We start from the raw sequence: 72,089 nt of genomic DNA on the forward strand, positions 1-72,089 counted from the left end.
CGGGGCGTTACAATTCTCCCCCCCTTAAAAGAATTTCGTCCCCGAAATTCATGCAAATAACTCTGGGAAGCGATTCTGCATGTCTCGTTTACTTCCCAGTGGCCTTCCCACTTTGTGATTCCTCCAAAGAACCTTACTAGCGGAACACTCTTGTTCCGAAGTTCTTTAACCCTCGATCTAAAATCGTACTGGACGTTCTTCATATACTGTCTCTGTTACTCAACGTTCTATGCTCAGGATGTGGAGGGGATCACTTACATACTTCCGTAGCATCGAAGATGGAAGACACATGCACCCTGTCCATACTAGGTGGTAGGCTAATCTATAAGCCACCTTTCCTACTCGTTGAAGATTCAAAGGGACCGACATACCTCGTGTCGTAACTTCCCTTGCTTCCGAGCGCATTACTCGCTTGTAGGGGGAACTTTCAGAAATACTTTGTCGCCCACTTGGAATTCTACCTCTTCCTTTCAAGTCGGCATAACTCTTCTGTCGATCTTGGCGTTGCTCATTCTATTTCTGATTAACTTCACATCTTCACTAGTTTCTGAGTCATCTCTGGCCCAAGAGCAATACTCAACTCATTTCTTTGCCTACTTCATCCCAATGAAGCGGAGACCTACACCGTCTACCATACAAAGCCTCGTAAGGCGCCTTCTAATGTAGACTGATAACTGTTATTGTAGCAACTCACTAAGGTAACATCTCATGCCAGGATACTCTATAATCCATGCAACAGGCTTAACATATCCTCAAGCACCTGATTCGTTTCTCTAGTTTGGCCATCTGTCTGAGGATGATAGGCGTACTGAATGCTAAAGGTACCAAATCCTCTGTAAACTTGTCCAGAAGGCTGAAACAAATCTGGAATCTATCTGACAATAGTCTTGGGCACACCATGCAATCTGACTATCTCCTTGAGGTAAATCTGAGCCAATTGATCTGTAGTGGTACTTTCCTTTACTGGGAAAAGGATGACTTGGTTAATCTATCCCAATCACCCATAGCATTACACCCTTTGCACTGGGAAGACCCGTGATAAAATCCATGAAAGCTCTCCCATTTCCACTCCGGAATAACTCAAGGTTGAAGCAACCCTGAAGGCCGTGGTGTTCTGCTTTCACCTGCTGGCAAGTTAGAAATTTAGCCCAAAACTCTGCAATGGCTTCTTCATACCCGACCACCAAAAGCCTTTCTTAATATCCTGATACATCTTGGTTGCTCCCGGATGAGCGGTGTACGTGTGTCATGAGCCTCCATAAGAATTCCTGTTTTAACTCCTCAATTGTAGGTATACACAACCGATTTCTAAAATAGAGGACACCATCTCTCACAAAGAAATCTGATGTCTTGCCCTCATGCACTTGCTGAACTATTTTTGACACCTCATCAGCCATTTGTTTTCTCTAATCCTCTAGTAAAGAGGACTGTACCACAGGCTGGCAATTCTTCCGGAACCCACCTCAATCTGTTCCTTAGACAATCTTCTATCAACTCTTTCTGTCTGTAAGCCGGAAAACATGGCTTTTCTACTCAGGCATCGGCTACTACATTGGCTTTCCCTGTTGATTATTGATCTCACAATCATAATCCTTGACCAGCTCTAACCACCTTCTGCCTCATATTCAACTCCTTTTGGGTGAAGAAGTACTTTAGACTCTTATGATCGGTGTAGATATTACTCTTCACACCTAAAGGTAATGCCTCCAAATCTTAAGGCAAAGACCACGGCTGCCAATTCTAAGTCATGCGTAGGGTATCTGGTCTCGTACTCTTTCAATTGTCGAGAAGCATAAGCATAACCCTACCCAACTGCATTAACACAGCACCAAGTCCTGCAAAGAGGTCTGTATAAATGTCATAATCTACACCCTCCGTGGTAACATAGTACAGGAGCTGATGTTAACCTCTTTTTCAACTCTTGAAAGCTTTCTTCACATGTGTTGACCAAACAAAGGAGTCTTTGTTTAGTAAGAGCTGTCAACGGTTTAGCCAACTGGGCGAATCCCGCTACAAATCGTCGATAGTAGCCTGCTAAGCCTAGGAAACTCCTGATTTCTTTCACTGTTCTCGGCTTCTGCCATTCCAGGATTGCCTGCACTTTACTCGGATCTACCGAAATCCCTTCCTTTGATACGGTTGACCCAGGAATATCACTTGGTTCAGCCAAAACTCACACTTGGAAAATTTAGCACACAACTTCTTTTCTCTCAGCCGTTGTAATACTAATTCAAGTGTTTCTCATGTTCTTCTCTAGACTTTGAGTAAATCAGAATGTGTCGATGAAGACAACAATGAACTGATCCAAATACTCATGAAATACCTGTTCATCAGGTCCATAAAAACTGTGGGGCATTAGTCAAACAAAAGGCCTCACTACAATTCATATGCCCATATCGTACGAAAGGCAGTCTTAGCCACATCTTGCTCAACCACTGTACCTGATGATACCCGGACCTCAAATCAATTTGGAGAACAACTGCTGCTCCTTTCAACTGATCAAAAAGGTCATCTATCCGGGTAGCGGATACTTATTCTTCACTGAACTTTATTCAGCTCCCTATAATCAATACACATCCTTAGTGATCCCTCCTTCTTTTTCACAACGGATTGGAGCTCCCAAGGAGAATGACTCGTCGGATGAAGCCTTTATCTAAAAGCTCTTGGAGTTGCTTCTTTGTTCTTGGAGCTCAGCTGGGGCATTCGATAAGGGGCTTTGGTAGGGTGCTGTTCCTGGTGCTAGTTCGATACTAAATTCTACCTCCCTCTCTGGAGGCAAACCGGTAACTCATCTGAAAACCATCTAGAAAGTCTCGAACTACTGGCACCCTCTGAATCTCTAACTGTGGAACATCACACTCTGCAGTACATGGGCAATATATCCGACACACCCTTCTCAACATCTTCCTGGCTTTCACACTACTAATCAGCATGCTTAACTGTTGGCCTTCTCCAAACTAAACTATCTCCACAATCGAGGTTAAACCTCGCTTTCTTTTCGACAGTCAATTCTACTCCATATCTTCCTAGGAATCCATACCAAAATTACATCAAAATCGGGCATATCGAAGACTATTAAGTCAACGATTAACTCTCTACCTGGATCACTAAGGATCTCTTAACAAAATCTCTTGAGTCACAACACTAACCCCATCGGGTAATTCTATCTTAATGGGTTGTGTCGTTCTAGTAGGTTTCAAACCTAATCTCTCAAGCATCCCATAAGATATAAACGAATGGGTAGCACCTGATCAATTAAAGAATTAAGGGAATGCATGAATAATAATGACCAGTAACGGCGATGGACTGGCCTCTGCTTCACCTGTGCCACAGTAAAACACTCTGGCATTCGCAGTACCTCCTGAACCCTGGGTGGTTGGTGGAAGAGGGCTTTACAATCTCTACATGTGCCCTGGTTGTCGGCACCTATAGCACACTCTCTGCTACCTCAGACACTCTCCCGGGTGATTCTTCCCACATTTAGGGCAAGGAGGAAACCCTCTGTCCGAGGTCGTTTATTCTTCCACTTTTCTATTCTGTTTATACGGAAACTTCTTCTTCTGGTTTTCATTCTTTTCCTCTTACACCCTCATGCTTCTCTCTCTGGGGAGTAGAGGGTAGCTCCTTTGGTCCCCTGTCGAGGATCCTACGGGGAAGATTTTATTCTCAAAAATCTCCGCCTTCATTGCCCGCCTCAAGGCCTCACTGTAATTCCGAGGAGGGTTGAGATTGTCATAATATCCCGGGCTATCTCGGCTTCAATCCATGCACAAACTTATCCCTTCTCAAGGCCGGAGTACTGACATTCCCGGTGCAAACCTTGCAGAGCGTTGAACTTTACTGAGTACTCTTTCACAGCGCTTGACCCTTGCTGTAGACTGATAAATTCTTGGACCTTCTCATGAACTTGGTCCTCCTTTTCTATACTCAGCCTAAACTCTTGCCTAAACTCTCCCCACGTCATCACTGTCTTGTCAGAGTTTCTTCCATTAATTCCCACCAAATTCGGGCATCACCCCGAAACAAGAAACTCGCATACCGGATCTTCTCCCGGTCTGTCATAGGAATAAACCTGTGGCTCGCTCTACGACCCAAGCCACTCTTCTGCTATTACTGGGTCTGTAGTACCCCTAAACTCTGAGGGTTGATGCTGAGTAGAAGACCGTAGATCGGTTCCACTCTGTTCGGTACTGGGGGAGGTACTGTTTGCTCTTTCGACAGGCGTAACTGGCGGTGTCTGTACGGGAGGTACAACTCTCCCCTGAGTTTGCCATAACTTGTGTATAATTCCCCGGATTCTAGCTTCATCCAAGGGAGGGGGCGTAGACTCTGGAGGGTTAGAAGGTTCTCCTTCATTCACCACACCTTTACCGCGATTTCGATAACTACGCCTCATCTACAAAATGATCAAACTAATGAACTCAAGAGACAATTACTATAAGGAAAGATTACTCACACGGGTCGGTTATAGGACGTCGTGGCGATGAGAATAGCACACTGTTCCATCCCAAAACTTTGCTCTGTACCAAAAATGTAACACTACTGAAAACTGTAAATGCATGCATTAACAATAGAAAAGTGGGCCAAAGTTTTCTTTTCATTACAAAACTGTGTCTTTTATACATAAAGAGTACTGTTTGCAAAAAATGTATTTTAAAAGACAAAACAGGGGAAACAGTGTAGCTATTCCTCATTGCTTGCCGACGCCCCTCCGACACGCAACATCATTAGAACCTGCATCCACAAAGGAAAATAACGGGGTGAGCACAAATAATGCTCAGTAAGTAAAACTCTCTATCTGTCTGTCCGTATGAATAACTCTTAATTCTTTCCTATGCTATCTCTGATTCTATTTCGTTTCTAATAACATCGTGGCCTCATCTTACGGAGGTACGGCCGGATGGCGTTCACAGCACCATCTCACTCTCTATGGCATCGGGTGGTGGATCACACAGTACCAACCGTTTATAGGACTAACAGTGAGGATCACAAAGCACCACTCGGTTCTTACTAACTATCGGGTGGAGATCACCTAGCGCCTACCGTTCCTCATGAATTTTGGTAACGATCACCAAGCATTTCCCGTCTCTAGTCACTATCGGGTGATGGTCACAAAGCATCAACCGTTTCTACTAAAATTTGGATGATGATCACAAAGCATCAACCTACTTATCTATCACTAACCGGGTAGCGGTCACAAAGCATCTACCCATCTCTACTACTCATCGGGTGACGATCACAAAGCAGGACCCATCACTCTAGGGCTATTCGGAGGATGATCACCAAGCATCAATCCGATTCCCATAACGGTCGGGTGATGCACAAAGCATCCTCCCAATATACTACTCTTCTAATCATTCTATTGTAGCATTTTCAATGCTCTCTACTCTTAGGTAATTTTACCCACTAAGCTTCTACTCATAGGGTAATTGCATAACCCATTTCCTTACACTTTCTAGATCACTTTTCCATGTACAACTAGTGCTATGGATGGTTCATCTTCACCATGCACTTATGAGATGCCAACATGCAATGTTGCAAGAATTAAGGTTCATTTTCACACTCAAACCTCTATTAGGCATTTCATCAAACAAATCATGTGCACTACAAAACTCTATCATAGCCATGATTCTAAAACTTTCTTAACCATCCAAAATGGGGAAAAACCCTTCACAAGGTCACAAAACCTGCCATAGAAAACACTTCTAAAAAGGGGAGACATAATACCCCTTAAAATTCCATCTCAAACTACCTTGCCAAACCAACAACCCATTCTCAAATTGCAAGGTATAAACAATCACAAAGCATAGAAATTCTATTAATCCTTCATACATGCTATACTACACTGCACATCACATACATACATCATTTCTATCAAAACCCTAATCAAGAAAATTCATAAATCTCAACTTGGGTTGGGTTTACTTACTGTTAAGGAGAGACTTCACAAACTCTTCCTTTCACTTGTTTAGCTTGTATCTCCTCAAATCTTAGGAAGCTTAGGTTGCTTTTCTACCCAAAATCCTTCAAAAATCCCTTGGAAAACCGTTCAAAAGAAAGGAGAAGTTGAGAGGAGAAGAATGAAGAGTCACTTTTTGAGAAGAAGAAAATGAAGGGTTCTTTGATTCTAATTCCTTTTAATGAAATATTAACACCCTCATTCCCATTTTGCCCTTGTTCTAATTGGGAATTCCATCCATATCCTTTGATTCTTTACAAACTCACCCCTATCTCAAACTATTCCCATGAAATATCCTTACAAAAACTCCCCACTTTTCCTGCTAATTAGGGGTAGAAAAGTCAAAATGTCCTTAAGGAAGAAAATATCTAAAATTCAATAACCTTTTATTCGGCCCGTGCGCCGCGGCGAAGAAACATCTGTGCCGCGGCGAAACTGTCCAGGGAGTTCCCCTGATTTCAACACATTCTCGCCGCGGCGAAGCTCTTCTTCGCCCCGGCGAAGCACGGCAGACTGAACTCTTCTGTTTCATCCAATTTTCAGGGCAAACATTCGACAAACAACAAAAGCCAACTGATTAAGGGCAAAAGAGGAAACAATAACAACGTACCTCAAGCGGGGCGTTACAGTTTTTGATGAGAATGAAATCAGGACCATCGGTGCCAGCGCATACAGGATGTCGACGCGTACAGGATACCGCCTGTTGAAGGCGGGGGCTGGATACATGTGAAAGTTGTAGGGAATTGATTCAGGTAGGGATTTGAACCCAATTGGGAATCTTGACTTGGTTGGGGACCTAATAACCAAACGGGTATGGGAAGGAGTTGGGCAGTGGGTTTGGGCCAAGGGGTTTGGTGCTATTTGATTTTGGATTGGGTTAGGGCCCATTGGGTTAGGCCTGGTGGTTTGGTGTTGAAAGTGGTGAGTTTATGTTGGGTTTGAGCCTGTGTGGTTTGGTGGGATAGAGCTTGTTTGGCCCACGATGGGTTTGTTGGTGGGGCCTGTCTAGTTTGGTGGAGGTTGTGTTTGATTGTTTGCCATCTATTTGCAAAGAAAATAACTAGGGTTTGTTTGATTTTTCAGGGATAGTAAAGAGAGGTTTGGAAGTTGCGGAAGCTTAAAAAGTGCTCTAATACCGTGTCAAAAGCTAAGAAGAAGAAGCAGTAAAGAAGAAGGGAAGAACAGAGAGGTAAAAGAAGCAGTATAATTTTTTGTATTTGTATTATGTATAATGTTCTATACAAAGGGTATTATACAAGTATAAGAATCTGTAAAAGGCAAACATATGTCATGCCTTAATGCTGTAATCTTACGCAATTAGGGATCTGATTAGCATGAAATTTGCTATGTAATAATAACATAATATTTGGCATAATGACAAATATTAGTTTTCCTAATTAGCAATATTCATATCTTCACACCACAACCACAAGACTCCCAATATAATCAACAAGCTCTATCTTGTATAGAAAAGTTGAGCCAAAGCTAGGGCTTACACAGTTACATTTTGCCACTCTATCTGATTGTCTTGCATTTCATGTGATTCTATTCTTCTGTTGATTATCCACTTAAAATGTTTTGAAAAGTAATTATTCCAAAGACCAAATCCAAAAGAACATTCTAAGACAACATAGAAACTAACTTGAATGTAAATAACCATTGCCACAATTACTGTAATGCCAAACCCAAAAAAAAAAAAAAAAAAAAAAAAAAAAAAAAAAAAAAAAAAAAAAAAAAAAAAAAGAAAAATGTAGACACCCTAAGCTCGAAGCAATTCTCAATAGGGAAACACCAATACACCATTAAAATCTGAAAACGAGATCAATTCCCACAAGCATCAAAAGTATTCTCCAAACAAATCTTGCATTCAAGCAAGCCATTGAGCATATAAAAAATTTCTACAATATGAACAATGCAAAGACTGTATAAAATAAATTTATCTCCTAGATGGTGTAGGTCATAGAATTTCAATAAGAAAACAAATAAGATTAATCAAACAATGAAAAAATAAAGAAAAAAAAATTAGATCAGATCTAAAACAAGAACCCTAGATCCAAGAAATAATAAAAATGAAAATAAAAGAAATTTAGAGATCTGAGAGAAGAGAGAAGAGACAATCGCCATCCTTGTCGAAGAGGCTGAACTTCCTTGAATTTGGAGATCTGACAGAAGAGAGAAGCGACAATCGCCATTTTTTATTTTTTTCTAAAGAAAGAAAAAGGGATTTGGGTTTTGGTTTTGTTTAAGTTTGAGTTTGTCTTATTTAGTTCTTTGTGGAAAATGAAAGAGATATTGGGGTATTATATATATATTGAGTTTAAAGGGGAAGAGATGATATTGGGGAAGACGCTGGAGATTCAAGATTCGAGACCGAGAACGGGAGCTGTTGAAGAGTGAAGAGTCTAAAGACTGGGGACTGAAGAGGAAGGAGAATGCGAATTGTGAAAATTTTAATTAATTTTATTTTTTGAAATTATACGGGTACCTGCCTTGCCCATTTTCAAAACGGGCAGGGTCGGGTACAGGTCCAAAAACAAAGGTCCAATTTTATGGACCCGTACCCTATATTATTTACCTAGGTACGGGTTCACTTGCAGGTCCAAACTTGTTTTGTCAGGTCTAAATTTAAGTGGCATAATTGCGATAAAATAAACTAAGATGGACTGAAAAGTGAAGAAGCATAATAAATAGGGCTGAAATGAGAGGTTATTATTAACTCTTCTCTCAATTGAGTTGTGTCTAGAATAAAAGAAATGAGCTCTATCTATAGTCTTTCCTTAACAGCCGACCTCTCATAAAGATCAATTATCCAACGACAAATCATGAGTCATTTGTCTTTATGTGAGCTTGCATGGGCCATGTGTACTCATGTGGACTTTGCATGGGCCATGTGTCTTCAAGTGGACATGCATGGGCGATGTTTCCATTTGATAAGCAAGGTGGCAAATGGTAGAAAGCCACATATTTTATAACACTCCCCATTGGATTTCCATTATTTATAGATAATTGCATTTTACCTTACTTAGGAAAATCCCAGTGGAACAAAAATCTAAGTAAAGAAATACAACTCTATAATGAAACTATAAAGTGGTGTTGGTTAGTGCTTCATACTACATCATTAAAAACCTTGCAAGGAAAACTCAGTGGGACAAAACCTGGTCAAGGGAAAAAGAGTAAAGAGCACATATGTACTGTACAATAGTCTTTTCCAAAACCACCCCTAATAGATCCTCCCCCTCATAATGGAAAAAATAACTTTGTTACTTGTTAAGCTGTCGCATATTGATGTCATACACTAACTTTTAAAATGTTGATGTTAGTAAGGTCTTAGTGAATAAATCTACAAGATTATCCCTGGAATGTATTTGTTTAACATCAATCTCTCCATTTTGCTGGAGTTTGTGAGTGTAAAAGAACGTTTGTGAAATATACTTAGTTCTGTCTCCTTTGATATATCCCCCTCTGACTTGAGCAATACATGTTGCATTGACTTCATTTGTAATTGTAGGTGCATTTGAGGTATGTGGTAACTTGCATGTGTTCTCAATATGATGATGACAAACCTTAACCTTATGCATTCTTGGCTGGCATCATGAAGTGCAAGAATCTCAAAGTGATTAGAAGAAGTAGCAACCAGTGTTTGTTTTGTAGAGCAACATGGTATTGCAGTGTCATTGTAAGTAAAAACATATCTCGTCTACTAGCGGACTTTTTGGGGATTAGAAAGATACCCAATATCTCCATAGTCAACTAATTTAGGATCATTAATGGATTTCTTTGGATAAAATAATCTCAAGTCTTTTATTCCATTGAGGTAACGAAATATATGTTTGATCCCATTCCAATGTTGACGAGTTGGTACGGAGCTAAACCTTGCCAACAGATTTACTACAAACGTTATGTTTGATCTTGTACATTGTGCCAAATATAATAATGCACCTATTGCATTTAGATGTAGTACTTTAGGACCAAGTATCTTTTCTCGTCTTCTTTAGGACAAAATGGATCCTTTTTAGGATCAAGAGAGCAAACTACAATTGGGGTACTCAAGGGGTGAGCCTTATTGACATTAAAGTGCTTTAGCGTCTTTTCAGTACAATTTGATTGATGGACTTGCATTCCATTTTAACAATGCTCAATCTATAAGCTAAGACAATATTTTGTTTTTCGTAGATCCTTCATTTTGAATTCTCTTTTTAGGTACTCAACAGCTTTTGTGAGCTCTTAAAGAGATCCAATTATGTTCATGTCATCGACATACACTACTACAATGGCAAACCCTGATTTTGACATTTTTATAAAAACATAAGAGCATATAGGATTATTAACGTATCTTTCCTTTATCAAATATTCACTGAGATGATTATACCATATTCATTCTGATTATTTCAACCCATATAACGATCTCTATAATTTTATTGAATACATGTTCCTTTGACTCGCTTTATTTGCTTCTGGCTTTTTGAATATTTTAGGGATTTTCATATAGATATCAGTATCCAATGTACTATACAAATATGCAGCGACAATGTCCATGAGATGCATATCAAGTCCTTCTGAGACTGATAAACTAATTAAGTATCTAAATGTGATTGCAAACATCACTGGTGAATACGTCTCATCAAAGTCAATTTCGAATCTTTTAAGGGAACCTTGAGCCATGAGTCTGGCCTTATATTTAACAACCTCATTCTCTCAATTTGTTTTCTTGTGAGTACTCATTTATATCTTAAAGGTATAAAGTTTTTAGGCGTTTGGACTATAGGTCTAAATACATTACATTTTGTCAGAGAAGTTAATTCTGTTTGAATTGCTTCTTCCTATTTTGGCCAATCATGTCTCTTTCGATACTTATCAACAGAATGTGGCTCAAAATCATTATTCATAATTTCAGTAACTACTGCAAATGAAAATATGTCATTGACGATAATTGTCTTACAGTTCCACATTTCTCTTGTATGAGCATACTTTATAGAGACTTCTTCATTTCTATGTTCTTGTATTTCTTCACAGATTTGTTTCTCTTTACGGGCTTGTGTCTTTTAGGGACTATTAACTCTTCTGGAGTTAGTTTAGAGGATGTGGAATTGTCTATTAGCCTAGTATTGTCAATATTGATATATATCTAATTCTTTGCCTTTTATTTTCTAAGAATAATATCCTTGGCTCCAATAGGTCTACCACGCTTAGACCTGGCAAAATGGGTGTATACTCGTTTTGAAAATGGGTACGGGTAGGCATTTTAGGACTTGTTTTCATTCGACTCATACCCGACCTTGTGTTCAAAATGGTTAGGCTGGGTAATACCTGCAGGTACCCGTATTTTGAAAAAAAAAAATAGTTAATTGTATGTCATATATGATATTTGTAATGTAATTCTAGGGTTTCATTTTTCAAGTTTCAAAAAAATAAAGTATCAGTCCATCACAAACAAAAAAACCACTCAAAGTGAGAGAGCCACACACTAGACGCACCTACAACCGCCAACACCGATCACACCACACCCTAATATTGCCCATCGCACCATGCACCAGATGCATGCTAGAAGTGTAGCCGCCACATCCCATTCCCATTTCCCACCCACCGCACGCCGACAAAGAGAGACAATCTTTAGCTTCCACTAACAATAACATCCAACAGGTGTGTTTTTGGTTTAAAATGAATGAATATTGAGAAGTGTTGAAATGTTGTGATTTTTGTTTGTGGATTATTGTGTTGGTTTGGTGGGGAGAATTTTTGAAATATTGTGATTTGGATGTGTTGAATGGCTCACTTGAGAAATTTTGGTTTTGTTCGCCATTTTCACCTTGCTCTGCCCACCACCTACTTGATAAATTATTGTGCCCAATACCAACAAAATCTGTCCAGGCGCAATTGTATATACCTTTTCGATAAGTTCTTGAAAATACACTTATACTTAGTGGTTTATAGGTATCATTTGTGGGAAATTAGGATTAATTCGCATGAATTAACTTAATTGTTTCATAAACGCGCTTTTCGGGATAACGGGTATTTTTGTTGTGTTTTTAGGGAATAAGGGTCAAAAATAATATTTGGGTGAGACATGATGTTGGCGGGAGAATTTTTGATGACTAGAAACAAACGGATCAAGAATCGGAGTTGAATTGTAGAAGTAATGGAGTTTTGAAGTAAAGAGGAAATTCTACATTACGATCCAGTTTGAGCATGTCTCAGTGTTTCAACAGTAACTTGAGCTGTAGATATTGTATCGAGATGTTTCTTGAACCGTTGGAAATTTGATTCAAAGGGCTAAATTTCATATGTTTATCATATTTCCGATTCCATCGTTATCATACTAAAAAATTACCATCTCTGGAGTGCTGAAGAATGATGCAAGGATAGCAGAGGAATTGGACCATGCCGCAGCACTGTGCTGTAGCACACTTAGTCCAGAACCAACCATGCCGTAGCACTGTGCCACATCACACCTAGTCCAGAATCAACCATGCCGCAACACAGTGCTGGGGCACAATCACAACAGCTGGAAATTTTTCTTCCGTTTTTTACTAGGAAAATAGGGTTTAAGAGTCCTAAACTAACTAGAATTAAGGAAAACAAAACCCTAACCCTTGTGGGATATAAATAGAAGTCTTTTAGCATTATTTTGGGGGAATTTATTTTAGAGATAAAAAAAGAGAGAACAAAGATATTCAAGAATTGAAGAAAAAGGGAGATTGAAAGAGGCTTGGACTGAAGAATTGGGGAAGATCATCATCAACTCCATTGTTCTACCCAATATTTCCTAAGTTTTTCTTATCTCTTGTTATTATTTTATTATTCATTAATATGATTATGTTTTTATTCTTCTCCATGAAGAACTAATTCTTTTGTGATTGAGGGTGATTTCAAAACCCTAGACATGTCTTGTGATTAATAAAATCTGCATCTTTTATCTTTTGATCCCTCTTGGTTATGTGATTATTTCTATGAAAACAGGGTCTAACTAGATTTTTATAATTGTTTAAGTGGCCAATTAAATCGTTAGGATTAATCTATTACTGCAAATTTGGGTTGTTTAGTACGAAATCGCTTTATTAACCTAAATAACTAGTCGTAAAGTGTATGCCTGCATACATGGGGAGTAATCACTCAAGATAACTAAACCGACCATATGAGTTTAGCCTTGATTCAGTAGGTCTCTTGCAAATTAATGCTTTTATTACTTTGAATCTAGAGATTGTATCCTAAGTTATTTAATAACTAGGGAATTGGGTTATGACCGTGTCTAGTCTAAAGACTCAGTAAAGAGAGATGAGACTTATCAACGTTTGGTATTCTCTGAGTTGATGTGATAAAGAGGGTAGAAAGTTAAAGAGTGCTTTTATTATATCCAATCCGTGTCTAGTGGTGGCGAATAAACCTTCAATCTCGTTTATGTCATTGATTTCTCTTTTGTTATAAGTTGCTTGATTTACATTGTTTGCTTTGAGTTTTTTTAGTTTTTGTTGAGTTTTTATAATTCGTGATAAACCCCGTTAGAAGTAGATAATTAATTAAGTTCACAAATCCTCTGCGGGAAAGACCCTTACTTGCTCTTTGCTACTACACGACTTTGCATTAGAATTTAGTGAGGTAAAATTAGGAGTTGCATTTGCACGCATCAATTTTTGGCGCCGTTGCCGGGGATTTTCATTAACTTAATTATTTGTTTATTTTTCAGTTTTTATTTGTTCTTTGTTTTTGAGTTGTAGGTGTTTTTGGTGAATGAGCTTGCGATACAATTTGAGATCGAATCTGCATTCTGATCTAATTCACCTAGTACTTGATAAGTGCTTCAAAATACACTTATACTTAGTGGTTTATAGCTATCATTTGTGGGAAATTAGGATTAATTCGCATGAATTAACTTAATTGTTTCATAAAAGCACTTTTCGGGATCACGGGATTTTTTGTTGTGTTTTTAGGGAATAAGGCTCAAAAATAATATTCAGATGAGAGATGATGTTGGCAAGAGAATTTGTGATGACTGGAAACAAACGGATCGAGAATCGGAGTTGAATTGAAGAAGTTATGGAAGTTGAAGTAAGGAGAACATTCTAGATTACATTGCAGCTTGAGCATGCATTGGTATTTTGAGAATATCTTGAGATATAGAAATCAGATTAAGATGATTCTTGGACTGTTGGAAATCTTATTCAAAGGGATACATTTCATATCTTTACCTCTTTTCCAAATTTCATCGTTATCAAGTTCAAAAATCACCATCTCTGAAGAAGAGTGGAATGAAGAGGGACAGTAGCTACTGTGTCGCGACACACTTTTTCCAGTAGCTACTGTGCCACAGCATAGTGCTGGGGCACAGTCACGGAAGTTAAAAACTGATTATCCATTTTTAGGTAGGAGAATAGGGTTAAGAGTCCTAAACCAACTAGAATTAAGGAAATCAAGATCCTAACCCTTGTGGGATATAAATAGAAGTCTTTTAGCATTATTTTGGTGGAATTATTTTAGAGATGAAAAAGGGAGAACAAAGATATTCAAGAACTGAAGAGAAAGGGAGATTAGAGAAGGCTTGGAGAAGAAGAATTGGAGGAGATCATCATCAACTTCATTAATCCAACCAAGTTTCACTAAGTTTTTCTTCTTCTTTGTTATTATTATTTGTTATGAATAATACAATGATGTTCTCATATTTATTCATGAAGAACTAATTCTTTTGTGATTGAGGGTGATTTCAAAACCCTAGACATGTCTTGTGATTAATAAAATCTGCATCTATTTATCTTTTGATCCCTCTTGGTTATGTGATTATTTCTCTGTGAATAGGGTTTAGATAGATTGTCTTAATTGTTTAAGTGTGCAATTAAATAGTTAGGATTAATTTAATAATGCCAATTTAGGATGTTTAGTATAGAATTGCTTTATTAACCTAAATAACTAGTGGTAAAGTGTATGCCTGCATACATGGGGGGTAATCACTCAAGATAACTAAACCCGACCATATGAGTTTAGCCTTGATTTAGTATATCTCTCACAACTTAATGCTTTTATTACTTTGAATCTAGAGATCGTATCCTAGGTTATCTAATAAATAGGGAATTGGGTTACGACCGTGTCTAATCCAATGACTTAGTAAAGAGAGATAGAACTTATCAACGTTTGGTATTTTCTGAGCTGATGTGATTAAGAAGGTAGATGGTTAAAGAGTGCTTTTATTATATGTAATTCATGTCTAGTAGTGGCGAATAAACCTTCAATCTAGCTTCTCTTATTTATCTCTTTCATTATTGTTTTATTGTTTTACTTTGTTTAATTTTAGCTTGATAGTTTTTGTTGAGTTTTTATAATTCGTGACAAACCCCGTTCGAAGTAGATAATTAATTGAGTTCACAAATCCTCTATGGGAAAGACCCTTACTTGCCCTTTGCTACTACACGACTTTGCATTAGAATTTAGTGAGGTAAAATTAGGTGTTGCGTTTGCACACATCATTACTCATTTGGAACAACCTTTGCATAGATCAACTCTCGATCAAGCAATCCATACCGATCTTCCACTCACAAGTGATTCTTCTGATTTTTCTGATCAAAAAGAGATGGCTAATCTAACTCTCAAAGAGATGGCTGCACCAACCCTTGACCAACAACCTTTATGCATTCGATACAATGATACGGCAGGGGGAGCTTTTGAGCTTAAATCTGGGATGATTCATCTTGTACCAGTTTTCAAAGGTTTAGCAGGAGAGGATCCAAATAAGCAGCTTAAGGAGTTCCATGTGGTGTGCTCGAGTATGAAACCAAATGGAACAATGGAGGAACAAATGAAGTTAAGGGTGTTCCCATTTTCTTTAGCAGATAGCGCTAAGGAATGGCTTTATTACCTACCATCTGGGGCCATAACTACTTGGAATGAGATGAAGAGGCTTTTCCTGGAAAAGTATTTTCCAGCATCTCAAGCCACACTCATTAGGAAAGAAATTTGTGGGATTCGGCAATACAATGGGGAAAACTTATATGAATATTGGGAAAGGTTTAAAAAATTTTGTGCTAGCTGTCCGTATCATCAAATAAGTGAGCAATTACTTCTCCAATATTTTTATGAGGGATTGATGCCAATGGAGAGGAGCATGATAGATGCAGCAAGTGGAGGAGTGTTAGTTGATAAAACTCCTACGGAAGCAAGGAATTTAATTACAACCATGGCGGCAAACTCTCAACAATTTGATACTTGATCTGATCCACCACCAAGGAAGGTAAATGAAGTGGGGATATCTAATAATCTTGAGCAACAATTGAATAATTTGACTGCACTTGTGCAACAAATTGCAATTGGACAAGTGAAGACATGTGGAATTTGCTCCTGTGTGGGACATCCTACCGATATGTGTCCTACCCTTCAAGAGACAAATTCGGAACAAGCAAATGCCATAGGAGGATACCAAGGACAACAAAGGCAAAGGTATGATCAATTTTCCAATACCTATAATCCAGGATGGAAGGATCACCCCAATCTTAGCTATGGAGGAAATCAACAAGTTGCTGTCACTAATAATCCACCCGGTTTACCCACGAGCTCCACAACCATACCTAGCAAGACCCCAAAATGTTTCCCAACCTCAAGGTAAGTCTTTGGAGGACTTGGTAAACTCATTAGCAGCTAGCTCTCTACAATTTCAGCAAGAGAATCTCAAGTTCCAACAAGAAACAAAAATGTCAATCAAGAATTTGGAAAGCCAAGTTAGTCAATTGGCTACTACTGTTGGAAGATTAGAGGAGCATGGGTCCGGAAAGCTTCCTTCCCAACCTTTGGTTAACCCTAGGGAGAATGCTAGTGCCATACTTTAAGAAGTGGTAGACAACTTGAAAAGACTCACAAGAAGCCAAATGATGAGAGAGAAGTTGGAGATGAGTGGATTCAAGGTGGAACAAAGTAGTCCAAAAGTGCAAAAAATTCACCAACCGATTCTTCCAATGCAAAACATCCACCTAAGGAACAATCTAAAGTTCCTATTAATACTTACAAACCTCTTTTGCCTTTTCCTAGTGGGTTTGTCACATCAAAGAAGGAGGAACATGAGTAAGAAGTTTTGGACACTTTTAGAAAAGTACATGTCAACATTCCTTTGTTGGATGCAATAAAGCAAGTGTCGCGTTATGCTAAATTTCTTAAAGAATTGTGCACCAACAAGAGAAAACTTAAGGGAAACGAGGTGGTGAGTGTGGGAGAAAATGTCTCAGTGGTTTTGCAAGGGAAGCTTCCAACAAAGTGCAAAGATCTAGGTAGTTTCACCATACGATGTATCATAGGTAACACAAGGTTTGAGAAAGCAATGTTAGACTTAAGTGCTTCTATTAATGTCATGCCTTACTCAATTTATCTTGATTTAAATCTTGGTACTCTTAAAGAGACTGACGTAGTTATTCAACTCGCTAATCGATCTAATGCTTATCCAAAGGGAGTTGTGGAAGATGTTTTGGTGCAGGTAAACGAGCTTGTTTTTCCAGTGGATTTCTATGTGCTTGACATGAAAGATGAAACAACTGTGAAGACCACGCCATTGCTTTTGGGGAGACCATTCATGAAAACAACCTGTACAAAAATAGATGTGCATAATGGGACGTTGACAATGGAGTTTGACGGGGAAGTCATTCAATTTAACATCTTTGACGTAATGAGGTATCCTAATAATGACAATGATTGCTTTTCCATTGATGTACTTGACTCTTTAACACAACAAATGTTCGAGCTTAAGGGTAAAGATCCATTGGAAGTGGCAATATGGAATGGGTTGTCAACTGAGGAACCTCAAAGTTTTAATGAAGACGTAGAGTTGGGAGAAGAGCTAAATGAAACTATAACAATGTTGGATAAGCTTCCAAAGAAAAATCCAAGGTATGAAATCTCCTATATTTCTCTTTCCATATCTCATGAGAAACTTTTACCTTCCATTGTGCAGGCCCCTAACTTGGAGCTTAAGCCTTTACCAAGTCATCTCAAGTATTTATACTTGGGAGAAGGAGACACATTGCCCATGATTGTAGCGACCAACCTTTCAAAGGTGCAAGAAGAGAAACTTGTTCGTGTGTTGAGAGAGTACAAAACGGCAATTGGTTGGACGATTGCTGACATTAAAGGAATAAGTCTTTCCATGTGCATGCACCGCATATTGTTAGAGGAAGGATCGAAGCCTATAAGAGAAGCGCAAAGACGGTTGAATCCACCAATGATGGAAGTAGTGAAGAAGGAAATAATCAAGTTGTTAGATGTTGGTGTGATCTACCCAATTTCGGACAGTAAATGGGTTAGTCCGATCCAAGTAGTTCCTAAGAAATCCAGCATAACCGTAGTAACGAATGAAGATAATGACTTAGTTCCCACTCGCATTCAAACGGGATGGCGAGTGTGCATAGACTACCGCAAGCTCAATGCCACAACATGTAAATATCATTTTCCTCTTCCATTTATCGATCAAATGCTTGAACGTTTAGCGGGCCATTCTCACTATTGTTTTCTTGATGGATTTTTAGGTTATAGCCAAATTACGATTGCGCCGGAAGATTAAGAGAAGATGACGTTTACATGCCCCTTTGGCACTTTTGCTTATCGACGCATGCCATTTGGCCTTTGTAATGCACCCGCCACCTTTCAAAGGTGCATGGTAAGTATTTTCTCCAATTGCATAGAGAACATTATAGAGGTATTAATGGATGATTTTAGTGTCTATAGGAACTCATTTGATAATTGTTTGGGTAATTTGACATTAGTTCTTAAAAGATGCATAGAAACTAATCTCATTTTTAATTGGGAAAAATGCCATTTTATGGTAAATCAAGGGATAGTTTTAAGGCATATCATCTCATCTAGGGGGATTGAAGTTGATAAAGCTAAAATAGATCTTGTACGTTCCTTACCACCTCCCACTTGTGTAAGAAAGGTACGTTCTTTTCTTAGACATGTAGGATTTTATAGGAGATTTATCAAGGATTTCTCCAAGATCGCAAGGCCCTTATGCTATTTGTTACAAAAAGAGGTAACGTTTGAGTTCGATGAAGAGTGTATAAAGGCGTTTGAGAAACTAAAAGAACTCCTAACCACAGCCCTAATTATTTAGCCACCTGATTGGAGTCTTCCATTCGAGTTGATGTGCGACGCAAGTGATTATGCCATTAGAGCCGTGTTAGGACAACGAGTTGGAAAGTTACCACACACCATTTATTATGCTTCAAGAATATTGAATGACGCTCAACTTAACTACTCCACAACCGAGAAAGAACTTTTGGCGGTTATTTTTGCATTAAAAAAGTTTCGTTCCTATCTAATTGGCACTAAAGTTACCATTTTTCCTAACCATGCAGCTCTTAGGTTTTTGCTTATGAAGAAGGAGGCTAAACCAAGGCTTATAAGGTGGATTCTATTGCTACAAGAGTTCAACCTAACAATCAAAGACAAAAGAGGGAGTGAAAACATTGTAGTAGACCATTTAAGTAGGTTGATAAACCAAAAAGATGCTCTTTCATTGAAAGATGATTTTCCGAATGAACAATTACTTGCGATGGCATCCTCGGGACCATGGTATGTAGATATAGTAAATTACATAGTGACCAAGAGAACCCCACCCAACATGCGCGTGCTAGCAAGGACAAACTGAAGAAGATCGCCAAGCAATACGTGTGGGATGATCCATATCTTTGGAAATATTGCCTCAACCAAATCATAAGAAGGTGTATTTCCGAAAGTGAATTTAATTCAATTTTAACTTTTTGCCATTCCTATGCATGTGGAGGACACTTTGGAGCAAAGAGGATAGCTCCCAAGGTTCTTGATAGTGGATTCTATTGGCCTACACTCTTTAAAGATGCATATTGTTGTTGCAAAACATGTGATAGATGTCAACGCTCAGGTAATTAGGCCCAAGAAATCAAATGCCCCAAAATCTGATTTTATTTGTTGAGATTTTTGATGTATGGGGTATTGATTTCATGGGACATTTTCCATCTTCTTATGGTTACTTTTATATCTTACTTGCTGTTGATTATGTGTCTAAATAGGTAGAAGCAAAGGCCACATGGACTAATGATTCTAACGTTGTTGTAGATGTTGTAAAATCTAACATTTTTGCAAGGTTTGGAACACCTAGAGCCATAATTAGTGACGGGGGCACTCATTTTTGCAACCGTACATTTTGGGCTACCTTGAAGAAATACAACATCACCCACAAGATCTCTACGCAATACCACCCACAAACGAGTGGACAAGTCGAGGTCTCTAATAGGGAAATCAAATCCATCTTAGAAAAGACAGTGAATCCAAATAGGAAAGATTGGAGCTTGCGACTTGACGACGCATTATGGGCATATAGGACAGCATAAAAGACACCAATTGGAATGTCCCCATTTCGAATGGTTTATGGTAAACCATGTCACCTTCCAGTTGAATTAGAGCATAGAGCCTATTGGGCAATTATGCAATGCAATATGAAACTAGACACAGCGGGAGAACAATGGAAATTGCAATTGAATGAACTTGAGGAGATACGGAATGAAGCTTATGAAAGTTCAGGCATTTACAAGGACAAAACAAAGGTCTTCCATGATAGAATGTTCCAGCGAAAGCATTTTGAAGCTGGACAAAAAGTTTTTCTATTCCATTTACGTCTTAAACTTTTTCTCGGTAAGTTACTTTCTCGTTGGGTTGGTCCTTTTGTGATTAGTAATGTTTTTCCCAATGGTGCAGTGGAAATTAAGAGCATGAAGACCGGGAAAGACTTCAAGGTCAATGGCCATCGTCTAAAGCCATATTATGAGCCATTCATGGAACAATTGGATGAAATACCTCTCCATGAACCAACGGACATGGACGGTTAAGCAAAGAACAATGTCAGGCTAACGACGCTAAACAAAGCGCTACATGGGAGGCAACCCATTGAGTTGTGTTAGTTTTCGTTTTTCCAAATGATTTTTGTTTAATACCGATTAATAGAGCAATGAGGACATTGCCCAATTTAGGTTGGGGGTGGGACATAGAAATATTAATTCTTTGGTATGTCTAAGTATGTGTTTACATTTGTGTGTTTGCATTTGTTGTTGTTATATTAGTTTTTTTTTTAGTTCTTGCATGTTTTTAGGATTAATTTTTTTTTAGTTTTTCAAATTAATTTATGTGTCAATGATATGATTATAATTGTGATAACATGTGATGTTTAGAAGATGTTAAATTTTGCTTAGGTTTAGGGGTAATTTTGAATAATTAGTTTCATCTAGTTTGAGACTCTCATGCTATGTGGTATGATTTGGTTGGTTAGTCTTAAGGCTTAGTGATGTTTGCTATGTATGAATTTTCATAGACATTTTTGCGATCTCAAAAAATTCTAGAACTCACTTGATAGCTACTTGAGGAGAAATCCTAGAATGCACATTACTTAGGATATGATTTAGGCTATCTTTGGATCGTTTGAGCCTTTCAAGCCAACCCTTCATTTAAATTATCACTAGTTACCCCTTTGAGCCATTATTAAACACATTTAGCCTTGATTTTCTTTCATGTAACCTACATTAAGCCACCATTATTTTGAGCCAAAAACACATTCCTACCCTTTAATTTTTAAGAGACTTAATCTAAGTACAAGATTGGTGAGAGCAATTAAAGAAGTGAGGGTGAAGGTTTGTGAAAATTGTCAATTTATTCCAAATGTGCTCAAAAGAAGAGGTTGGGGGTTGTGGAGTGTTTTTCAATAAAGAGTTGGGGTAGCATTTTTAGCTTTCATTTCTTTCTTCCGAATAAAAAAAAGAATTGAAAAAAAAGAAAAAAAAAAAAGAGAAGAAAAGAAAAATAGAGAAGAAAGAAAGAAAGAAAAAAGGAAATTTATTGAGAAACATTGCAAAGTATAAATGATGCAATGAAATTATTTTTGATAAAGGGTGGATAAAGTTGGGTGTAAAGAAGAATGGTGGTGCTTGAATGAAAGTGTTTGAAAAAAATAGGATTGAGTCTCTTATTTTTGCTTATCTTTTTCATTCTTTCATAACCTCATAACCTAGCCTAACGTAACAAGCTTAATAAAGACCTATTGATCCGAGGTAGTGTGATCATTCTACATTAGTGGAAAGTAGTTTGAAAAGTGAGCCTATGGAATTTGATTCTATACATTATATTATATTTTTAAAATTTTGAGATCAATTCTTTGTTTGTGAAGTTTGTGCATGTGATCATCCGGGTTTTGAGATTAACGGGTTTGTGGAATGATTGATGTGTGAGAGTTGATAATGAAAATGAAAATGAAATTGATTTTTGAGTTACCTTTGGGCTTGGGTGATGTTTAACTATTCTTTATGTTATGTGTTGTATGCAATTTTTTAGATGAATGTATATCCGGAGACTAATGTTTTGTTTGTTTGTTTTTAATTTTCGAGTCTAGGTCAGGTTTAGTATGGATGTTTGTGGGTATCATCATTGGAAACCCTCACAAGACTATAACTCGTCCAACTAGGGCCACCTAGAGGTTTAAAGGCTTGCTGCATACGTTAAATGCAATCGTGACAATCTACATAAGTGATTTGGGGTAGATTAGATTTATGTTTATTTTATTTTAATTTTCAAGCTAGAAGACATATTTTTATCGCTTAGCTTGATAGGGACTAGCAAGAAGCTAGTTGGGGGTTGTGATAAGTGCTTGAAAATACACTTACACTTAGTGGTTTATAGGTATCATTTGTGGGAAATTAGGATTAATTCACATGAATTAACTTAATTGTTTCATAAACGTGCTTTTTAGGATCAAGGGTATTTTTGTTGTGTTTTCAGGGATTAAGGCTAAAAAATAATATTCGGATGAGAGATGATGTTGGTGAGAGAATTTGTGACGACTGGAAACAAACGGATTGAGAATCGGAGTTGAATTAAAGAAGTTATGGAGTTTTGAAGTAAAGAGGAAATTATAGATTACGCTCTAGTTTGAGCATGTCTCAGTGTTTCAAAAATAACTTGAGCTGTAGATATTGTATCGAGATGATTCTTGAATGTTTATCACATCACCAAATTCCATCGTTATCATGCTCAAAAATCACCATCTTTGGAGTGCTGAAGAATTATGCAAGGATAGCAGAGGAATTGGACCATGCCGCAACACTATGCTGTAGCACACTTAGTCCAGAACCAACAACGCTGCAGCACTGTGCCACAACACACTTAGTCCAGAATCAATCATGCCGCAGCACAGTGTCGGGGCACAGTCACGACAGCTGGAAATTTTTCTTCCGTTTTTGACTAGGAAAATAGGGTTTAAGAGTCCTAAACTAACTAGAATTAAGGAAAACAAAACCCTAATCCTTGTGGGATATAAATAGAACTCTTTTAGCATTATTTTGGAGGAATTTATTTTAGAGATAAAAAAAGAGAGAACAAAGATATTCAAGAATTGAAGAAAAATGGAGATTGAAAGAGGCTTGGACTGAAGAATTGGGGAAGATCATCATCAACTCCATTGTTCTACCCAAGGTTTCCTAAGTTTTTCTTATCTCTTGTTATTATTTTGTTATTCATTAATATGATTATGTTTTTATTCTTCTCCATGAAGAACTAATTCTTTTGTGATTGAGGGTGATTTCAAAACCCTAGACATGTCTTGTGATTAATAAAATCTGCATCTTTTATCTTTTGATCCCTCTTGGTTATGTGATTATTTCTCTGAAAATAGGGTCTAACTAGATTTTTCTAATTTTAAGTGGCTAATTAAATCGTTAGGATTGATCTATTACTGCAAATTTAGGTTGTTTAGTACGGAATGACTTTATTAACCTAAATAACTAGTGGTAAAGTGTATGCCTACATACATGGGGGGAATCACTCAAGATAACTAAACCGGCCATATGAGTTTAGCCTTGATTCAGTAGGTCTCTTGCAACTTAATGCTTTTATTACTTTGAATCTAGAGATCGTATCCTAAGTTATTTAATAAATAGGGAATTGGGTTATGACCGTGTCTAGTCCAACGACTCAGTAAAGAGAGATGAGACTTATCAACGTTTAGTATTTTCTGAGCTGATGTGATCAAGAGGGTATAAAGTTAAAGAGTGCTTTTATTATATCCAATCCGTGTCTAGTGGTGGCTAATAAACCTTCAATCTCGTTTATCTCATTGATTTCTCTTTCGTTAGTAGTTGCTTGATTTACATTGTTTGCTTTGAGTTTTTTTAGTTTTTGTTGAGTTTTTATAATTCGTGACAAACCCCGTTAGAAGTAGATAATTAATTTAGTTCACAAATCCTCTACGGGAAAGACCCTTACTTGCTCTTTGCTACTACACGACTTTACATTAGAATTTAGTGAGATAAAATTAGGTGTTGCATTTGCACGCATCACCTTTGAATATTAGTATTTTGTGAATATTTTATTTGAAATTTTGACTGAATGATGTGTTTTGTTTAGGCAAATATCAGAGGATTTTATTAGAGTAGGTGCCTTAGAGCCAATCAATTATTGTAGAAGTGACTCTTTGTAATAATGTTTATTAATCAATAAAAGGCAATTTTCTTCTATATCATGTAAATCATAATTGCGTGTATTGATATATGTCCTTAGGATGGTAGAACCATGACGAGAGTATCAAGTGTTTCAAATCTTGATAGTGAAAACCCTATGATCACATATGGTGGCCATTCCAGAAATGTCTGTAGACCTAGTATTATTCTGAACAAGGACACAGATAATATGGTAAGGCTATCATAGTGTTGAATGACCCTGTCGAAAAACAGTGACTGATCTCACTTGTCAAGGTTGTTTGTCGACAACCTGGTGCGATACATGGGTGCTTACTATAGGCAAGTTCACTGGACACCCACCAGAGGGTTCCATATAGATGGTAGCCCCAATGTCTATGGAATAAATCCTCTAACGAATGGTGGTGTATGTGATCCTTAGACTTGAGATCATGTAACGCCCCACTTGAGGTACGTAGTAAAATATGTTGTATGTTTGAATGTTTATTGCTTTGTTCTTATTTGAGCTTGTATGTCATTATTTTCAGTTGGTTGGCCCTTAGTTGGTTTGGTTGAGTGTTTGCCCTGATTTTAGTTGGGTTTTGGCGAAGTGTGGAATTTCATTCTTCGCCGCGGCGACGTTGGCTTGGTATTTGCGGTGTAGGTTCTGTAATTTTTCGTCGGGGCAACGAAACTTTCTTCGCCGCAGCGACGGGACGACAGAAAGTGTATTGAGGTTTCTAGAGAATTCTCCATATGGGTAAAATGACCATTCTACCCCTAATTAGCAAGAAAAGTGGGGAGTGAAATGTAAGAGAATTTTATGGAGAACATGTTAGAATAGGGGTGTGTTTGTAATGAATTAAAGGACAAGGATGGAATTTCCAAGGAAGAGCAAGGGCAATATGGGAATGAATGAAGAAAGTTGAGCTAAAAAGGGGATAAGCTTCATAAACCCTTCATTCCTTCTTCTCCCACCGCCATACTCTTCACCATTTCCTCTCAACTCTTCCTTCCATCTTTCAAGGATCTTTGATGGCTTTTTGGAGTAGTTTGGGGTAGAAAATCAATCTAAGGCATCCGAAGGTAAGGATTCTTGCTTTAGATGTGAAGTTTTGCATATATTTGTACATTGAAGGCTTATGGTTTTATTGGGTAAAGTTGTAGAGAAGAGACAAGCATTTTAAAGGAAAGGAAGGTGCTAGTGAGATCTCTCCATTACAAGGTAAGTAAATCCCAATCCAAGTTGATATTTGAGAACTCTTTTGAGTAGAAATTTAATAGAAATTGTGTATGCATGTTAGATGATATGTTATTGAGAATTGAGATGGAGATGAATAATTGCTTTGTGGTTGTTTAATACACTTCAATCATGAGAAGTGTGATGTGTGATGAGAATGTAGTTTGAAATGAAATTGGAGGAGATTGAGAAATCTCTTTGGAAGTGTTATGTTGTGACAGGAATTATAGCTTGGTGAGGGAGTTTTCTCCCATTTTGGATGGTTCAAGAGAGGAATAGAACCATAGATAAAGTAGAGTTTATGTATGCACACTAGTTGTTTGATGAAATGCCTAAGAGACTCATGAGTAGTAAACCTTAATTCTTCCAACATTGCATGTTGCATTTCATGAGTGCATTAGTGGAAAAGATTAATTGTGCATTGAGAAGTGGCTTGAGAAAGAGTAGGGAACTTTGTGTATGAACTACTCTAAGAGTAAAGAGAATGAGAAAAATATTGAAAACGGGTTGGTGCTTTGTGATCTCCACCCGGTATTACTCAAAACGGGTTGGTGCTTTGTGATCTCCACTCGCAAGGTACGAAAAATGGGTTGGTGCTTTGTGATCTCCACCCGAAAGTCACGAAGAGTGGGTTGGTGCTGTGTGAACTCCACCCGGCCGTGCCTCCAGTAAGATGAGGCCATGACATATAGCAGAAGTTAAGTAAGAGAGCTGTGTGAGAGAGAAAATAAATGAGATGAGAAAAAGTGTAAGGAAAGAACTAAGAGAAAGAATTACGGGGATAGTCGAGTAGAGGATTTACTTACTGAGCATTATTTTGTGCTCACCCCGTTGTTTTCTTTGTGGTTGCAGGATCTAGGTGAGAACGCAGTCGGATGGGCGTCGGCACGCAAGGAGAAATGGTTACATTGTCCATCATGTTTTTGATAACTTTTGTACATACTCCAAACTTTGTATAAAGAATGTATATGTTTAATAAAAGAAAAAAAATTTGGGCCCAACTCTTTTACTATCTTATATGTAATTTCATTATGTATATTTTATGAGTACTTGATTAGAAAGTAGATATTACAGATCACTAGAGCGCCTTGTGCACCGATTGGTGTAGTTTGACATTAGCTTAACATAGTTCTATTCAGAGCTATCAATCTGATAGTGATTGGCTGCATTGAGAAGTGCATCAAGACTATGGTGGATCAACAAAGGATTCATCACCCTTGGGTATGGGAGAAGTTATCTTACGGCGCAATTCAGTGAATGGCAATGACACTAAAGTTGTGGCCACACTGGGATTGAATTGTTGCTCAATCCAATTTATTATTCAGGTCTTTGGTCCAGTAACTGAATACAAAGATATCGAAGATAACTGAGGTTGACACTATTTATGTACCTCAGCCTCGATGAGATAACAGATGATGAAATGATCGGTTTGCGTGGTAACCATATCGTTGATAGGCAAGTTGTTTCGTTGAATCTGAATCTATTGGGTGGCTGTGATGTCTTGCTAGAGGCCAATCTTGGTCTGTGTTTAGTGAGACGATTGATTGATATCAATTGCAAGACTACTCACTGCCGATATGACGAGGAGCCTTTGGGTCACAGACATAGAAGACAGATTAAGGATGAATTGGTGAGAAAGGGTATTTTTGTCTTTAGAGATGAAAGAACATTTTGGTAATCTCACAGTGCAATTACATTTGTTGAGGTCGTTGCCTATGTTTAATTTCATATTGAAATTAAAATTAGTGAGATTATGTATTTAAATATATTCATATATTTAAATATTATATATATATATATATATATATATATTATTTAATATTAATATTAGTGAAGATAATATATATGAAATATGAAATTCATATTTGAATTTAAATATATATTCAATATTAATATTTGATTATATTAATAAAGATAATATATGAATATGAAAATCATATTTGAATTTGAATAAGATGCCATGTGGATTATTACCTTATTTGGTAATGAGGATTTACTATTCTAGTAATGGAATAAATTTATTCCTAACTAGATTAGGGTTTTAATTTTTGTTGCATATAAAAGGCAACTTAAAATTAAAACAAAATTGGGAGAACACATTAATTAAATCCAAGCAACTCATCTCACTCTCTCTCACATTTTTAACTTGTTGGAGAAGATAATTTTTCTTGAAGAAAAATTCTGCATCATTTTTGCTTGTGTGTCTTGCTAGCACTTGAGACCACAAGTCGATCACCATCATGTCTTCGCGTGGATATCGAGAGTTCATTTTTATCTTAGAGTGGGAGCAATTCATATCCATTGAAGGAGCCTCTAAACGTTGGTATGAAATCTGGAAATTTTATATTAAATATCATTTCATATGTAAATAACATAAATCGGGTATAAGGTTCTTGGGTTCAATGTTGTTGTTGGAGATTTTATTTTTGTTTTCCACTGCGTAAACCCCATCAGTGACTAATAGTGGTATCAGAGCCTTCCTTATACTTTTTACATTGTTATTCGATGCTTGGTTGAGTTGATTTCGATATGTATTGATTATGTTATTGCATGATGCGTAAAAGCTGATTTTTTTGTGTTAAAAATCTACTACGGTTGATGTGTTGCTAATCTGATTTTTTGCATCTGTTGTGGGGGATCAAAATCAAATAAAACTTGATTCTGATCAGAGAAGGATGCTACCCTGTAGGGTGGCATGTTGTTGCTATGTGCGTGCCGTTGCTTCACAAATTACATGCGATAGCGCTTAACAACAGTGTTGTTACACGCTGTCACATGCAGAGGAGTGCTAGCCACATGCTTCAGCATGTGGCTTGGGCTGTGCTGCCACAAACGGCATAGTAGCAGCCTTGTGCGACTACACCAAGCTGCTACCACACTCAATAGTGGCACATGCGAATGCGCTGCTAATGTCCTCTTGATTGGCTGCTGTTTTGGGCCTGCCCCGTGGTGGCCAAGTGCTCCCAGCACTTTGTTTTTCAGCCAATGGCCTGATCTGGTGTGCGTTAAAACGTGCACAAATATGGATTTTTTGGGCAGCCCACGTAAAGATGCAATGGGCTGAATTTTGGGCCATAATTGCATTGTTGTGTGATATTTTTAATCCATAATTTTCTAAAAAAAATGTTGCTGCATGTTAGAAACATTCTGGAGGCCCGATAACAAGGGACTAAAATGAAAATTTTGAAACTTGTTGGATTTAAATAACACTACCAAAATTCAAGGGGTAACTTGTAATTTACCAACCTAATCAAAATTAAATTTTGATTGTTTATGCATGATTCTTGTTTGTGAATATGCATGGTGCTTGGTGCATAAGCCTACAAACCTAGTTTAATTGTTTTGAGTTATGTAATTTAAAATAGGGTTTGCGTGCCCTACCTTTTTCTAAACCTCCAATGTAAGTTCTTTCTCTCATCTCACTCCCCTTAAATGTAACTTGAGGTTTCTTTTCAATAATGTAAAATGTAATTTTATTTTTGAAAGTTGTGTAATGTTCGAGAAGAAGAAGTGATGGAAGGGAATGAGGCAAAATTACTTGAAGAATCCATTTCCTTTTAAACCTAGGTTGACCTACCAATTCCTCTTGACTTCAGCAAATTGGTTTTAGTTAAGGCTATGCACCAACACATTTATTTTATGCTTAGTATGCATGCTAAGGGTGTATGTTATGACTATAACATGCTAAGAAAGATAAAATTGGTGAGACATAAAATAAAAAACCCCTAAACTAAAGTATATTAAGTCAAAATTAAAATGTCTTCCATCACCATGTCTTTAATCAAACCACTGTTTACCAAAGTGAAGGGTACACTTCTACCAGTGTGAGGTTAAATTTCATTGGAGTTTTCCTTAATGGTGATGCATTGACTTAAAATGACGTGTTTTGCCTGTTTGCCAAAGCGAAGGTTGATAAACATGTCATAGGCATAGTAGAGAAGTACACTTGTTATGCGTACATGGTGGCATGTAGTGTCCACTCTACTGATACTAAGAATCACACTTGAGGACAATGGCTTTGGTCATCGTATTGTGTGATTGGCTTGTTGGCTTGTTTCACATTTGAGGTTGGTAGTGGGAGCTATAACTGATGTGGATTAAGTTTGTTGGCCTACCTAATCAACCCATTTTGGCTTGTTCGCCAAAGCGAAGGTTTGAAGTGGGCTAGATGGGATCTCAGTCCACTAGGAAAGCCAACGGGCTTTCTCGAGTTAATAGTAAGGGCTATTGGCTTGTGAAAAATAGTGGGAGTGATTATTTAATAAAAGGCCTTATTAAATAATAATAATAAACATTGTAATAATGTTTACTTATTCTGCACTTGTAGATTCACTTAAAAAATTGAGCAATATGATCCCATCATCACTGCGACAAATCATCGAACTGGGAGCAAATGGAATGGTGAGAATTTTATTGACTGGTATAGAAGTATAAGCAATATACTTCAGTCAAGTGATAAATTATACACCATTGAGTAGGCTTTGTCACCAAGGCCTGCTAATAGTTCTATCCATTAGTCTGGGTATGTACATATGAAGCATACACATGATACAAGAGCAGAAATGACAAGATACATTGTGCTTGCATCAATGACACCATTACTACGACAGTAGTGCTAGAATATGGACTTAGCTTTTATTCTTTATTTTCTCCAAAGAAATGAGAAGCATATGGTGTCTCGGTCACTATTCAGAGGCAAGATGGAATAGGGTACCAAAATTGGCTTTCATATACTCAAGTTAACCAAGTATATGAACAAGATTGAGATTTTGGGATGCAGACTTAATGAGGGTTTAGTGATAGACCTAATATTACAGTCTTTGCCAGATTCTTACTCTCAATTTGTCTATGACTTCATTGAGTATGATAAGAAGAATACCATTTTCGAGCTTTTGGAAATCTTGAAGGCTACTGAGTCAGGCATGAAAATGTCAAAAACATTGACATTGGTTGAAGCCAACTCAAGTGAGAAGGAAAAGGCTCAGAATTCATTGGAAGGAACTATTGTGAATAGGAAGGGCGTTTGTCCTCACTGTGGGAATCCCAGCGACTGGAGGAAACATTGCAAGGCCTTTCTAGCAAAAAGGAAGAAGAATACTACTTCTTTGTCAGGTACGTTCATGATTGGGATTAACTTCTCCCGTCAACAACTTGGGTCATTGACACAAGATGTGGTACTCACATTTGTTCTGATGTGTAGGAACTACGACAGAGTAGACTGCTCGCAAAGGGAGGGGTGGACATATCAGTCGCAAATGGAGCATGTGTTGTTGCATTAGCTGTAGGATCTTATTGTCTGATTTTGCCTACGCGCTTGTTACACTAAACTTGTGGATTATTATGATTTTTCCTCTATTTCTAGAAATAAAATTTCTATGTCCACTTAGGACAAGTAAGAATATTACTTTGCTAATGGATTGTTGTCCTTAAGTATAAATAATATTCTTTATGGAATTGTTTCATAATAATATGTTCTTAAATAGGCAATAAGGATATTCTCAAAATAACATTTATGCCAAGTATGGCAAGTTGAGTTAAACATACCTGAAGGAATGTAGGACAGTATCAAAACACACCCCTTCGTATACACCCCAACACAATGGAGTGTCTGAAAGGAGGAATATGACCTTACTTGAAATGGTTAGGTCCATGATGAGTTTTAGTGATTTGCCCATATCATTCTGGGGTTATGCCCTAGAGACTGAACTCACGTACTAAACTGTGTGCCGTCAAAGTCTGTAGATAAGACTCCATATGAACAATGAAGAGGGTAAAAGCCCAACTTGTCTTATTTAAAGATTTGCGATTGCGAAGCTCATGTTAAGAAATTGACTTTGAACAAGCTGGGTCTAAAATCTAACAAATGTATATTTGTGGGGTATCTTAAGGAGACCAAAGGATACTATTTCTACCACCTAGAAGAGCACAAAATTTTTGTTGCTCATACTGGTGTCTTCTTAAAAGGAACTTTTCTTAAGAAGTACTAGTAGGAGAAAAGTAGAACTCAATGAAGTTCTAGAACCACAAAATGTATTATACAAAGGACAGGAGGATATGCCACAAAAATTGGTTGAACATCGTGAGGAGGTCACTCCACAATCCGTGGATCAAAGTGAACCACCTCAAGTAGCACAGGAGCTACATAGGTCTGGAAGAGTACATCATGAGCCCGAGAGATATAGTTTTCTCATTACTTAGCATGACGACGTACTTATCTACCAAGACAACGAATCCAGGACTTACAAAGATGCTATATCGGATCCGGATTCCATTAAATGGCTTGAAGCCATGAAATCTAAGATGGATTCCATGTACCAAAACCAATTATGGTTTCTGATGGATCCACCTTAAGGGGTAAAACCTATAGGGTGTAAATGGGTCTTCAAGAAGAAGACTAACATGGATGGCAAAGTGCATACCTATAAGGTACGACTGGTTGCCAAAGGTTTCAAACAAATTCATGGTATTAACTATGAAGAAACCTTTTCACTAGTTGCCATGATTAAGTCTATCTAGATTATGCTTGCAATTGTTGCATATCAAAACTGTGATTTTTGGCAAATGGATGTCAAAATGGCTTTCCTAAATGGAAACCTTGAAGACGATGTGTGTATGACACAACCCTATGGCTTCGTTCTTGATAGACAAGCTGATAAAGTATACAAGTTGCAGAGGTCCATTTATGGACTCAAGCAAGCTTCAAAGAGCTGGAACATTCATTTTGATGAAGCCATAAAGGAATTCGGTTTTATTAAGAATGAAGATTAGCCTTATGTTTACAAAAAAGTAAGTGGGAGCGTAGTGACATTCTTGGTGTTGTATGTCGACGACATACTTCTGATCGGGAATGATATACCGAACTTGCAGTCAGTAAAGACTTGGTTATCCAAGTGCTTCTCCATGAAGGACTTAGAAGAAGTAGCCTACATCCTCGGAATAAAGATCTACCATGATAGATCACGTAGGTTGCTTGGCCTAAGTCAAAGTACATACATTGATAAAGAACTAAAGAGATTCAGTAACAAAGAATACAAGAAGGGATTTCTTTCGATGTCACATGGTGTCTATCTCTCTAAGGATATGTATCCTAAAACACATTATGAGAGAGATAGAATGAAGAGGATCCCATATGCGTCAGCAATTAGATCCATCATGTATGCCATGTTGTGTACTCGGATTGATGTCTCATGTGCATTGAGCACTTGTAGTAGATATCAATAGAATCTAGGTGAGCGTCACTAGATAGCTGTCAAGAACATCCTTAAGTACTTGAAGAGGACTAAGGACATGTTCTTGGTTTATGGAGGGGAAAATGTGCTCATTGTAAGAGGATACAGTGATGCTAGTTTCCAAATGGATAAAGATGATTTTCGCTTGCAATTCAAGTTTATATTTTGTCTCAATAGAGCTATAGTGAGCTAGAAAAGCTCGAAGCAAAGTATTGTAGCGGATTCTACAACTGATGCTAAGTATATCGCATTACCTAATGCAGCCATGTAGACGGTTTGGATCAAGAAGTTCATTACTGAACTTGATATGGTTCCAAGCATTACTGATCCAGTAAAGTTCTACTACGACAACAATGGAGCCATTGCTGTGGCTAAGGAACCACGGTCTCACTAGTGATCCAAACACTTACTTAGTTTATTTAATCTAATCTAAGAAATCAATTAGAAAAGGGGATGTGTGGATTTGCATAATACCTACTAACCCACAGTTAAAGTTTCTGTTGCAGCAGAAGCTTGATGGGCACTTAGGGTCATTCGGTGTTGAGTATATGAATGATTGGCTATAGTGCAAGTGGGAGATTGTTAGAGTGGGTGCCCTAGAGCCAATCAATTATTGTAGAATTGACTTTCTGTAATAGTGTTTATTAATCAATAAAAGACAATTTTCTTCTATATCATGTAAATCATAATTGCGTGTATTGATATATGTCCTTAGGATGGTAGAACCGTGACGAGGGTATCAAGTGTTTCAAATCTTGATAGTGAGAACCCTATGAGCACATATGGTGGCCATTTTAGAAATGTCCATAGCCTCAGTATTATTCTGAACAAGGACACAGATAATACGGTAAGACTATCATAGTGTTGAATGACCTTGTTGAAAGGTGGTGACTGATCTCACTTGTCAAGGTTGTTTGCAGACAACTTGGTGCAACACATGGGTGCTTGCTGTAGGCGAGTTCACTGGACAGACCCACCAGAGGATTCCATATGGATGGTAACCCTAGTGTCTATGGAATAAATCCTCTAACGAATAGTAGTGCATGTAGATCACCAAAGCACCTTGTGCATTGATTGGTGTAGTTTGACACCAGCCTAACATAGTTCTATTCAGAGCTATCAATACAGTAGTGATTGGCTGCATCAAGAAGTGTATCAAGACTATGGCGGATCAACAAAGGATTCATCACTCCTGGGTATGGGAGGACTTATCTCATGGCGCAATTTAGTGAATGACAATGACACTAAAGCCATGGCCACAGTAGGATTGAGTTGTTGCTCAATCCAATTTATTATTCTGGTCATTGGTCCAGTAATTGAATACAAAGATATCGAAGATAACTGAGGTTGACACTTTTTATGTACCTTAACCTCGATGAGATAACAGATGATGAAAGGATCAGTTTGCACGATAACCATATCATTGATAGGCAAGCTGTTTCGTTGAATCCGAATATATTGGGTGGCCATGATGCTGTGCTAAAGGCCAATCTTGGTCTATGTTTAGTGAGACGATTTATTGGTGTCAATCACGAGACTACTCACTACCGATATGATGAGAAGCCTTCAGCTCACACACATAGAAGTCATATTAAGGATGATTTATTGAGAAAGGGTATTTTCGTCTTTTGAGATGAAAGGGCATTTTGGTAATCTCACAGTGCAATTAAATTTGCTGAGGTTATTGCCTATATTTAATTTCATATTGAAATTAAAATTATTGAGATTATGTATTTAAATATATTCATATATTTAAATATTATATATATATATATATATTATTTAATATTTATATTAGTGAAGATAATATATATGAAATATGAAATTCATATTTGAATTTAAATATATATTCAATATTAATATTTGATGATATTAATAAAGATAATATATGAATATGAAAATCATATTTGAATTTGAATAAGATGCCATGTGGATTATTACCTTGTTTGGTAATGAGGATTTACTATTCTAGTAATGGAATAAATTTATTCCTAACTAGATTAGGGTTTTAATTTTTGTTGCATATAAAAGGCAACTTAAAATTAAAATAAAATTGGGAGAACACATTAATTAAATCTAACCTACTTACCTCACTCTCTCTCACGTTTTTCACTTGGTAGAGAAGAGAATTTTTCTTGAAGAAAAAATTTGCATCCTTTTTGCTTGTGTGTCTTGCTAGCACTTGAGACCGCAAGTCGATCGCCATCCTGTCTTCGTGTGGATACCAAGAGTTCACTCTTATCTTAGAGTGGGAGCGATTCATATCGATTGAAGTTTTGTGTTCCTATATTTGGTTTTGAGCTTGGCAAGTTTTGATGTTAGGATAATATTAGCGAGCTTTATACCTAAATAAAAATAGTATAAAGTTTTATATATTTATAGTTTGTTACTTGTGATGGAGTAGGACTATAACCAAAAGAAAAAAAAAAGAAGAAGAAGAAGAAGAAGATACAGAAAGAACAAAAGAAGATGAATTAGAAAAATGGGTACAATGTCCTTGCATCTTATTCTGGTTGACGGTAAAGTACGAAGTCTGAAGATGTAATGATGGACTTTCAAAGAGGACATTTATTTTATGGATTTTCTATTAGTATATAGGAATTATGGAATATTTTGAGTGACCTAATGTTTATAACTTAATATGGTGTCATTGGTTTTTTTTTGTCATTTATGTTTTATCCCTTCAAATTTAACATCAATTTTAGTTTCCTTTGTTTTGTGGTCTATAATATGGAATTCAATTTAAGTGGTAGATCATGATGTAACTGCTCAATGAGCCCATGTTAACTTGTAAATCTTGTTAGCTTACAATTCCAAGCCTAGGAATCCTTGTATAGCATTTTGGATTGTTGCACTGTGATCTTTTTTCTAGTTATGAAATTTTTGTGATGATATTCATTAATTTCTAACCCATCTTCGTTTAGGTAGTCTCAACTCTCAAGCATTGACATGGAAGAGTCTCAGTCTATAGATATGGTTAATGTGAGGGAAAGCGATGATGCTTCTAAGGTACTATTCCTATTTCTAGAAGTAAACGTAAAACTTCAGATGTTTGGAATTACTTTGATACATACTTTGATGAGAATAGGAATGAGAGGGCAAGGTATTTGAGTTGCCAAAAATCCTATGCATATGGTAGTGCCTCTTGTGGGACTAAAAATTTGAAGCGTCATATGGGAGATTGTGTTAAACGTGTCAACAAGGATGTAGGGCAATTAATAATTGATATTGAGCATAGATTGCAAAGTACAAAGATTTTTCAAGAGACTTATCATGAGAAGATGGCATTATCAATTATTAAACATAATTTGTCATATTCTGTAAAGCCCCCCCTCTAGTCAGGTATCCTCTGAATATCCCTTAATAAAAATCACAGGGATATATATCTGGAGAACGAGTTGTATTTAGAAAAAACCTGTGTAAGGATAATAATAATAATATCCAAAACATTCATATAAGATGTCACGTAGGATCCAAACTTATAATTTCAAAAACTTTAAGAATTTATCCGAAAATTACACAATCAAAACATATTTATAGGGTGGAAGCTTCCAAATGTGTTTCACAAACATTTATCATTTACATTATTTACATCAAGATAAAAACATTAAGATGACAATAAATCATCTCCCCTCATGTGTAGCCCCATTGTCTCTAGCATCCTTTGCTTCTGGTTTACCTGCAAAGCAATCAACAATGAAAGGGTGAGCACTAATCGCTCAGTAAAGAATGATCCATTTCATTATAAATGTGCTATTTGACCTTCATTTAAACATATTTGTTACACACCACTTATCTCTTACATCTAGGTATACTTCCCTTTTTTTTTTAATTCATATGTTTTTCATCATTTTATCCCATGGTATATAAACATCAATGCATACACATACAAATAAGTATGTAAACATAGTACACACATTACATGTCATGATATAACATTTAAATATCATCTAACATGAGTATAAATCATCTCATGATGTAAATAACATCATAACTCATGTAATGCAACTAAATGCATATGAAGCATTTAACGTGTAGCCGATCAGACTTTTCTTAGCATCTTAAGCACTTCATATCATCTAGCCTCAAATTCATTTAGAGCTCATATAATCGGGAGGCATGCTTACGTGTTATTTAGCATCTAAAGCATATATTCATCTTTCCTCAACCGGTATATGAGGATATGCTTATGCGTTTTCCATCATGTCTATATGCATCTCTAACATCTTATGGAATGTAAATACATATTTTAGTGAGCTTAATACTTTTAATTCATCTATGGATTATCAATCCATTTACATTACCTCTTGCTCACATTCATCATCTTAAAACATGTATTACATTGCATCTTCATGCAATTTCATAAAATTAATCATGCATTGACATCATGACCATGTATATCTTTCAAAAATCATCTAACTAATGGGTAAACATTAGTACATGGCTTAATCACGTCAATATATAATCAATTCATAATCATAAGAATTAATTATGTTAAATCTTAAACTTTAATAACTAGAAGCTTATACTTCAGGCCATTTTCAATCCATTTCCTAAATGAATTGGCTATTGGCCTAAACATAAAAGTTGTAGGGATATGTCTTAAAGTTCTAGTACTTCAAGAATCATGTCATTTCAATTTTTATAACTCAAGTTATGGTCAAAATACTGAAGCATGTTTAACATAACCCCTAAGCTTACCAAATCCCAATTTTTCATATTAAACTATGCCACATCAATTCCTATTGACAATTAACCAATAGGTCAACTTATGGATCAAATAAACCTCCCCTTAATAGTCTTTAACATCTTAAAGGAAGTGTAAAATATCATTCCCATAATCATCCATTATTGTTATAACATTGTAAGGTAATGCAAACAACACATCAACACTTCTAATCGCAACCATTCAACACCATGTGGCCCCCAATACTACAAGTTTTGCCACAATCAACATCCACACTTCATTTTCTTCAATCAAACATAACAACTCATAAAACATAAATCGCATTAACTTCATGTATAATGAATTCAAGGCAATAAATAAAATAAATGAGTTCAACTACACTTGCCATCAACTAATTCTATGCCTTAAAGCCTTAATTTAAGGTTTCATTAAAATCTAAAAACCCTAGCATAATCCCTAAAGTCATGGGAGGTTGTTCCTTACCTTTTTAAAGAATTCCTCTAACAAATCCCTTGCCTTTGTCTTCTTTTACACCTTAATCCTGCATATATAACATTATACCTCAACATCTACTTCAAATCTTCAAATCACATCAAAACTAGGGTTGTTAATCCTTACCTTAAACCCTTCAACTTGAAGATCCAAGGCTCCTATCTTGTTCTCCTTGAAAAATTATGCAAAACTCCTTTAAAACTTAGAGAGAGAAAGCTTGTTTCATGGAAGATTTGAGAGAAAATGGAAGAAAGGTTGAAGAAATGCTATCTCCCTTGGCTTGAATGAATTTCCTCTCATTTATAGGAAAATATTTCATTAATTTTAAAAAATTATGCTACTGGCCCAATTATTTTAATTGTATAACTCATAAGTCCTTAATTCTTCATATAAGGGCATTTTGGTCATTTCGCACTAAACATAATTATTACTTAATTAATGCCATTAAATGCAATTCAATCTACTCATCCTTGACTTTTTCAATGCTTATGCATAGGCACAATGACTATTTTGCCCCCAATACCTTTCTATGGATAATTGATTCATACCGTTCCAAATGAATTGACTATTTTGTTTTTAGTTAGATTTTAGGATTTTTAACATAAAATTAACATCTAAAGGGCTGTTTTGAGTTAGGAACATAAATTTGACATCTTGGGTATTACATATTCATTTGTGGAGAATGATAGAATTAGGGATGCCCATTTCTATTTGAATAAGGAAGTTAGCCTTATACTAGGAACACCACTAAGGCGGATTGCTTAAAAATATATAGAAGGAAGATGGAAAAAATTAAGCTTGAATTAGGGAGGGTTACTAGTAAAATATGCTTAACTTCTGATTTATGGAGTTCTTGTACGACTGATGGGTATTTTTTTTAACGGCTCATTACATAAATGAGAATTGGGTGTTACAAAGTAAAATTCTCAAGTTTTTCCATATGTCTCCTCCACACTCAGGGGTGATTTTGGTTGAAACAGTGTTTGGTTTCTTAAAAGAATGGGGAATTGAAAGGAACATTTTCTCTCTTACTTTGGACAATGCAAGTAATAATGATAAGATGGAAGATATTTTAAGAAGGCAACTTTATGTGCAAAATGCTTTGTTATGTGGTGGTATTTCTTCCATGTGTGATGTTTTGCACATATTTTGAATCTTATTGTTCAAAAAGGGTTAAAATTTGCTAGTGTGGCTTTACATAAGATTAGAGAGAGTGTGAAATATATTAAAGGAAGTGAGAGTAAAAGGATCAAGTTTGGAGAACTTGCTGTTCAAATTTGTGTGAAAAGCTCAATGGGATTGCGAATGGATATTCCTACTAGATGGAATTCTACTATTTTAATGCTTGAAACTGCGTTAATATATTGATCTGCGTTTGTACATTTGTCTTTGATAGATCCCAATTATAAAGATTTTCCATCAAATGATGAATGGGATAGGGGGGGATAGGATATGCAAATTCTTACAGCCATTTTATGAGATTACAACTCTTTTTTTGGGTTCCAAGTACCCTACAACAAACTTGTACTTTGAAAATGTGTGGGACATCCAATTGCTATTAACTGAAGGGATGGTGAGTGAGGATGAAGTTCTTAGTAGCATGGCAAAACAAATGATCCCAAAATTTGCAAAATATATCGATTTTTATAGTGTTGCGTTATTTATTGCAACCATTCTTGACCCACGTTCAAAGATTTAGTTTGTGGAGTATGCTTACAATAAAGTTTATGACTTACCTACTACCCAAAGAAAGATGGAGGTTGTTAAGTAGAACTTGAATAAATGTTTTGAAGCTTACAAGGTACAATGTCCCAAAGAAGTTCCTAGCGCTGCCTCTTTAGATGCTTATCCTGCGAGTGGTTCTCCTCTTATTAGACGTCAAGATCATATTTGTGTAAGTCACTATACTTTTTTTATATTCTTGTGATTAATAAAGTATTGTTTATTATGTAATTTTAACTTTTGATACTTAACTATTTAAATGGTGCAGGATTTTGACAACTATGAGAGTGAACTTAGTGTTACTAAGAAGTCTGAATTAGATCGTTATTTGAAAGAGCCAAGGTTTGATCATATCAAACATCATAATATGGATATCCTCAAACATTGGAAGAGCAATTGTGATCGTTATCCGACACTTGCCATGATGGCTCATGACATCATGAGTATACCAAAAACATTCGCTGCTTCAGAGTCTGCTTTTAGTATTGGTAGCAAAGTGCTCAATAAATATCAAAGCTCACTTAAACCAGATAATCCACAATCTTTGTTAGGCACTTGGACTTGGCTATATGGATATGAAATTAAAGGTAACATGTTAAGTCAAAATTTCATATGTTTTATTATTTTCATTTACTAATATTTATAGTCGTTAATTATAGATGATGTTGAGGATGATGATGAGCTTCATGTGTCGTTAACTAATCTGAGGATTGCGAAATCAAGAGACTCCACTACACCACCATCGGTCCATCGTAAAGTCAACATGAGCTAGCCAAGAATATCTTTAGTTGAAACAATGCCAAGTTAAATTTAAATTATGTTTTTGTATTTGGAATATTGTATTTGTGTATTTGTGTTTGGATTTGTATTTATGTTTTAGTGTTTATGACTTTATGTATTTGTTTTCTATATGCTTATTGGTTTTAAATTGATGAGAAATTGAGTTGGTTGTGAACTTTTTTGGTGAATTGAATTGAATATGAAGTATTTGATTGTGCGGGAGTAACTGCAAAAAATGAAAACTGTAGAAACTATGGGGGTGTAATTGTAAAACTTGAAAGCTGGAGTGAGAAAATGCAGGTACCCATGGGTTGACCCATAACTGTATAGGGTAGGGTATGAGTCCAATATTTTGGTCCCGTATAAAATTAATCCTTTTTTACCCATACTTGTTGGACTCGACTCGTACCCACCTGACCCACCCATTTTGCCAGGCTAACCACGGTTCTAATGTGTAACAGATGAATCGATCACTGCCTAAATGGACTGTTCATTGGTAACATCAATTCTTGTCGTGTGTTAATAGCAGGCATATATGATCTTGTTACTTTCATTGCATCTGTAAATGCATCAGGCATTTGATTGGCAATATTTTGCAAATGCGTTATTTTTTGCACATCGATTTCAGATTGCGATGTGTAAAGATCTAAATGGGACATAGAATTCACTTTCCAAGAAAGTTCAAACCTTACTTTAAGAGGCTTTATCTTTTCCCCTGAAGACGAAAATATTGTCTCATCAGAATGACAATCCGCAAAACGTGTGGTAAATAGATCACTCATTAAGGGCTTAAGATATCTGATGATAGACAGTGAGTTATAGCTGACATGTATTCCTAAATGATGTTGGGATCTTATTTTGGTGTGTTTAGGAGGTGCAATTGGAACTTGCATAACACAGTCAAATTTTTTTAAATGGGATATATTAGACTGATGTCCAAATACAAGTTGTATTGGGCAGTACTGATGATATGTAGTAGGTCTTAGAAGAAGTAATGTCGCAACATGTAAAACAACAAGAGCCTAAGCAAAAGTCGATAATTGCATACATAATAGCAAAGTTCTTGCAATTAACTGAATATACTTTATAAATGATTATGCCAAACTATTATAGGTATGTACATGTGGTACTGGGTGCTCAACATCAACTCCCATTAATGTGCAATAGTCATCAAATCCTTTTGAGGTAAACTTGCCAGTATTGTCCAAACAGATTACTTTAATAAGATAATCCGAGTAGTGTGCCCATAATATGATTATTTGTGCTAGAAATCGAGCAAAGGCAACATTATGGGTTGACAGTAAACAAACATGTGACCATTGAGCCGATGCATCAATCAATACCATAGAGTAGCAGAATGGTCCACTTGGTGGATGAATGGGTCCATATATGCCTCTTAAAATCTTTGTAAAAAAGATGGGGATTCTAGACCAACTCTAGAGAGGGATGACTTAATTACCAATTTACTTTGTGAGCAAGAAATACAAGTACTATCATTAGGAGATATAATCTTTTGGTTCTTTAATGGGTGCCCATGTGAGTTTTTTATGATCCTACGTGTCATAGTAGATCTCGGGTGACCAAGACGGTTGTGCCAAAGTTTAAAAAGTTTAGGATTAGTGACTTTTGGTTCTGTGTAGGTTTCAATATTCTTTATCAATACCTAGATGAAAAAGCTTGAAGCTTTTCCAGTATATGCTTCTAGCATGAAACATTAGAAGTGGTGCATATAAATTCTCTATCATTTTCACTTAAAGTTTCAATGTGGTATCCATTGAGTCATATATTTTGAAACTAAGCAAATTTCTTCTAGATTTGCTAGAATATAAAGCATTAGGGATACTCGACTTAGTTCTGCTTGCTAACAAGAGTGTCGCTCTTCCAGAGCCCTAAATTATGTTTACAGACCCTGATATGATATTTACTTTAGCTTTAATTAACGTCAAATCTAAAAAATATTTTATATCTTGAAGGATGGCGTGCCTCGTTGCACTATCTACCAGACAAATGTCTCCACCATTTTTGGATATCGATGTTTTAGTTTTGAAGTCCATCATTTCATATGCAAAAGTTTTACATTAGTCAAGATGTTTACAAAACATGAAAGAGTACATGATAACAAACAAAACAAAAATATTCACGGCTCCTAAAACTATACATGACTTTAGAACATAACAAAATCTTGCAAGATGATTAAAATAAATCCCATAAATCATAGGCATTCTCTTCAACAATTAAATGACCCATATCAACATCTTCAAAGAAGTTTGAGACATTAAGATTTGCAAAACTAGTTTGATCAGAATTACTAATATGGTTTGTCTCTATATTCTTAACCTTTATTGATGCTTGATATTGTTCTACCAAGTGTTTGGGTGTATGACAAGTACTCAACCAATGACCATTTCCTACGCATCTATAGCACTTGTTTTCATTACATTTTAGGATTTTGTATGTAAGTTATTTCTTTTCTCATGCTTTGGTTTAGCCTTGTTCCACTTCTAGTGGTTTGACTGAAACTTCTTAATATTATCACCTTTGGGTTGAAAACTATTTCCCCCCTGATCTCGACCATGCCCACACCCATAATTATTACTAATAGTAGTCGAGTTCACTTCAAGGAAAAAATGAGAACCAGTAGGACAAGTCTGATGGTTTCTCAGCAACAATTCATTATTTTGTTCAATAACAAGCAAAATGAAATTACTTCAGAATACTTTTGAAAGTTGCGTTCCCAATATTGGTACTAGGGGTGTGCAAGGAACCAGCAGGTACCTAGGGTGCTGGTTCAGGTTCCTACTCAAAACCGACCATAGGATCGGTTCTGGTTCCCCAATGGGTAGAACCGATACTATGCGGTTCCAATATTGGTTCCACCAATTCAAGGAACCAGCACCAAGATTTGGGTGTACCAATTTGGAACCGGTTTAAGAACCGCACTTCATTGAAGTTTGAACAAAATGGGGGCTATTTTGTAATTATGCTTTTTGAATAAGAAATTGGGTTTGCGATTTGGTGAAAAATTGGATATTGCTTCGTTCTTCCATTCTTTCGGCTGCCACTCACCTTTATTTGAATTTCCACTTGATTTCTCTCTTAAACACCAAATTTACAAACTTGAACAAGTTCCCAACCACCCAGCCAAAATCCCAAAAATCATGACCACTATCATCTCTTCAATCTTAAAAAAAACTACCACCTCTCAAGCAAATGAAAAACACGGAAAACACAACATCAACGAAGCTGCATGGCCACCATCCACCATCTCTTCATATAAGTAAATCAATGGGTTAAACGCAACAGAAAATTAAAATTTTCCTATCGATTACTCTGATGAACCCAAGATCAGGGTCTGATATGTATATATATTTTACACGCTTAAATTGAAAAAACACAAAACCATACAAGGATCGGATCATACCAGCGTTTGGAGGCTCCGTCAATATCTCTAGACGCGATCTTGCTACCGATCCAAGTGCAGGATCGAACTCATGTTGTCCACACAAAGATAGGACATTAGAGACCAAAGATTGGTTTTGCTAGAACCAATCCTTGGCTTTAAGGTTTCAAGGTTTGGAAAGGATGAAGTGAAAAAGAGATGAAGAGATGAAGAGAGAAAAATTCTCTCTAATTTTTCACTCTACCACGGCAGCAACCTAGAATAAAATGAATTCTCTCAATGAAAACCTATTTTGCTTTTCCTTATATAGAAAAACCAAATATCAATTCCACCCCCAAAGTTTAGCAACAACCCAAACTTAGGTGGAATCGCACATAGGTCCCTGTTTAATTATTTAATTAAATATTAATATTAACTTTAATAATTAAACTCATAATTTTGCTAAATTATTCCAATAAAATTGGAAATAGGCAACAACCTCAGTAAATTTAATTACATAGCAAAATTACCAATATGCCCTTTTGTCCAAAAAATGAAAATACCCTTTCATAGTTAACCACCCTTAAACTGTCTCCTTAGTGTGTGACTCGTAGGCTCCTCGTCATACCGGCAATGAGTAGTATCGCGATTGACACTAATCAATCGTCTCACTATACACAGACTAAGATTGGCTCCTAGCAAAACATCATGGCCACTTGATAGATTCGGATTTAGCGAAATAACTACTTGTCAATGATATGGTTACCATGCAATCAAATCTTTTCACCATCTGTTATCTCATCAAGACTGAGGTATAGAAATGGTGTCAACCTCAGTTATCCTCTATATATTTGTATTCAGTTACTAGACCAATGACCGGAATAATAAGTTAGATTGAGCAACAACTCAATCCCACTGTGATCACATATTTATTGTCATTGTCATTGACTAAATTGCATCGTGAGATAACTTCTCTGGTACTCGGGAGTGATGAATCCTCTATCGATCCACCATAGTCTTGATACACTCCTCGATGCAGCCAATCACTACCGTATTGACAGCTTTAGATAGAACTGCATTAGGCTAGTGTCAAACTGCACCAATCGGTGCATAAGGCGCTCCGGTGATCTCAAGTCTAAGGATCACATGCACCACCATTCGTTAGAGGATTTGTTCCATAGACACTAGGGCTACGATCTATATGGAATCCTCTAGTGGGTTAGTCCAGTGAACTTGCCTACAGTAAGCACCCATGTGTTGCACCAGGTTGTCGGCAAACAACCTTGACAAGTGAGATCAGTCACTGCCTTTCGACAGGGTCATTCAACACTATGATAGCCTTATCTTATTATCTAGGTCCTTGGTCAGAATAATACTAGGGCTACAGACATTTCTAGAATGGCCACCATATGTGCTCATAGGGTTCTTACTATCAAGATTTGAAACACTTGATACCCTCATCACGGTTCTACCATCCTAAGGACATATCAATACATGCAACTATGATTTACATGATATAGTAGATAATGTCTTTTATTGATTAATAAACATTATTACAAAGAGTCAATTTCACAATAATTGATTGGCTCTAAGGCACCTACTCCAACAATCTCCCACTTGCACTATAGTCAATCATTCATGTATTTAACATCGAATGACCTAAGTGCCTATCATGCTTCTGCTGCAACAGAAACTTCAATGGTAGGTTAGTAGGTATTCTGAAAATCTACACATTCCCTTTCTGATCGACCTCTTAGATCAGATTGAAACAACTGAGTAAGTGTTTGGATTACTGGTGAGATCGTGATTCCTCCGCCACAATAATGGCTCCATTGTTATCGCAGTATAACTTTACTAGATCAGTAATGCTTGGAACCACATCAAGTTCAATAATGAACTTCTTGATCCAAACCGCCTACACGACTGCATTAAATAATGCAATATACTTAGTATCAGTTGTAAAATCTGTTGCAGTACTCTGATTCGTTATTGAGACAAAATTTCAAGCGAAAATCATCTTTATCCGTTTGGAAAATATTATCATTGTGTCTTCTTACAATGAGCTTATCTTCCTGTCCATGATCCAAGAACATATCTTTAGTCCTTTTCAGGTATTTAAGGATGTCCATTGTCTGTCATCCAGTGTCACTCACTTGGATCTAATTGATGTATTTTACAACTGCTAAATGCACATAAGAGATCAATTTGGGTACATATCATCACATTGCTCCCTTGGATCCATTTAATATCTTCTGCAAGTGCTTAATGCACATGAGATATCAATCTGAGCATACTGCATGTTATCGCTCAGTTGGATCCGATTGATATCCACTACAAGTACTTAATGCATATGAGGCATCAATCCGAGCATACAACATGACATTGCTCACTTGAATTCGATTGATATCCACTACAAGTGCTTGATGCACATTGGATATCAATCTGAGCATACAACATGGCATTGCTCATTTGGATTTGATTGATATCCACTACAAGTGCTTAATGCACATTAGATATCAATCTGAGCATACAAGATGGATCCACTTGTTGAAGCATGTGAGATCCTCTTCATTTTATCTTTCTCACAGTGTGGTTTAGGACACATATCTTTAGAGAGATAGACACCATGTGCCATCGGAAGAAATCCCTTCTTAGATTTTCCATACTAAATCTGTTCAGTACCTTGTCTATGTATTCTGACTTAGGCTAAACAACCTACTCGATCTACCACGATAGATCTTTATTCCGAGAATGTAGGTTGCATCTCCTAAGTTCTTCATGGAGAAGCACTTGGATAACCAAGTCTTTACCGACTGCAAGTTCGATATATAATTCCCGATTAGAAGTATGTCATCGACATAGAACACTAGGAATGCCACTGCACTCCCACTTACTTTCTTGTAAACATAGGCCTCATCTTTGTTCTTGATAAAAACCGAAGTATTTTACAGCTTCATCGAAACGAATGTTCTAGATCCTTGAAGCTTGCTTGAGTCCATATATGGACCTTTGTATCTTGCATATCTTATTAGCTTGCCTGTCAAGAATGAAATCATCTGGTTGTGTCATGTACACATCCTCTTCAAGGTTTCCATTCAAGAAAGCCATTTTGACATTCATTTGCCAAATCTCATAGTCATTAGCTTGTCCATCGAGAATGAAACCATTGAGTTGTGCCATACACACATCCGCTTCAAGGTTTCCATTCAAGAAAGCCGTTTTGACATCCATTTGCCAAATTTCACAGTCATGATATGCAATAATCACAAGCATAATCCAGATGGATTTAATTATGGCAACCAGAAAAAAGGTTTCTTCAGTCAATACCATGAATTTGTATGAAACCTTTGGTAATCAGTCGTGCCTTATACGTATGTGGCGTGCTGTCGTAGGCACCCAGAATTAAAATCTAAAAACACATGTAGTAGTGTGAGTCAAGATCATTCCCACGGAGAGTGTCTAGCCGAATTTAATGTTATGTGAACCAGTATGGGGGGGTTTTGAGTTAAACAGAAACTATTTCAGGAAAACCACAATTCAAATTAATCAATCAATCAAAATAACAAACCTTGGTCTAAGTCAACATCCAACATCGAAATCTTACAAATAATCATCGATGCAAAAATAAATCAATTCATACTTTGAATATTCACCGTTGGAACTATTTTCCTATCTCTCCTTAGTTGTAATTAATTAAGAAACAAGCGATCTAATTAACCTTACTACTAAACAACCCTAGACAAGCGCTAAAGATTTAATCTAGTGGAAGCCTTAAGACCTAGAGAGATCGATGAAGCTAAATAACACAAACTCAAGTGGTTGCATTTAATTCAGTCAAATGTTCTTCTTAAGACTTAATAATTCCTGACGCAGCAAATTATTAAACCCTAATTGCTTCACAAGTTAAAGGGATCAAACGATTACGGATTTGATATCTAACTTAGCAGTAGACTGAAATAATTAATAAACTAGTAGGCCTCATAGTAATTAAACGCAACAATCATGACAATATGCATAGAAGAACATCAAATACTCAAACATAAATTGAACACTTAAAGAAAAAAACCAGATTGATCTCACAATTTATTGATTCCGAGGTCTTGTTTCCTTCGACCAAGTTATAAAAATTAGCCACTCATGGCCATCATGAAAACTCAAAGGAAAAACAAAAATCCACCCGAAGAGAGAAGAGAGAGGCGTGTGTGATATGTGTTGTAATCCCTAATCTGATCTCTCTTTTAAAAATATCTAAATTCTAATTCTAATTCTACTCAATCTCCTCAAAATATTCTAATATCCTAAAGTAACATTTATCCTAATCTGATTAATTGGAAATAAAATAATAAAGTCCTAAAATAAAATAGGAAAGTGGTGTTTTCCAGCTGTAATTTGCGTGCAACAGGTCTTCAAAACTTCTTGTAATATCTGCCTATTTGAATTGCATGACAAGGCAGAATGTTCAGAACGTCAGCAGTGCAGGTGCATCAACTTCAAGCTCAATTACAACCTTTATGCAGCGAGTACTCTCCAAACTCAAAAAATTAAGTTGTAGATATCCTTCTTAGAGTTCCACCGAATTTTGAATCATCAATCGGAGCTCGGATGAGAGGTTATTCCCAGATTACGAAACATGTCGAATTGTCCGAATTCACTTAAGTTCCGTTTTGCAATTAACGCCTCCATTTGCATCTTAAATCAAATCACATTTAAGCAGCAAATAGTATAAAAGACTAGACATTAAGGGGGGGTAAATTGACATTTTGCATTCTCATCAAATTCCCCCACACTTAGCTTTTGCACGTCCTCGGGCAAACTAATTCAAACAAACACTACACTCAAGTCATATCAAGAACACCATCATCTCAAGTCTATCAAAACACCATCATGATGCATAAGCAACAATATTATCCATGCATATTCATACCTAACTTAGGCAGCAACAAAATAAAATAGTAGAGTTAATACATTCATCTCTCTTCATCATTTCCACAATTACTCCGAATCAGTCAAGGCAAACAGGAACTAATCACAACCAATTCATGTACAACTCCCTCTCAAATTTTCCTCAATTGTTTCTCTTTACTACTACAAACTAGGTAGCAAACTAGAGATATTTTTTTTTTCTTCTTTTTTTTTTTTTTGTTTTGAAAAAGAATTAGTGCATTTTATGCTCCATCTCATTGCATTGTGTGTTTATGAGTGAGTGTGTTTATGCTCCATCTCACTCATCACATACCCTTTTTTTTTTTTTTTTTCTTTTCCTATTTGCTTAAACCCAAATTTAGGACTATGTAACGCCCCATTGAGGTACGTAGTTGTTGTTTCTTCCTTTGCTCTTATTTGAGTTGGTTTTTGGTATATTGTTTGATTGAGTGTTGTGTTGAGTGCTTGCCCTGAAATTGGTGGGAAATAGAAGAAGTTTAGTGTTTCAGTCTTCGCCGGGGCGAAGATAATCTTCGCCGCGGCGAAGAGGTGTTGAAGCCACGGGGAAGCTACTGGACAGTTTCGCCGCGGCGACAGAAGTTTCCTCGCCGCGCGGCGACAGGCCGACCAAAATGTTTATTAAGTTTGGGATATTTTCTTCCCTAAAGGCAATTTGACCATTCTACCCCAATTAGCAGAAAGTGGGGAGTAAATTGTAAGGAAATTTCATGGAGAATATGTTGTTGTGGTTTGGTTTGTAATGAATCAAAGGATATAGATAGAATTCCCAAGAAGAGTAAGGGCAAATGGGAATGCTTGTGTATAAATTTCATTAAAAGGAATTAAGAATTTGCAAACCCTTCATCTCTTCTTCTCAAACGCAACTCTCCTCTCTTGTTCCCTCTCAACTTCTCTTTCTTTTGATCAAGGAGTTTTAAAAGGGTTTTTGAAGTGAATTGGGGTAGAAAATCACCTAAGGCATCCTAAGGTAAGGATTCTTACTTTGGTTGTGAAGCTTTGTGGTTTTGTATATACTGAATATTGAGGGTTTTTGTTCTTTGGTTATGAGTAGAGAAAAAGTCAAGCAAACCAAGTGAAGGAAGAGCTAGTGAAGTCTCTTCATAACAGTAAGTAAATCCCAACCCAAGTTGATTTTTAGAATTTTCTTGATGGTTTTGCTAGCAATGATGTATGTATGTGATATACATGTGATATGCCATGTTATTGAGGCTTAATAGAGATTTCTAGTGCCCTTAATTATTTATACCTTTCAAATATAAGAAATGAGTTGTGGGTTGGAAAGGTAGTTTGAGATGGAATTGAAGGGTATTTGTGGAACCCTTTTTGGAAGTGTCTTCTTTGGCTGGTTTTGTGCTATGTGAGGGGGTTTCTCCCCATTTTGGATGGTTAGAGAAAGATTTAGAATCATTGCTATATTAGAGTTTTATGATGCACTTGTGGTTTTGAAATGCCTAGTGAGGTTTGAGTATGAGTAGTGAACCTTATTCTTGCAACATTGCTGTTGGCATTTCATAAGCATTAGGAGATGAACCATCCATAGACACTAATTGTGCATTGAGAAGTGACCTAAGAAAGAGTAGGAACTTTGTGTATGCAATTACTCTATGAGTAGAGAACTTGGTGGATGTAACTACTCTAAGGGTAGAAAGAATGAGAAATGCTAGAATAGAGTGAATTAAAGAGTAGTAGAGATGGGTTGATGCTTTGTGTCATCACCCGATAGTTATGGGAGCGGTTGATGCTTTGTGATCACCGCCCGAATAACCCTTAAGGGTCGATGCTTTGTGATCGTCACCCAATAAGTAGTAGAAACTGGTGGTGCTTTGTGATCCCCACCCGGTTAGTCATTAGAGAAGGGGTATGCTTTGTGATCATCATCCGACATTTATTAGAGGTGGGTTAATGCTTTGTGATCGTCACCCCACAGTGATTAGAGAAGGGTTAATGCTTGTTGATCGTTACCCAAAAGTCATGAGAAACGGTAGGTGCTAGGTGGTCTCCACCCGATAGTTACGAAAACCGAGTAAGTGCTTCGTGATCCCCACTCGTTAGTCACTAAGAATGGGTTGGTACTGTTTGAATTCCACCCGATAGTCATGAAGAGTGAGATGGTACTGTGTGAACCCATCCGGCCGTACCTCCGGTAAGATGAGCCATGACGTTCAGTGAAAATAGAAATAGACCCAGAAATAGTATAGGAAAGAATTAATGTAATACATACGGGGACTGCCAGATAGAGGGTTTTACTTACTGACCATTATTTTGTGCTCCCCCCGTTATTTCCTTTGTGGATGCAGGATCTAGGTGATGATGCAGTCGGAGGGCGCTCGCAAGCGAGGAGCAATAGCTACACTATTTCCCCTGTTTGGTCTTTTAAAAATGACTTTTTGTAAACAATACTCTTCGTGTAAAGACATATGACTTATATGAAAAGAAGTTTTTGGGCCCCATTTTCTATTGTTTTATGCATGCATTGTATTATTTTTCAGCATTTTTTACATTTTGGTATCACCAAAGATTTGGGATTGAACATTGTACTATTCTCATCGCCACGATGCCCATAACCGACTGGTGATTTATTCTTTCTTCCAGTAATTGTTTCTTGAGTTCATGGTGTGATTTTTTGTAGATGAGGCGTAGTTATCGAAATCGGTTAAGGTTGTGTAATGAAGGAGAACCTTCTAACCCACCAGAGTCTACGCCCCTTCCCTTGGATGAAGCTAGAATCCGGGAATTATACAGCAGTTATGGCAGAAACTCAGGGGAGAGTTGAAACCCCCGCAAGGTACCGCCGCTTGCACATGTCGAAGAGACAACCGTGTACCTCCCCCAGTACAAAGCAGAGTTGAACCGATTTACGTCTTTCTAGTCAGCATCAACCCTCAGAGTTTAAGGGTACTACAGATCCTAATAGCAGAAAGTGGCTTGGGTCATTAGACGAGCCACGGGTTTATTTCCCATGTCAGACCGGAAGTCCGGTATGCGAGTTTCTTGTTTCGGGTGATGCTCGAATTTGGTAGGAATTAATGGAAGAAAACTCATGACGTGACAATAATGACTTGGGAAGAGTTTAGGCAAGAGTTGAGGCCGAGTATAGAACAGAGGACCAAGTTCATGAGAGGTCCAAGAATTTATCAGTTTACAGCAAGGGGCTAGTGTCGTGAAAGAGTACTCGTTGAAATTCAACTCTCTTGTAAGGTTTGACCCGGAATAGTTAGTACTCCGGCTTGAAAGGATAAGTTTGTGCATGGATTGAAGCCGGAGATAGCCCGGATATAATGACAACTCCAACCCTCCCGAAATATATGTGCTTTGAGGCGGGCAATGAAGGCGAGATTTTTGAGAATAAATCTTCCCCGTAGATCCTCGACGGGAGGACCAAAGGAGCTACCCTCTGCTCCCCAGAGAGAAAGCATGAGGGTGTAAAAGGTAAAGACATGAAGAATCAAAAAAGAGTTTCAGTATAGACAAATAAAAGAGTGGAAGAATAAGCGACCTCGGACGGAAGGGTTTCCTCTTTGCCCTAAATGTGGGAGGAATCACCTAGAAGAATTCTGGGGGACCGAGATGGTGTTATAGGTGCCGACAGCCAGGGCACATGATGACAGATTGTAAAGCTCCTCTTCCACCAACCACCCAAGTTCAGGAGGTTACAATGCTAGAGTGTTTACTGTGGCACAGGGTGAAGCAGGCCATCCATCAGCCGTTACTGGTCAGTTATTATTTCATTCAGTTCCTCTATATGCTTTAATTGATTCAGGACCCCATTCGTTTATATCTTATGGGATGATGGAGATTAGGTTTGAAACCTGTTAGAGTGACTCAACCCATTAAGATAGAGCTACCCGATGGGGTCGTGTTTGACTCAAGAGATTTTGTTAAGAGAGTCCTTAGTGATCCAGGGTAGAAGTTAACAGTTGACTTAATAGTTTGAATGCCCGATTTTGATGTGATTTTGGGCATGGACTTCCTAGAGATATGGAGTAAGATTGACTGTCGGAAAAAGAATGTGAGATTTATCTCGATAGTGGGGATAAGTTTAGTTTTGGAGAGGGCCATCATTTGAGCATGCTGATTAGTTGAGTGAAAGCAAGGAGATGTTGAGAAATGGGTGCTCGGGATATATGCCCATGTAGTGCAGAATGGTGATGTCCCACAGCCGAGATTCAGAGGGTGCCAGTTGTTCGAGACTTTCTAGATGTGTTTCCGGAAGAGTTACCGGTGTTGCCTCTAGAGAGGGAGGTAGATTCAGTATCGAACTAGCACCAGACAGCACCAATATCTAAGCCCCTTATCGAATGGCCCCAACTGAGCTCCAAGAATTAAAGAAGCAACTCCAAGAGCTTTTAGATAAAGGCTTTATCCGACCGAGTCATCCTCCTTGGGGAGCTCCAATCCTTGTTGTGAAAAAGAAGGATGGATCACTAAGGATGTATTGATTATAGGGAGTTGAAATAGTTACAGTGAAGAATAATACCCACTACCCCGGATGATGACCTTTTCGATCGTTAAAGAGCAGCCAGTGTTCTCCAAATTGATTTGAGATCCGGGTATCATCAGGTAGATTGGTTGAGCAAGATGTGGCTAAGACTGCCTTTCGTACAATATGGGCATTATGAATTTGTAGTGATGCCTTTTGGCTTGACTAATGCCCCAACAGTTTTTATGGACTTGATGAACAGGGTATTCCATGAGTATTTGGATTAGTTCATTGTTGTCTTCATCGACGACATTCTGATTTACTCAAAGTCAAGAGAAGAACAGAAACACTTAAGGTTAGTGTTCAGCGCTGAGAGAAAGAGTGTGCTAAATTTTCTAATGGGAGTTTTGGCTTAATCAGTGATATTCCTGGGTCATACCGTATCAAAGGGGATTTCGATAGATCCGGTAAAGTGCAGGCAATCCTGGAATGGCAGAAGCCGAGAACAGTGAAAGAAATCAGAGTTTCTTAGGCTTAGCAGGTTACTACCGGCGATTTGTAGTGGGATTCGCCTAGTTGGCTAAACCATTGACACTCTTACCAAACAGAACATCCTTTTGTTTGGTCAGCGCTGGCAGTTTCCAGGTTAAGAAGAGATTAACAACAGCTCCTGTATTAGTTACCATAGAGGGTGTAGAATATGACATTTATACAGATGCCTCTTTGCAAGGACTTGGCACTGTGTTGATGCAGTTAGGTAGTCATAGCTTATGCTTCCCTCAATTAAAAGAGTACGAGACCAGATACCCTACGCATGACCTAGAATTGGCGGCCTGGTCTTTGCCTTAAAGATTTGGAGGCATTACCTTTACGGTGTGAAGAGTATATCTACACCGATCATAAGAGTCTAAAGTACTTCTTCACTCAAAGAGCTGAAATGAGGCAGAGAAGGTGGTTGAACTGGTTAAAGATATGATTGTGAGATCAAGTACCCAACCAGGGAAAGCCAATGTATAGCCATGCCTTGGGTAGAAAGGCCCATGTTTTTCGGCTTACCAGGCAGAAAGAGTTAATAGAATTGTCTAAGGCAGATTGAATGGTTCCAGGAAGAATTGCTAGTCTAGAGGTACAGTTTTCTTTATAGAGGAAATTAGAGAAAAGCAAGTGGCCGATGAGTGGTGTCAGAAAACAGTTCGCAAGTGCTTGAGGGCAAGACAGCAGAGTTCTGTGTGAGAGAGGGTGTCCTCTATTTCAGAAATCGGTTGTGCATTCCTCAAAGTGAGGAGTTGAAACAGAAAATTCTTGTGGAGGCACATGACACACCGTACGCCGCTCATCCGGGAGCAACCAAGATGTATCAAGACGTAAAGAAAGGCTATTGTGTGTCAGGTATGAAGAAAGACATTGCAGAGTTTGTGGCTAAATGTCTAACTTGTCAGCAGGTAAAGCAACACCAACGGCCGTCAGGGTTGCTTCAACCACTGAGTATTCCAGAGTGGATGAGAGCATTTCGATGGATTTTATCACGAGTCTCCCTAGGGTACAAAAGGGTGTAATGTTATATGGGGATTGTGGATAGTAACCCAGTCAGCCCATTTTCTCTCCCAGTAAGGAAAGTACCACTACAGATCAGTTGGCTCGATTTACCTCAAGGAGATAGTCAGATTGCATAGTGTACCAAAGACTATAGTGTCAGATAGAGATTCCAGATTTGTTTCAGCCTTCTGGACAAGTTTACAAGAAGTTTGGGTACCCGTTTAGCATTCAGTACTGCCTATCATCCCAACGGATGGCCAAACCGAGAGAACGAATCAGGTACTTGAGGATATGTTGAAGCCTTGTTGCATGGATTAAGAGTATCCGGGCATGAGATGTTACCCTTAGTGGAATTTGCCTACAACAACAGTTATCAGTCTACAATTAGAATGGCGCCTTACGAGGCTTTTTAGGTAGACGGTGTAGGTCTATGAAGTAGCGAAAAGATGAGTTGAGTACTGCTCTTGGGCCAGAGAGGACTCAGAAACTAGTAGAAGATGTGAAGTTAATCAGAAATGAATGAAACAAGCCCAAGATCGACAGAAGAGCTATGCCACTTGAAGAGGAAAGAGTGGAATTCCAAGTGGGTGACAAGTTTTCTGAATGTTTCCCCCTACAAGCGAGTAAGCTTTCGGAAGCAAAGGGAAGTTAGCACCGAGATATGTAGGTCCATTTAGGTCTTGCACGAGTGGGAAGGTGGCCTACATTGGCATTACCACCTACCATGGACAGGTGCATGATGTTTTCCATGTCTCGATGCTACGGAAATTGGAAGTGATCCCTTCCACATCCTGAGCATAGAGGATGTTAGTATCGAGAATCTAGTTATGAAGAACGTCCAGTTCAGATCTTAGATCGAAGGGTTAAAGAGCTTCGGAACAAAGTGTTCCCTAGTGAAGATCCTATGAGGAATCACAAAGTGAAAGAGGCCACTTGGGAGGTAGAACGGGACATGCGAATCGCTTCCCAGAGTTATTTGTATGAATTTCGGGGACGAATTCTTTTAAGGGGGGAAGAATTGTAACGCCCCACTTGAGTTACTAGTTGTTGTTTCTTCCTTTGCTCTTATTTGAGTTGGTTTTTGGTTATTGTTTGATTGAGTGTTGTTGTTGAGTGCTTGCCCTGAAATTGGTGAAAAATAGAAGAATTTAGTGTTTCAGTCTTCGCCGGGCGAAGAATAATCTTCGCCGCGGAAGACGAAGGGTTGAAGCCACGGGAGCACTGACATTTCGCCGCGGCGATAGAAGTTTCCTCGCCGCGGCGACAGGCCGACCAAAATGTTTATAAGTTTTGGATATTTTCTTCCCTAAAGGCAATTTGACCATTCTACCCCTAATTAGCAGGAAAGTGGGGAGTAAATTGTAAGGAAACTTCATGGAGAATATGTTGATTTGGGGTGTGTTTGTAATGAATCAAAGGATATAGATAGAACCCAAAGAAAGTAAGGGCAAAATGGGAATGCTTGTGTATAAATTTCATTAAAAGGAATAAGAATTGTAAACCCTTCATTCTTCTTCTCAAACGCAACTATCCTCTCTTGTTCCCTCTCAACTTCTCTTTCTTTTGATCAAGAGTTTTAAAAGGGTTTTTGAAGTGAATTGGGGTAGAAAATCAACCTAAGGCATCCTAAGGTAGGATTCTTACTTTGGTTGTGAAGCTTTGTGAGTTTTTATATATTGAATATTAGGGTTTTTGTTCTTTTGGTTATGAGTAGAGAAAAAAGTCAAGCAAACCAAGTGAAAGGAAGCTAGTGGAGTCTCTTCATAACAAGTAAGTAATCCCAACCCAAGTTGAGATTTTAGAATTTTCTGATTAGGGTTTTGCTAGCAATGATGTATGTATGTGATATACATGTGATATGCCATGTTATTGAGGCTTAAATAGAGATTTCTAGTGCCTTGTGATTGTTTATACCTTTCAAATATAAAGAATGAGTTGTGGGTTGGAAAGGTAGTTTGAGATGGAATTGAAGGGGTATTGTGGAACCCTTTTGGAAGTGTCTTTCTTTGGCAGGTTTTGTGGCTATGTGAGGGGTTTCTCCCCATTTTGGATGGTTAGAGAAAGATTTAGAATCATTGCTATAGTAAGTTTTATGATGCACTTGAGTTGTTTGATGAAATGCCTAGTAGAGGTTTGAGTATGAGTAGTGAACCTTAATTCTTGCAACATTGCATGTTGGCATTTCATAAGTGCATTAGGGGAGATGAACCATCCATAGGCACTAATTGTGTATTGAGAAGTGACCTAAGAAAGAGTAGGAAACTTTGTGTATGCAATTACTCTATGAGTAGAGAACTGGTGGATGTAACTACTCTAAGGTAGAAAGAATGAGAAATGCTAGAATAGAGTGATTAGAAGAGTATAGGAGATGGGTTGATGCTTTGTGATCATTACCCGATAGTTTAGGGAGTCGGGTTGATGCTTTGTGATCATCACCCATAGTTATGGGAGTCAGGTTGATGCTTTGTGATCACCGCCCGAATAGCCCTTAGAGATGGGTCGATGCTTTGTGATCGAACCCAATAAGTAGTAGAAACGGGTGGATGCTTTGTGATCCCCACCCGGTTAGTCATTAGAGAAAGGGGTGATTTTGTGATCATCATCCGACATTTATTAGAGGTGGGTTGATTTTGTGATCGTCACCCCACAGTGATTAGAGACGGGTTAATGCTTGGTGATCGTTACCCAAAAGTCATGAGAAACGGGTAGGTGCTAGGTGTTCTCCACCCGATAGTTACGAAAACTGAGTAGGTGCTTCGTATCCCCACTCGGTAGTCACTAAGAATGGGTTGGTACTGTGTGAATTCCACCGATAGTCATGGAGAGTGAGATGGTACTGTGGAACGCCATCCGGCCGTACCTCCGGTAAAGGAGCCATGACGTTCAGTAGAAACAAATAGACCCAGAAATAGTTATAAGGAAAAATTAAGTGTAATACATACGGGGACAGACAGATAGAGGGTTTTACTTACTGAGCATTATTTTGTGCTCACCCCGTTTATTTCCTTTGTGATGCAGATCTAGGTGATGATGCAGTCGGAGGGGCGTCGGCAAGCGAGGAGCAATAGCTACACTGTTTCCCCTGTTTGTCTTTTAAAAATGACTTTTTGTAAACAATACTCTTCGTGTATAAAAGACATATGACTTATAATGAAAAGAAAGTTTTGGGCCCCATTTTCTATTGTTATTATGCATGCATTGTATTATTTTCAGCAGTTGTTACAGACTAGTTAAGAGAAACAATTTTTCTTTTTTAAGGGTTGTTATACACTCCATCATGCTTCGTCACCAAGTTCACACAACCAAATCTGGCGTGCTGTCGTAGGCACCCAAGATTAAAACCTAAAAAACACATGTAGTAGTGTGAGTCAGGATCATTCCCACGGAGAGTGTCTTGCCAAATTTAATGTTATGTGAACCATATGGGGGGGTTTTGAGTTAAACAGAAACAATTTCGGGAAAATGACAATTCAAATTAATCAATCAATCAAAATAACAAACCTTGGTCTAAGTCAACATCCACCATTGGAATCTTTTAACTGATCATCGATACAAAAATAAATCAATTCATACCCTGAATATTCACCGTTGGAACTATTTCCTATCTCTCCTTAGTTGTAATTAATTAGAAACAAGCGATCTAATTAACCTACTACTAAACAACCCTAGACAAGTGCTAAAGATTTAATCTTTGGCAGCCTTAAGACCTAGAGAGATCGATGAAGCTAAACAACACAAACTCAAGAGGTTACATTTATTTAGTCGAGTGTTTCTCTTAAGAATTACTAATTCCTGACGCAGCAAATTATTAACCCTAATGCTTCACAAGTTAGAGGAATCAAACAATTACGGATTTGATATCTAACTTAGCAGTAGATTGCAACAATTAATAAACTAGTAGGCCTCCTAGTAATTAATGCAACAATCATGACAATATGCATAGAAGAACATCCAATACTCAAACATAAATTGAACACTTAAAGAAAAAAACCAGATTGATCTCACAGTTTAATGATTCCGAGGTCTTGTTTCCTTCGACCAAGTTATAAAAATTAGCCCACTGGCCATCATGAAAACTCAAAGGAAAAACAAAAATCCACCAAAAGAGAGAAGAGAGAGGCGTGTGATATGTGTTGTATCCCTAATCTGGTCTCTCTTTTAAAAATATCTAAATTCTAATTCTAATTCTACTCAATCTCCTCAAAATATTCTAATATCCTAAAGTAACATTATCCTAATCTGATTAATTGGAAATAAAATAATAAAGTCCTAAAATAAATAGGAAAGTGGTGTTTTCCAGCTGTAATTTGCATGCAATAGGTCTTCAAAACTTCTTTTAATAATCTGCCTATTTGAACTGCATGACAAGGCGGAATGTTCCAGAACGTCGGCAATGCAGGTGCGTCAATTTCAAGCTCGATTAAAACCTGATACAGTGAGTATCTCTCCAAACTCAAAACATGAAAGTTGTAGATCTCTTTCTTACCGTTCCAAGCATTTTGAATCATCTCAATCGGAGCTCGGATGAGAGCGTTATTCCCAGATTACGAAACAATGTTGAAACTATCCGAATTCACTTAATTAGTTCCGTTTTATAATTAACGCCTCAATTGCATCCAATCAAATAGAAATAATAATGAGTACATTTAGGCAGCAAATAAGTTATAAAAGACTAGACATTAAGGGGGGTAAATATAATTTTGCATTGTCATTAGTATGCACCTTGCATCCATGTCAGTCTTCTTCTTGAAGACCCATTTACCCCTTATGGGTTTTACCCCCTATAGATCAACCAGAAACCATAATTGGTTTTGGTACATGGAGTCTGTAACACCCACTGGAGGTACGTAATTTAATTTATGTTCTATGCCTTTAATTGAGTTTTGCTAAGGTTATTTTAAGGAAAATGTGAAGAAAATGCCTTAAACTTGCATTAAGGGTAAAACGGCCTTTTCATTCAAAATTATTTGAAATTGTGGGGAGTGAAAAGGATAGAATTTCATGGAGAATGCAATAAAAATGAGGGCATTATGGTAATTGACTAGGACATATATGAAATTTTAAAGAAAGTGCAAGGGCAAAATGGGAAACTAATATAATTTTTATATTATATCAAATTGAAGAGTGAAACCCTAGCCACTCTTACCCATATGCACGCCACTTTCACCCCATATTCTCTCAAATTCTTCAATTCTTCTTCAAAGGAAATTCAAAGGTTTTGGGTGTTTTTAGTGGATTTTCAATCTTAGCTTCTATAGGTAAGATCCTTGCACAAGAAGTGAATTTTAGTTTTTAAGTGTTGATTTTGATGGTTTTTCCTCATAGGATTTAAGAGGAAGAGAGTTTGATCAAAGGAGATCTTAAAGGGTTGAATTTGCTCATATCAAAGGTAAGTAAATCCTACCCTAAGTGTGATTTAAGTTATGTTATGTAGAGAATTTCTTTGTGCATATACATATGTTATATGTGGATTATTGATGGATTTGTGTTGAATAATAATTAGAATCTATCCATGAGAAGTTGGGTTGGTGTATGTGATACTTGATGAATGTTGTTGAGATTTGGAAGAGTTGATTGAAAATTTTGAAGTGTATATTTTGGGCAGATTTGGAGTTAATTATGGAGAGTTTATTCCAATTGGTGGCCTAAATAGATGAAGTGTGATCCAAAGTGTTGATTTGTGCACATGAATTGTTTGACGAAATGCCAAGGAGAAGTGCATGTATGAGTATGATTATGTGTTACCTTGGGATGTGTTTGTAGATGTAGAGATGTTGGCATTTCATAATGCATAATTGCATTTAAATATGTAAATTTAGAAAGATTAAAGCATGAAACCATCTACAGCATATTATTCATAAGAGCATGAAAAAAGCCCTAAAATAGGTTAAAGAGAAAATAGAAATAAATGAGAATATAAAGGTATTCAAATCTGAAATTTTACCTAAAGAAGTGTAAAAATATAAAAATAAAAAAATAAAAAAAAAAAAAAATAAAAAGAAAAGGAAAGGTTGTTGCCAATGGGGAGCCTGTGAGTGACATAGTCCCACATGCACGCCGCCTTTAGTGAGCGGCCTCAGAATTCAGAAAGAAGAAATGTACAGTTCGTTAGAAGTGTGTGTGGATGAGGACTGTACCCAGAATTAGAGAATTCACTCACACGACCAAGGCTCCAAATCCATGCCTCAACCGAGTCCGATCGGCAAGAATAGAAAGAAAGAATAGAAAAGAAATAAAGAATATAAAGAATAGAAAGAAAGAATAGAAAAGAAAGAAAGAAATAAAGAAAAAGAAACAGAATAACAGAATAAGAAAAATAGAAAAGAAAATGCATAATACCATGCTCATTATCATGGGTAGTGAAAAATTTAGAAAACAGAGAAAGAACAGAGAGAAAAACAGAGAGCAAAATAGAGAAAGAATAAAGAAAGAACAGAGAAAGAATAGGGAAAGAATAGAGAATAATCGGGAAATGTGATGTAAGGAAAGAAAATTCAGAATTTTAAGCAGCGGAGAGAGAAGGGTAGCATAGCAGGTTTACTTACTAAGCAATTAGTGCTCACTCCATTGTTTTTAATGTTTTTGCAGGTAATAGGTGAGTTGCGATCGCACGGAACATCGCGCAGTGGATGGGTTGGGCTACACTGTCATGTTGCTATTTTGAGTATATTTGTATATAAAGAAAAATTCAATATGGGCCCATACTTTGTTACTCGTATATATGTGTGTTTTCTTATATATATTGTTAATGAGATTTATTATTTATTAATTATTTTACGAGTATACTAGCTAGAAAGAAAGCATTATAGAGTCCTTCTCAGATTTTATGGCTTTAAGCCATTCAATGGAATCTAGATCCGATTCAACTTTATCGTAGATTCTAGGTTCATTGTCTTGGTAGACCAATACGTCACCATGTTGAGTCACAAGAAAACCATATCTCTCGAGCTCACAACATACTCTCCCAGATCTACATAGCTCTTGTGCTAACTAAGGTAGTTCACTTTGATCCACAAATTTTAGAGTAACCTCTTCACGATGCTTAACCACCTTTTAGGACACATCATCCCGTCCTTTGTCTAATGTATCTTGTGGTACTAGAACTTCATGAGTTCTACTTTTCTCCCACTAGTACTTCTTAAAAATTTATTTTCTAAGAAGACACCAGTACAAGCGACAAAAATTTGTGTGCTCTTCTGTATGGTAGAAATAGTATCCTTTGGTCTCCTCAAGATACCCCATAAATATACATTTGCAGAATTTCAGGCCCAACTTGTTCGAAGTCAATTTCTTAACATAAGCTTCTCAACCCCAAATCCTTAGATAAGACAAGTTGGGCTTTTGCCCACTCCATTATTCATACGGAGTCTTATCTACAGACCTTGATGGCACACTGTCTAGTGCATGAGTCGTAGTCTCTAGGGCATAACCACAGAACTATGTGGGTAGATCACTAAAAACTCATCATGGACCTAACCATTTCATGTAAGGTCTTATTCCTCCTTTCAGATACACCATTATGCTGGGGTATACACGAAGATGCGAGTTTTAATACTATCCCACATTCCTTCAGGTATGTTTAACTTAACTTGCCTCAATTGGCATAGTTGTCATTTTGAGTTTATCCTTACTGTCTATGTTAAGAACATATTATTATGAAACAGTTCCACAAAGAATATTATTTACACTCAAAGACAACAATCCATTAGTAAAATAATATTCTCATTTGTCCTATCTGGACACAAAAATATAATTTCTAGAAACTAAAGAAATATCATAATAATCCACAAGTTCCAAGAAACAAGCCCGTAGGCAAAATCAGACGATAAGATCCTATAACAAATGCAGCACCATGTGCTTCATTTCCAACTGGTAGGTCCACCTCTCCCTCGGTGAGCAATCTACTCTGCCATAGTCCCTGTACATCAATCAAATGTGAGTACCACATCTTGTGTTAATGACCCAAGATGTTGATGGGAGAAGATAACTCAAGAACGTACTTGACGAAGAAGTAACATTCTTCTTCCTTTTTCCTAAGAAAGCCTTGCAGTGTTTCCTCCAGTGGTTGGGATTCCCATAGTGAGGACAAACGCCCTTCCTATCTGCTACAGTTCTTTCCAATGACTTCTGAGCCATTTCCTTCTCACTTGAGTAGGCTTTAACCAAAGTCAACGTTTCTAACATTTTCATGCCTGACATAATAGCCTTAAACATATCCAGAAGCTCAGAAAGGGTATTCTTCTTATCATCCTCAATGAGGTCATAAAGAAATTGAGAGTAAAAATCTGGCAAAGATTGTAATATTAGGTCTGTCGTTAAACCTCCATTAGGTTTGCATCCCAAAATCTCAAGCCTGTTCATATACTCGGTCAACTTGAGAATATGATCACCAATTTTGGTACCCTCTTCCATCCTACATCTGAATAACGACCGAGACATCATATGCTTCTTATTTGTCTGAAGAAATTGAAGAATAGAAGCTAAGTCCATTTTCTGGCACTATTGTCGCAGTAATGGTGTCATTGATGCAAGCACAATGTATCTAGTCATTTTTGCTTTTGCATCATGTATATGTTTCACATATACATACCCAGTCTCATGGATAGAACTATCAGTAGGCTCTGGTGACAAAGCCTACTCAATGGTGTATAATCTATTGCTTGACTGGAGTATATTGTTTATACTTTTATACCAGTCAATGAAATTCTCACCATTCCATTTCTCTCCTAGTTCGATGATTTGTTGCAATGATGTTGGGATCATTTTGCTCAATTTTGAGTGAATCTACAAGTGCAGAATAAATAATCTTTATTACAATGTTTATTATTATTATTATTTAATAAGGCCTTTTATTAAACAATCACTCCCACTATTTTCCTCAAGTCAATAGCCCTCACTATTAACTCGGCTTTCCTAGTGGACTGAGATCCCATTTGGCCCATTTCAAACATTCGCTTTGGCGAACAAGCCAAAATGGGTTGATTAGGTAGGCCAACAAACTTAATCCACACCAGTTGATAGCTCCCACTTCCAACCTCAAATGTTAAGCAAGCCAACAAGTCAATCACACAATTCAATGACCTAGCCATCATCCTCAAGTGTGATTCTCAGTATCAGTAGAATGAACACTACATGTCACTACGTACACATAACAAGTGTACTTCTCTACTATGCCTATGACGTGTTTATCAACCTTCGCTTTGGCAAACAAGCAAAACTACCATCTTAAGTTGACCCATCACCATTAAGGAAAACTCCAATGAAATTTAACCTCCCACTGGTAGAAGTTTACCGTTCGCTTTGGCGAACAAGGTTTCGATGAATAGTGGTTTGATTAAACGCATGGTGATGGAAGGCTTACACATGACTTAATATACTTTATTTGAGGATTTTTATTTTACATCTCACCAGTTTTATTATCTTTGTTAGAATAAAATCGTTTGGCATGTTATGAAACATTCAACCTTAGCATGCATTCTAAGCAAAATATAAACGTGCCGGTACATGGCCCAACTAAAACTAATTTCCCCAAGCTTAGAGGAATCAGTGGGTCACCTAGGGGTCCTGTAATGAATTTCTTGAGTCGTCAAGTATGATTGGCTCGTCCTTAATCCGTCTTCAAGTACAATACAAAGTACATCATTCTAAATTTATAGTGAAATTAAACTTAAACTAATTTTATATTAATAAATTTAAAAACCTCAATTTACATTTGAGGGGAATGAGATGAGAAGAGAATGTACATCGAGAAGGTAAGAGAAAGACAGGGTATGTCGACCCTATTTAAATTACAATCATATATACCCAAAAATACTTTAAAACATTTACCATAGATCCAAGGCTCATGTACCAGGCACCATGCAATTTTTCTAACAAGAATTATTGCATACATTCAAAACAATCAATTTTGAATTGAGTGGGTTGATTTATAAAAATTACCCTTTTGAATTTGCAGAATTACACATCGATCTAACGCTACAGCACAATTCATGTTGCGGCTTGGTTTTATCACGCCTCGATGCACAGCAGGAATGGATTTGCGCCACAGTGAAGTTTTATTTTGCCGCGCCGTAAAACCAACGACTCGCGTTTTTACGATGCATTCACGCCATGGCGTATTCCACTTACGCCGTGGCGCAATCATGCAATCTCACGATTTAGCACACTACTTCATCGTAACTGTGCTACGACGTAGTTTTATTATGTCGTGGCTCAAATGCGCGTTTTCGCATTTGACGACGATTTTGCACTGTAGCAAAGTTTTATTTCACCGTGGCTCAAATCGTGTGATTGCATGAACCTATTGCGTAATCACGCCATGGTGTAGTTTTATTATGCTACAGCCTAAATGCGCAAATTTAATCGCTCGATGTTTTTCTCACATTTGAGTCGTGACGAAGTTTTATTTCGCCGCGGCGCATTTACATAAATATGGATTACAAAACTCTATGCTACGGCAGAGAAGAACTATGCCACGGTGCAAATCACCGTTTCCAAATTACTGTTCATACGCGAATCACAAAAACGATCCGATGCGAATCCCTCAACAAATCCAACACATCAATTATTCAATTTAAGCACTATTAACAGATTAATAAACCAAACATGCAATATCCAGCAATCAATTCAGTTAATCAATCAAAGTATCATTAAAATATATACAATCAAGGCCCTAGGCTCTGATACCACTGTAAGTAAATCGAGCAGTAAATGCAACAGAAAACAAATTTTTTTCCATCAATTACTCTGATGAACCCAAGATCAAGGTCTGATATGTATATATTTTATACATGCTTAAATTGAAATAACACAAAACCATGCAAGGATCAAATCATACTAGCGTTCTCACCACCGATCCAAGTGTAGGATCGAACTCACGTCGTCCACATGGAAACAGCATGCCAGAGAGCAAAGATTGGTTTTGCTAGAACCAATCCTTGGCTTTAAAGTTTCAAGGTTTGGAAAGGATGAAGTGAAAAAGAGATGAAGAGAAGAAGAGAAGAAGAGAGAAAAATTCTCTCTAATTTTTCGCTCTCCCATGGCAGCAACCAAGAATAAAATGAATTCTCTCAATGAAAACCTATTTTTCTTTTCTTTATATAGAAAAGCCAAATATTATTCCACCCCCAAAGTTTAGCAACAACCCAAACTTAGGTGGAATCACACATAGGTCCCTATTTAATTATTTAATTAAATATTAATATTAAATTTAATAATTAAATTCGTAATTTTGCTAAATTATTCCAATAAAATTGGACACAGACAACAACCTCAATAAATTTAATTACACAACAAAATTATCAATATGCCCTTCGTCCAAAAGATGAAAATACCCTTCCATAATTAACCACCCTTAAACTGTCTCCTTAGTGTGTGACCCGTAGGCTCCTTGTCATACCGACAGTGAGTAGTATCGCGATTGGCACCAATCAATCATCTCACTACACACAAACCAAGATCGGCCCCTGGCAAAGCATCATGGCCACCCGATAGAAATGGTATCAACCTCAGTTATCCTTGATATGTTTGCATTCAGTTACTAGACCAATGACCAAAATAATAAGTTAGATTGAGCAACAACTCAATCCCACTGTGATCACAGATTTACTGTCATTGTCATTAACTGAATTGCACCGTGAGATAACTTCTCTCGTACTTGAGAGTGATGAATCATCTATTGATCCACCATAGTCTTGATACACTCCTCGATGCAGCCATGCGTTGGGCTAGTGTCAAACTACACCAATCAGTGCACAAGGCGCTCTAGTGATCTCAAGTCTAAGGATCACATGCACCACCATTCGTTAGAGGATTTGTTCCATAGATATTGGAGTTACCATGTATATGGAATTCTCTGGTGGGTCAGTCTAGTGACCTTGCCTACAACAAGCACCCATGTGTTGCACCAAGTTGTCGGCAAACAACCTTGACAAGTGAGATCAATCACTACCTTTCGACAAGGTCATTTAACACTATGATAGCCTTACCGTATTATCTATGTCCTTGGTCAAAATAATACTGCGGCTATGGACATTTCTAGAATGGCCACCATATGTGCTCATAGGGTTCTCACTATCAAGATTTGAAACACTTGATACCCTCGTCACGGTTCTACCATCCTAAGGACGTATATCAATACATGCAACTATGATTTACATGATATAGTAGATAATGCCTTTTATTGATTAATAAACATTATTACAAAGAGTCAATTCCACAATAATTGATTGGCTCTAGGGCACCTACTCCAACACTTCAAACTCCACAGCCACCTTAGTTCAAGTAAAAGAAAAAGAAAAGTTGAAAAAACTGTCGCATTAACAAAAAAATCATCCAAGTGCATTGCCCCCAACCCATGGTGGACTTCTTAGATATCATGGTGGCGGCAATTTTGAGAATTTCTTAGATTTCATTGAAGTGGGTGATTGTTTATGCGAGGTTGGGGCTGCTTGTGAGAGTAGTGCTGTGTGTCTTGGTGTCGGGATTTGCGTTGGACATGTGTTGGGTTATAGAGAGGGGATCGATGCTAGGTTTTTGCTGGGGTGGGGTTTTAATCTTCTTCTTGATTTTTTTTTTTATAATTTTATATATCCTAATTATTTTATTGTATTAATTTTTATTTTTTTTGTAATTATCTTTGGGTACCTGGAACTGAAATTGGAACCTGTAAACTGGAATTTGTCTGGTCCAATTCGGTTCCATGGGATTGGCCCGAGTACTCGGACTCGCCCACTCCTAATTGCTATTGTAGAAGCATATTAGAAGGGTGAAAAGTGGAGAACGTTTTTTCTAACATATTTTCTTCAGATATTATCTCTCCACATAATCTCAATTTAGAAACAATTCTAAACAAACCAGAATTATACTCATTAATAGACTTATAATTCTATAGACGCAAATGAGTTCAGTCATATTAAGCCATTAGGAGTATTATTAATTTGTTATGTTCAAATATATCCTTCAAATTAATCAATAATTGAAATGGATCTTTTATATCCACATACTTAGCTTGTAATCCTTCTTGGATATGATGTCGAAGGAAAATAGTAGCCTTCAATTTGGCCTGTAGGGATGTTGTATTTCCTCCCTCAATCATCTCACTCAAGTTCATAGATTCCAGGTGGAGAATAGTGTCCACGACCCATTCAACATAGTCCTTTCCATATAGTCTCAAGGCATCATATTGAAGCTTTACAAGGTTCGACATTTCCAAAAACTATTCATTAATAAGAGTAACATAATTAGTGTACATGTTAGATTAACATTTAAAAAGATCAATTTTTTTTTTTTTTTTTTTTTAATCTTAGAAGAGCTTTAAAGCTTCAGATTTTAAGGTAAAAGAAGTTCTGAATATTGTATAACTTAGGATTTTACTTTATCCTACAGGCATTGGTAATTTTCATTCTTAGAATGCGCATCTTTCGGATGCATTCTAGCATCCCAAAACAATAATAACAATAAAAATATAAAATGCAATAATTGTAAAGGAATGATAAATTGCATAAAAAGTGAAAAATAATAAAATGACAATAATAACAATAAATTGCGTGTAATAATAGGAAAGCAATAATTATTGTCAAAACTTCAAGTTTTGATATTAGAATCTTAGAACTTCATGTTTTGAATCCATATATCAAAATCACAGCTCATGACTTTAGGTTCTGACATTTGAAACTTTAGATTCTAAGACAAAAATCAAAATTTTAAACAGAAGTTTGGTTCAAGGAATATTGTATTACTAGGAGTGTTATATTAAAGAAAGATAAATTACCTTAAAGATTACTGAGAATGTTTAGGGAAATATGTTTGGTTGATTTGAATAAATTGGTGGGTATATTATATTAATATGGTTGGTTGGGAGGAATAAATTTGTAGGTATGTTATATAATTTACTAAATTGCCCTCCTTTTTAAATATTAATAAAATATCATTTTTATTATTATTTTTTAAAATAATATCTTTTAACCCCTATGTTTGAGATATTGCTAAAACACCTCAATAACCAAAAAAGTTTAAAACTTAACAAAAACATCCCACCCACTCCAAGCCACTATCGGCCGCCTGCCACCACCATCGATGGCAGCAGAAGTGGCCGTAACAATGCACGATTGACTAGATCTAGTCAGCCATGCATAAAAAATAGCTAGATCTACGGCCAGAATTGGCTGTCGTTAACGGCCAAAGTTTTGGTCGTTGTCTATCTGGCCATTTGGTCGTTAAGATGGCCAAAAGCCGTAGATCTGGTTGGAAACGACCAGAATAGATCTGGCCATATCGAAGCATGGCGGCCATTTCCTGTGTCTTTCGACGACGGTGGTCTTGGGTAGTTTGCAATTTGTTTAAATATAAGGGTATTATTGTCCAAAAACTTAATTAAATAGGGGTAAAATTGTAATGAAAGATTAATGTAAATTAATTTTAAAATATGGGCATAATTAATTTTAAAATATGGGCATTATTGTCCAAAATTTTTATTAATAAGGGGTAAAATTATAACAAAAATAAGATTACCAAGTAATCTTAAAATACCTAAGAAAATGGAGATAATCAGATTACCTCTTATATTTCCAACAATAAATACTATTAGTTTTGGAAGATTACCAGAATCTTATAGTACTTGACAACCAAACGTGATAATTAAGTAATAAAAGATGACATTATCTCAGTAAGTGAATTACCCCCAACCAAACACACCCTAATTGTATGAAATTGATAATTGATTCTTTAGTGGAGATAATGATTATTATTGATAGTCACTTTTGTTAAGGAGGCCCAACGCTACAAGTGAGCCCAATTAGGATGCAAAGCCACTAATTAAACTTTAAGGCTCTATTTTGTTAGAGTAAATGCCCTATAGCCAATCAATTATTGTAGAATTGACTCTTTGTAATAATGTTCATTAATCAATAATAAAAGGCATTTTATTCTATATCGCGTAAATCATTATTATTGCAATATGTATTGATATATGTCCTTAGAATGGTAGAACCGTGACGAGGGTATCAAGTGTTTCAAATCTTGATAGTGAGAACCCTATGAGCACATATGGTGGCCATTCTAGAAACGTCCGTAGCCCCAGTATTATTCTGAAGTAAGGGCACAGATAATACGGTAAGGCTATCATAGTGTTGAACGACCCTGTCGAAAGGCAGTGACTGATCTCACTTGTCAAGGTTGTTTGGTGACAACCTGGTGCAACACATGGGTGCTTGTTGTAGGCGGATATACCGCAGCAAGTTCACTGGACTGACCCACCAGAGGATTCCATATGGATGGTAACCCCAGTGTCTATGGAACAAATCCTCTAACGAATGGTGGTGCATGTGATCCTTAGACTTGAGATCACCGGAGCGCCTTGTGCACCGATTGGTACAGTTTGACACTAGCCTAACGCAGTTCTATTCAGAGCTGTCAGTACGGTGGTGATTGGCTATATCAAGGAGTGTATCAAGACTATGGTGGATTGACAAAGGATTCATCACTCCCGGGTACGGGAGAAGTTATCTCACGGCGCAATTCAGTATATGGCAATGACACTAAAACTGTGGCCACAGTGGGATTGAGTTGTTGCTCTATCCAGATTATAATACGGGTCATTGGTCCAGAAACTGAATATATAATATCGAGAGTAACCGAAGGTTGACACTATTTCTATGCCTTCGTCTCGTCGAGATAACGTATGATGAAAGGATCGTATTGTACGGTAACCATATCGTTGACAGGTAGCTACTTTGCTGAATCCGAATCTATCGGGTGGCCATGATGCCTTGCTAGGGGCCAATCTTGGTCTGTGTATTAGTGAGACGATTAATTGGTGTTAATCGCGATACTATACACTACCGGTATGATGAGGAGCCTATGGGTCACACACATAGAAGATAATTTAAGAGCCAAGAAGAAAGAAGGGCGTTTTCGTCTTTTTAGGCGAAAGGGTATTTTGGTAATTTCACAGTGCAATTAAATTTGCTGAGGTCGTAGCCTTTTATTTAATTTGTTAAAAAATTAAATAAGTGAAATTACGGTTAAATGTGTGTTCGCACATATTTAATTAAATCATCATTATTGTTAAATGTTAATTAAATATTAATTGATTTTAATTGAGATAATGATGAATTAAATTAAAATATCTAATTGGGAGTGTTTGGCAAATTTAGGGGTGTTTGGGTTGGAGCCCAAGCCTATTCCATATTGGAATAGGGTAACTAATTTTACTATAAAAGAAAATGTTTCTTTGTAAAAAAAAAAAAGATAACTTTTCATTCATCACTATTTCATTGAGAAAGAAGAAATACAGCAGCCCCAAAAACACTCTCCCACGCCACTTGACTATTTGATTGAAAATCAAACATTTTTGTTTTCTTCTTGATTTCTTAAGGCCAAGGAGAATCTAGCAAATCCCTCATTGGTTCTTGTTGATTGTCTTCGTGTGGACCTCTACGGTTCGATCCTACACTTGGATCGGTAGCAAACACGTTCAGAGACAATATTGGTGGAGCCTCCAAATGTGGGTATGAATCTAAACCTTTGGATTTATTTTTCTGCAGATTCTTATAAAATATAAACTGTAATTTTCTGTGCCCTGATTTTGGGTTCTAAGGAACGATCCATGGTTGTAATTTTTGTTTTTCCGCTGCGCAACCGGGTCGTTTCCTAACAGATTTTAGGCTCAGATAACTGCTTCTTGAAACCTCGACCAAAACTTATGGCATTATCCATATATAAGTTGATGGTATACCTACCAAAACAAGCGGGTTGGGTGGGTATAGGCTACGTCCAATGGGTACAAGCCCAAAAGGATTGATTCTAAACGGATAAAAAATATTGGACCCTTACCTTTTCCTATAGGTATAGGTAGACCTGTAAGTACCCGTTGTTGTTCACTACAGTTTTATTTTTTACAATCACCCCAACAATTTCTGCACTTTTCATTTGTGCAATCACAACCCATAATAACTCCTACAAATTCATTTCAATTCAACACACAACCCTATATCCACTACAAATCAGCTAAGACTCCTCCTCCGGTGGCCAACCCTGCAACTAGCACTATAAGAAATTTAAAAAAAAGGTGACGAAAATTTATGATGTTCATCCTTAGGTGGTGGCAACAAAATCCATGTTGTGCATTTGGGAAAATGGTACTTATTGCGTTCTCAATAATAGACTGACGATTAGATATCAATACTAAGGATTCAATCTCTAATATAATCACGTATTTTGTTTATGAACTACAACTAGGAAGCATCGTTCTCCCTATTAGTGGCAGA

General features: G+C 37.1%; 2 protein-coding genes across 2 annotated transcripts; both read left to right on the top strand.

The window, feature by feature from the left end:
- The first annotated feature begins 15,515 nt into the window (after window positions 1–15,515).
- LOC116137124 lies at window positions 15,516–18,482 on the top strand. The gene is given in 2 exon segments (XM_031422816.1): window positions 15,516–16,540; window positions 16,862–18,482. Coding segments are annotated over 2 exon segments (2,646 nt in total).
- A 1,822-nt stretch (window positions 18,483–20,304) lies between these two features.
- Window positions 20,305–20,784, top strand: LOC116137133. The gene has a single exon (XM_031422823.1). The coding sequence runs from the start codon at window positions 20,305–20,307 to the stop codon at window positions 20,782–20,784; it is 480 nt and encodes a 159-aa protein (XP_031278683.1).
- Window positions 20,785–72,089: the final 51,305 nt, after the last annotated feature.

The sequence above is a fragment of the Pistacia vera genome, unplaced genomic scaffold, assembly GCF_008641045.1.
Source record: "Pistacia vera cultivar Batoury unplaced genomic scaffold, PisVer_v2 Contig1092, whole genome shotgun sequence".
Classification (NCBI taxonomy): Eukaryota; Viridiplantae; Streptophyta; class Magnoliopsida; order Sapindales; family Anacardiaceae; genus Pistacia; species Pistacia vera.

What these genes read in the sequence shown, in the direction of transcription:
- LOC116137133 (XM_031422823.1), top strand. Translation starts at nt 20,305, where the DNA reads ATGTCCCCATTTCGAATGGTTTATGGTAAACCATGTCACCTTCCAGTT.